Below are 72,089 nucleotides of genomic sequence, written 5' to 3'. Positions count from 1 at the left end.
GCTTAGAGCTGGTGTGAACGGGTGATTGATGGTCAGTGTGGACTCGATGGCTGAAGAGCCTGTTTCCATGCTGTATGAGTTGGATGATCAGCCATGATCATATTGAATGGCGGTGCCGGCTCAAAGGTCCGAATGGCCAACTCCTGCACCTATTTTCTATGTTTCTATGTTTCTATCTCTGAACTAAACTAAACAAATATTCAATCCATTGAGTCTATGGCAGCAAATCTGGCAATCCCATAATTTCCTCAATTCTGTCCATGCATCTACTCTCTCTCTTGTATTCCCACCAACTCCCGTCACGATTTTCCTAGCAACTATCTACACTATGAATAATTTGCAAAGGGCCGTTTACCAACCAGCAGAGTGTCTTTGGGATGTGAGAGGAAATTGGAGCACCCACACCCAGACTAATCACAGGGAAAATGTGCAAACTGCACACCTTCAGTACTGGAGCTCAGGAGCGATCGCAGGTCGCTGGGGCTGTGAGGCAGTAGCTCCACCAGCTGTTTCACTGTGCTACCCATCTTGAGAACACAGAGTGGATAATTCCATCGAACCGGGTGACCTGCCCTGTGTGTGGCTCAGATTGATTTGTATATATAATTTGATTGTAACTAACCTTCTCTCACTGTATTTTTCAGGGAAAATTACTGTTATTGGAAAATAATTACTGTCATTTCTGTACTGTCGGATTCCGCCTATTATAGACGGCTTTCTAAATAGCATTTCTATGCAAATAAGTATTTTCTGTGAGTCGTCAAATTCCTAAATTTTCCATATTTTATCATATGTTCCCCTTATTTAATTTACCAATCTTTCAGTTACTTACAGCCAAAAGATTAGATTAGATTCAACTTTATTGTCATTGCACATTTACAGTACAACAAAATGGTTTAACCTTGCAGTCATAACATAGAATAAATAACAAAACACACATTCATCACAAATTTAATATCCACCACAGTGAGTCCGCCAGGCACCTCCTCACTGTGATGGAAGGTAAAAGTCCCAATGTCCTTGTCTCTTCCCTCCTTGCTCTCCCTCTGCGCTGAGGCGATCCAGGCCTCAGATGTTGTGACCCAGCCGGGTGATGGTAAGCAAGTCCCGCCGCTGAATCCGAGCTCCGCGAACAGGCCGGTTCAAACTCCGCGGCCCGGTGCGGTTGAAGCTGCCGAAGCTGCCGCCCTCCAGTCCAGCAGATGGATGAGACCTGTATGAACACAATCATTGCCACTTGCCAAGGTAACACTGCAATACTTCCAAATAAAATACTTCAACCATTATACTTAGCACTGCTTGTTATTCATTTACAGGATGCTGGTGTTACAGTAAGGTAAGTATTTATTTCCCACCCCTATTCATCATTGAGAAGGTGGGGAAGCTGTCATCCTGATGCTTGGGTTTAAACAACTAAGTTACAGAGAAAGGTTGAATAAGTTAGGTCTTTATTCTCTGGAGCACAGAAGGTTAAGGGGGGACTTGATAGAGGTCTTTAAAATGATGAGAGGGATAGACAGAGTTGATGTGGATCAGCTTGAATCTTCCCTTTGAGAATAGGGAAGATTCAAACAAGAGGACATGACTTCAGAATTAAGGGACAGAAGTTTAGGGGTAATATGAGGGGGAACTTCTTTACTCAGAGAGTGGTAGCGGTGTGGAATGAGCTTCCAGTGGAAGTGGTGGAGGCAGGTTCGTTGGTATCATTTAAAAAATAAATTGGATAGGCATATGGATGAGATGGGAATGGAGGGTTATGGTATGAGTGCAGGCAGGTGGGATTAAGGGAAAAAAGTTGTTCGGCACGGACTTGTAGGGCCGAGATGGCCTGTTTCCGTGCCGTAATTGTTATATGGTTATATGGTTATATGCTGTCCTTCTTGTGAAGACGGGTGCTTCCACAGTGCTGATGGGGAAGAAGTTTAGACCCAGCATCATTCAGGGAACGATAACATATTCCCAGGTATGGGTGGTGTGCAGGAGGTGATCCTACACACGGTGTTCCTTGTGCCTCCTGCCCTTGGTAAATATTGTGGAGTTTGGAGGTGTTGTTGAAGAAATCTGAGGAAAGATCTTAAATCTTAGATATATCTTATCTAAGATAAGATATCTTAGATATTTAAGATATATGATGCATTTTAAAGATAGCATAGAATGGTGCATAAGACCAGGAGATCTCAGACAGTCATGAAGGGTGCGTTATAAACTATGTGTCTAATTCTTTCTACCATTATTTTAAGACGAGCAGCAAAACTCTTAGAACAGATGCAGAGATTTACCATAATGGTAGCAGGGAAGAGAAGTTGTAGTTCTGGAAGAGAAAAAAAAAAGTGTTTTTTTTCCTTAAAGGATAGGAAAGGATTTAATATAGACATTCTAGATCATTCAGAATATTGACAGAGTAAGTAAAGAAAGTGCGTGTTATTGGATAAGTAGATAAGACAAAAACAGGGCTTTGGGGAAAGGGCAGGAGATTGGGAGTAATTGGAGAGATTTTTCATGGGGATGAGCCAAATGACCTTCTCCTGTGCTATCAGAACCTGATTTGTTGTTTCTTCTACAATGGCTGGAAATTGCTTTTCTTTATTTGAGCTGGTTAATGTCCAGTGATATGTTAGGAGAAATTTTCAAATGTACTGGAAATAAAAGTAGAATTTGTCAAGTTTCCCATTTTATTATTAACAATGTTTCTGTTAAGAGAGTTATATTTAGTGAAGGGGAAAAGGTACGGAATATCATTTAAAAAAAATCAATGCTATCAGAAATATCTGCTTACTAGCAACCATGTCTAATGGGCATTTCTTACCTGTGAAGGAAGTGTTATTTAGAGAGCCACTTGATTAAAATCATCAACACTGGCGATGGATGATTGGGTAGTCTGCAACCTCAGACAGAAAGTACTCATCCTCATGCTGCCCAATGAATTTTGCATTGCGAAGAATTCTAATCACCGTAGATTCTCCCTGCCTCTGTCACTAATGCAGTCTGCCATTTGCGTTATCTCAGATCCAGACTATCTCAGACTAAGAATTAATTGCTTCAACTTTGAGTTGCTGCGGAGCCATTTACCTTTGGTTATTAGCCGTTTCCTCCATCCAAACTTGGGTCAGCTCACACTTGCTGTCCCATCAAATGTTCCAGGGTAGATGTGACCACTTTTATGAACTGAATTAAAGTGATAAATGATTTTGCTTCTGAGGGCTCAACCCAGGTATTCCATCACCATCCCATCTATGACTGCCCTTCAAAAATACATTGTTGGTGATCAACCTCTTTGAACTGAGAGTGAGAAAGTCTTTTTAGCAGTGCCCCTTTATTGCTTTCTCCTGACCCTCTCTCTGTCTTCTCTGTATCCCGCCATTGGCTCTCTCTCTCTCAGAGTCTCTCTCTGCCCGAGTCACCCTGAGATTCCCACTTCACTCTTTCATCTAATTGTCTTTCATTCTCTCCACTTTATCTTTCACACCTCACCAGTGTGCCAGTCCACACTGGCATCAGCTTCATAAGTTCATATGTTCGTAAGTCGCAGGAGCAGAATTAGACCATTCGGCCCATCAAGTCTACTCCGCCATTTAGTCATGGCTGATCTATCTTTACCTCTCAATCACATTCTTCTGCCTTCTCTCTGGTAAGCTATGACACTCAAACTAACCAAGAGTCTGCCAATCTCCGCTTTAAAAATACTCAAATTGTAAAAGCTAACTGTTTCAGGACTGGACGAGGGATGGTCAAGATTATAAACAATGATATCCTTACTTCTTTTCTTTATGTCTTATTCTCTTTTTCCTATTTTCTTTTCTTCAACTTCCTTCATTCATTCGTCTTTTTTCTTCTTCTTCACACACTATATATCTCACGTCTTTCTATCCTTTACTATCTAATTTCTTTTTCTTATTCTTATTCTTCTTTATTATAACAAAAAAAAAAGAAGCTGTATATAAAATGTATTATGAAAATATATATTAGGCACTTTGGTGCCATATGATTGTACTTACTTCTAATAAAATAAAATATATTAAAAATAAATAAATAAATAAATAAAGATACTCAAATGACTTGGCCTCCACAGCCATCTGTGGCAATAAATTCCCCAGATTCATCATTCTCTGTCTAAAGAAATTCTTCCTCATCTTATTTTTAAAGGTACATCCTTTTATTCTGAGGCTGTGCCCTCTGAATAGACTCTCCCACTAGCAGGAACATCTTCTCCACATCCACTCTATCCAGGTCTTTCACTATTTGGTGAGTTTCAATGAGGTCCCCACTCATCTTTCAAAAACTCCATCAGGTACAGGCTCAGTGCCGTCAAACGCTCATCATACGTTAGCCCAATCATCCCCAGAATCATTCCCGTAAACTGGGCCCTCTCCGTACAAGAGACATCCTGCTTGTAAAGCTGCATCTTGCTGTTGACCGTATACCCACCAACAGAATTCTGACTACTGTTTAAACCATGCCTCGAGCATAGTTTACTGTCAATATATATATATTTTTCTAAATGTGTCTGAAATGCTCATATAATAACTTCCATGAACAGTTAAAAGTTCATCTAAGTATTTAAACTGTAATTAAAGTTAAACACAAAAGGATTGAAAAGCACTACTAATAGTTAAAGCATTTAAATGAATCAATCAATCCAACACAAGTAAAGTATCTGGAATTTACATTCCATCCTCACACCCAAATCCCTCCATTGAAATGTAAGGGCTCTCTGTGATTACACCAGGTCTAGACTGGGACAGATTCACAGAGTCATCAAATCATACAGCAAAGAAACAGGCACTTCAACCCTCCACATTCATGCTAACCTTTTAACCCATCTACACAAATCCCATTTGCCCGCATTAGGCCCACGTGATTTTTATGTTTTGCCTGTAGAAGTGTGTGTATAAATGCTTCTTAAAAATAGTAATTGTATATGATTCCACAACCTCCTTTGATAGGGCATTCCAGATGACAACCACTCTCTGTGTAAAAACATCATACTCCTCAAATTCTGTTTAAAACCCCTTACTCTTCCAATAAACCTGTGCTTTCTTGTTTTTGATACCCCTAACTTGGAAAAATGATTTTGACTATCCTATCTACACCTCTCATAATCTTATGCACTTCTATCAGCCTCCTTCGCTCAATGATGGCACGGTGGCACAATGTAGGGTTGCTGCCTTACAGCGCTTGCAGCACCGGGTGCGATCCCGACTATGGGCTCTGTCTATACGGAGTTTATACGTTCTCTCCGTGACCGCTTGGGTTTCCTCAGAAATCTTCGGTGTCCTCCCACACTCGAAAGACGTACAGGTATGTACTGTAGGTTAATTGGCTTGTCCCTAGTGTGGGTAGGATAATGTTAGTGTGCGGGGATCGCTGGTCGGCGTGGACTCAGTGGACCAAAAGGCCTGTATCTCTAAATTAAAATAAACTAAACAAAACATAGAAAACCAGCCCAGTCTATCCAATCTCTCCCCATAACTAAAAACCCTAAAATGTAATTAATTGGGCAAATTTCCCACAGTGAATATTGGGGATTTCTCGAAATTGGTATTCTGACTCTTGTATTAATCCAACAATGGAGTGATATCGACCCAATGCCTACCTGAATGGTCCGCATTCATCTTATAGCACACATTTGCACTGGAGTCCTAGGCACCGACACTTGAGGTAACTGCAGCCTGATATCTCTCACTTCTCTCTTTGGAGATTCGGCCGAACTTGGTGATTCTTGATAACACGTGTTTCCATATTGTGAACTGGATATAACATGATTTAAGAATTTGGGAATGCTATTTGTATTAAGTGGGCCAAATTGGTTGCAACGTAATTTTGATCGGGCACCAGAGAACCACTTAAAAGTTATTTTAGAAATTAACAAGCAGAAAAAAAGCTGTATTAGAAGAGAAAAGTAGTCTTGTAAAATAACCCATTTAAGTGTACTCTCCCACGGTAATCAGGCACTATTGTTCTGGTAGGAACGCAGTGCCAGTTTTCCACAGAAGGTCACTGGAAATTGACCAGCAATTGCTATTTTAGTTTAGTGATACAGAGCGGAAAAGGGCACTTCGGCCCATCGAGTCTGCACCGACCAGCGATCCCTGCACATTAACACAAGCCCACACACACTACGGACAATTTACACTATACCTAGTATACAAATCCAAGCCAATTAACCTATAAACCTGTGCGTCTTTGGAGTGTGAGAGGAAACCGAAGATCTCTGAGAAAACCCACGCGGTCAAGGGGGGAACGTACAAACTCCGTACAGATAGCATCCGTAGTCAGGATCAAACCCGGGACTCCAGCGCTGCAAGGCAGCAACTCTACCACTGTGCCACCATGCCGCCCTACCTTGTACAATGTTACTTTATTGAACAAGGTAATATCTATCCTTTAGTATTTTTAGCTTGCATTAACAAACATTAAATTATAGCTAAAACACCATTATTATTCAAGATACTTGTTATTTTGAGTCTGTAATTCTCTAGTCTCAAACCATTTGTCCCCCATTGCCACAATAGGTTATATAACAGTATTTTATAATACGTGAGATATCTTAGGAGTCCAACTATCACATATAGCAGAGGTACTGTAACTGCAATTCAAGTATTTTCTCTAGGTAAAGTATATGATAATCATAAATAGTCTGTTTTCACTTCTATTAAGGAGATGCACGAGACTGCAGATGCTGTAAGATATTGGAGCAAATAGCAAACTGCTGGAGAAATTCAGCAGGTCATGTAGCATCTGTGGAGGCAAAGAGATGGTCGACATTTCAGGTTGAGCGACTGCATCAGGACCCTTTGCTGAAACAGTCCTGGTGCAAGGATTTGATCCAAATGGCCAATCATCCTTTTGGTTCCGCAAATGCTGCTTGATCCACGAGCGCCTCCTGCAGTTTGTTTTTAGCTCTGCTCCTATTAAGTTCTGTTCAGGTGTTTTCAAGTATAAATCTATGATTTTAACAAATGTCTCCTGTTTCTATATTAAAGCCACTCTGCTTTTATTCATGGCAAACATTGTCTTATTCCTGACAAGAAATATGTTTCTTCGATTCTGGATTATATTTGATGGGTTTGTTAGATTCACGGTTTGCAATAAACCAAAAATATTACACAACTGATTGCAGGCTGCTTTCTGACAACCATCTAGTTTGCCAGCTAACAAATTGCTCGCTGGACCATAGAGGGACCAAACACTGAGTTACAAATTAGAAAACAGGTTCAGAAGGCGTTTGCTTTCCAATCTACAGCCTAGTAGCAACTCTGCCCATCAGGATCACTCGAGCAGAATCGTGGGTGTTTTGATTTTAAAAAAATTTAAATTACTACTCAGATTATGCGATCAAGTTATTTTGCAACAAATAAAACATATTAAAAATTAGAAAATTAAAATTGTACTGTCAGATGAAATCGGGTAAGGACAGAAAATAATTAATCCAAATGCTTAAGCACTGAGCAAATGCTTTAAAATTGTAACCAAATGCTCTCTTTCCTTATAGCCTTGGCAGATTAATTTATTTTGCTCAATAAAGTCACACTTGCAATTTGTTTACTTCATCTCTTGTTTTTTATGGAGGATTTGATGAATGGCAGTTGGCTATTTCACCTACATTATAGAATCTCTCAAAATCGAGCGTTCCGTACCTGAGATGGCATGGATGAAAATTGCATCATTACTCTTGTTTCTCCTGCCAAACCAAGTGTTCATTCAAACCTTGTTTTGTTTTAAGCATTGATACTGTTGGCACAGCGAAGGCAAAAATTACTCAACTGGTTCGTGTTGCTTTTATTTTATTTAGTCATTGTTAGGGATTGTTGGCACAGTAAGCAGTTATTGCTCACCCCTATCTGCCCTTGAGAAGATGGTGTTAATGCTTTGCTTGAATCCCTTTGGTTCTTCTAGTGAAGGTGTTGCCATCAGAGAGGGAGTTTAATGACAATAACAAAGGTGATGCATACCCAGGTCAGAATGAAGTGCAGCTTGGATGAGAAGGTGAAGGAAGGTAGTGCTCCTTTATGCCTGCTGCCTTTATCCAACCTGGTGTGCCAGGTCATGGTCTTAGGAGGTGCTGTCACAGCAGTGTAATATCAAAGTGAGTAACTGCAGTGTAGTGTGTAGATGGTACACACCTCAGCCACTGTGCACTGTTGGTGGAAGAAATGTTTTCATAGTTCTGTTTAGTCTGGCTTGGTTTAGCTTAGTTTAGCTTAGTTTAGCTTAGTTTAGTTTAGCTTAGTTTAGCTTAGTTTAGAGATACAGCGTTGAAACAGGCCCTTCAGCCCATGCCAACCAGCAACTATCCATACATTTGTTGTATCTCACACTGTAGGAACAACTTATGGAAGCCGACAACCCACAAACCTGCACTTCTTTGGAATATGGGAGGAAACCAGAGCATCCGGAGAAACCTGGCAGACACACAGGGAGAACATGCAAACCGTACAGACATCACTCATAGTCAAGATCGAACCCGGGTCCTGGCGCTGTAATGCAGCAATGCTACCTTGGGCCACTATGCCACCCTTAAGCTTGTGTTAAGCTCATCATCATCATCATCATCATCATCATCATCATCATCATCATCATCATCATCATCATCATCATCATCATCATCATCATCATCATCATCATCATCATCGTCAAAAACATCAAATCTTACAATGCTATGTTCGACAGTGGTCGCAACGTCTGCTGAAGTGTGGATGTCCGTTGGCTCGTTCGGAGCTCATCTGCCCTTTGACAGGTCTTGTTTTTGGTCCTGCTGGGGGTTCACAGCCCCCTCCTCACCTGGCAAACCAGGTGAAGGAGACGGTTTAGTCACCAAATATCCGACCATGGAGCAGGTAGCACAGGATTACATGGTACCCGCGGCGGGGGGGCGTGTGAAGCTACTTGAGAATTATTTGAGAGTTTCAAGAGAGTTTACTGAATCAGCTTTCGAAATGCTAAAGTAACTCAGCAGGGCAGACAGCATCTCTGGAGAGAAGGAATGGGTGACGTTTTGGGTTTTGTCACCCCTGACAAGCTCAATGCGTTTTACGCACACTTTGATAGGGAGAACACTGATGCACCTTCTCGAGCCCCCATTCGCTGTGACGGTATTTCAGTCACAGTCAAAGAGGCCGACATCAAAAAATCTTTCAGAGGGGTGAACCCTCAAAAAGCGCCTGGACCAGATGGTATACCCGGTCGTGTTCTAAAAACCTGCGCGGACCAACTGGCTGGAGCTTTTACGGACATTTTCAACCTCTCACTTCTGAGGTCTGAGGTTCCCAAGTGCTTTAAAAGGGCATCAATTATACCGGTGCCCATGAAGAACAACGTGACGTGCCTCAATGACTATCGACCAGTGGCACTAATGCCTGTGATGATGAAGTGCTTTGAGAGGTTGATCATGGAGCAAATCAACTCCTACCTCGACAAAAACCTGGACCCACTGCAGCTCACCTACCGCCACAACAGATCAACGGTGGATGCGATCTCTCGCTGGCCCTCCACTTCGCTCTGGACCACTTGGACAACAAAAACTCATATGTCAGGCTGTTATTCATTGATTACAGCTCGGCATTTAATACAATCATCCCCTGCAAGCTGGTTACCAAACTCGCAGAACTGGGTCTCTGCGCATTCCTCGGCAATTGGATCCTCGATTTCCTCATTCACAGACCACAGACTGTTCGCATTGGTGGAAATGTGTCAGCCTCGATAACAATCAGCACAGGAGCACCTCAAGGCTGCATGCTCAGCCCCTGCTGTACTCACTATATACTCATGACTGCGTAGCTGGTCACAGTGCGAATTCCATCATCAAGTTCGCTGATGACACCACTGTTGTGGGGACGTATCACTGATGGGGACGAGTCAGTGTATAGAAGAGAGATCGACCGACTGACCAAATGGTGCCAGCGCAATAACCTGGCCCTCAACACCAGCAAAACCAAGGAACTGATTATGGACTTTGGAAGGGGTAGGATGGCGACGCACAGTCCCGTTTATATCAACGGATCAATGGTGGAAAGGGTCAAGAGCTTCAAATTCCTGGGCATGCACATCTCTGAATATCTCTCCTGGTCCGAGAACATGGACGCAATTATAAAGAAAGCACATCAGTGCCTCTACTTCCAGGTGCACAGTAGAGAGCATGCTGACTGGTTGCATCGTGGCTTGGTTCGGCAACTTGAGTGCCCTGGAGCGGAAAAGACTACAAAAAGTAGTAAACACTGCCCAGTTCATCATCGGCTCTGACCTCCCTACCATTGAGGGGATCTAATGCAGTTGCTGCCTCAAAAAGGCTGGCAGCATCATCAAGGACCCACACCATCCTGGCCACACACTCATCTCCCCGCTACCTTCAGGTAGAAGGTACAGGAACCTGAAGACTGCAATGTCCAGGTTCAGAAATAGCTCCTTCCCCACAGCCATCAGGCTATTGAACTCAACTCAAACAAAACTCTGAACATTAATAGACCATTATCTGTTTATTTGCACTTTATCTGTTTATTTATTCAGGTGTGTATATATTTATATAATGGTATATGGACACACTGATCTGTTCTGTATTCATGCCTACTATATTCTGTTGTGCTTAAGCAAAGCAAGAATTTCATTGTCCTATCTGGGACACATGACAATAAACTCTCTTGAATCTTGAATCTTGAACCATTCCTTCTCTCCAGAGATGCTGCCTGTCCCACTGAGTTACTCCAGGATTTTGTGTCTATCTTCAATTTAAACCAGCATCTGCAGTTCTTTCTTACATAAAACGAGAATGCTGACCTACTCAGCAATTTAGGCAGCATCTGTGGAGAGAGAAACAGAGTTCATGTTTCAGGTCAGAGAAAATGGATCTGATACTAATGAAGGGCTCCAAACTGAAATGTTGTCTCTTTCTCTTCCCGCAGATGCTGCCTCACTTATTCTATCCAGCATTTTCTGTTTTATTTTATATGATGTATCTTTTCCTACCTATGTGAAATAAATGAAGGTTTCATTATGAGAATAAATATGAAGTATTACAGTATTGTTTATTTAACCGAGCATAGCAAATATTAATGCAAAATACAATCTTTACTGATAAAAATGAACTCACCTTTTGAACCACTGCATCCTTCCAGTAAAAGTTTAATTTAGTTTATAATTTAGTTTAGTTTAGTTTTAGTTTAGAGGTAACAGGACCTTTGGCCCACCGGGTCCGCGCCGACCAGTGATCCCCGCACATTAACACCATCCTACACCCACTAGGGACAATTTTATTACATATACCAAGCCAATTAACCTACAAATCTATACGTCTTTGGAGTGTGGGAGGAAACTGAAGATCTCGGAGAAAACCCACGCAGGTCACGGGGAGAACGTACAAACTCCGCAAAGGTTTTCCCACACTTATTATTTCAAGATTTAGACCTGGCGACGATAAAAGAATAAATTTCAAAGTCAGGATAGTGTGAGCACAAAGAGAAGGCTGCAGATAGTGGCAATCCATATCCCTGCTTCACCTGTCTCTTTGTGTGGAACTTTAGAGGCATTTTGGTTTTGGTTCAGGTTTATTATTGTCATCTGTACCAAGGTTTTGTGAAAAGCTTTGTTTTGCCTGCGAGCCAAACAGAATACTATACATAAATACATTCGAGTCAAACTCAAGTATAATAGATTGACCAAAGGGGAAGATACAAAATAGACAAAGTCCAATGTCCGCAATGTGATAAAGGTCAGTACTATAGTTATGGAAGGACCATTCACATGCCTAGTAACAGAGGGGAAGAAGCTGTTCGTGAGTTTGGTGGTGCGCTTTCAAGCTTCTGTACCTTCTGCCAGATAGGAGCAAGGAAAAGAAGGAATGACGGGGTGGGACTAATCTTTTCTTAGGCAGCGTGAAGTATAAATGGAATCAATAGTGGGAAGTCTAGTCTGCATGATGGACTGAACTACATCTACAACTCTGCATTTTCGTATAGTCTTAGCCAAAGCTGTTCCCAAGTCAAATTGTGATGCAACACAACAGTATGCTCTCTATGGTGCATTTGTAGAAGATTGTAAGAGTAATTGAAAAATTGTTGAATTTCCTCAGTCCTTTTAGAAAGTAGAGGCAGTGGTGTGGCTTTTTGTCAGTCGCATCAATGTGGTTGAACCATTACAGATAATTGGTAATATTAACGCCAAAAAAATGTAAAGTTCTCAACCATTTGCACTTCAGCGATATTGATGCTGATTGGGGCGTTTACTCCACCACGCTTCCAGAAGTTGCTAATTAGCTCCTTTGTCTTGCTGACATTGGAGAGGTTATTGGCATGTTGCTGACTTCTCTATATCCTTCCTATGCTCCGTCGCATCATTGTTCATGAACCATCCCACCACAGTGCTGTCATCTACAAACTTGTAGACGGAGTTATAGCCGAATTTGATCGTTCAGTCATGAGTGCAAAGGGGGATCTTAGAATGCATTCTTGCAGGGCACTGGTGTTGAGAATCAGATGTCGTCACCCAGCATCACTGATTGTAGTCCATGGTCACAAAGTGAAGGATCCAGTGGCAGAAGGGGTTGTTGATTCCTCGGTCCAAGTGTTTGGAGTTTGGATGGGATAATTGAGTTAAAAGAGGAGCTGTAATCAATAAATAATATAATAAATAATCTTATTTATATAGCACATTTTTAGTCAACTTGCATTGACCCCAAAGTGCTTCACATAATTACATTACATTTACACACAGGCAAAGGTGGGTGAAGTGTCTTGCCCCAAGGACACAACGACAGTATGCACTCCAAGCGGGATTCGAACCGGCTACCTTCCGGTCGCCAGCCGAACACTTAGCCCATTGCGCCATCTGTCACCCCACAATAAATAGGAGTCTAACTTAGATGTTCTTGGTGTTTAGGTGTACCAGAGATTAATTTAGGGCCAGGGAAATTACGTTTGTTGTTGACCTATTGTGACGGTAAGCAAACTGCTGTGGATCAAGGCTGACTGGGAGACTGGAGTTGATGTGCACCATCATCAGTCTCTAGATCACATCCATCTTGGTGGATGCCAGTGACACTGGAAGGTAGTCCTCATTAAGGTACGCTACCTTACGTTTCTTCGGCACTGGAATGATATTGGTCTTCTTGAAGCACATGGGGACCTCGGAATGGAATAGTGAGAAGTTTAATAGGAGGGTTAACTGTGTATTAAGCCATGTCTGATGTCGATGATCATAACCAGAGGTCCACCTTGGCTGGGTTTTAATTTTCTGGACACAGAGAGGTGGATAATCTGACTCTCCACACCCAAGAGGCAGAGCCAGTTGCAACACCACATATCATTTCAGCCGTAAACCACCAACGCCCCATTTTGAATTGCCCTAGATGCTCTTTGACAGCTCGTCAGCTGTTAACGCCCTTCAAAGTGTGTTTAAGTGTCTCTGATTGTCAGCGGCATTTTATAGATAGTTCAAACTGATTTAGATATTTAAGCAATGTAATTGCCTCGAAAATAATGGCCGTTAATTAATCCATGAAGATCTCTGGTTGCAAGGTCTGTTATCATCAGTCATGAAGTCCATCCCTCTGCCTGGTGCCCATCCAATCTAAACAGTTAAAACTCTCTGTCAGAACCTTAAGAGCCCAAGTTAATCACTTTCTATGAATAATGGGATTTCCATCAACCGAACAAGCAAATTATAAATAATGACACGGCAAACATTTCCTCAATTATGTCCTCATCAAACACTTTAATTTAATCTGTCATTCAAAGTTAGATTTGTAGTAATTGGTTAAACTCGGCATTTGTATTCTTCCTGAATGCAACATTAAGAAATCAATTTAAACACCATGTTTCCATATCCCACTTAATCATAGTATGCCGACACGACTGTGTTATCAAGCTTCCAAACAATTATCTTTGATTTAGAGATGAATTTGGCCTGTGGTCCAGTGTGGTCCTGAAGGAGCTGTTTTGATTGGGATGTCCACTTTCACGTGACCCACTGTGGTTTATGATAATATCATTGTATCCAAAGATTTACACCAGGGCATCCAGAAATTTAATATTTTTATAATTAATTTAAATTGTAACTTAAATTGCAGGTGGCCATGAAAACATCAGAGTGACATAAAAGCACAAATTACTTACTTCATCCTCCCCCCCCCCAACTGGTTGTCTCCTAATCATGCCTAATCTTATTTTCCTTTGACAGAGTGGAAGCCGATTGGGGTCCATGTTCACCCGCTGGCCAATCCCGCTTCCTATCAGGATACATCATAGCTTGGATTGACAACTGCTCTGTCCAAGACCACAAGAAATCGCAGTGGGTTCAGGCTGCAGACCGATCTACCACGCCGGCCAGTCTCCATCCACCCACCACCACTGACTCCATTTACACTTCACACTTGGTTCTTGGTTTCTTGGTCCTCCAAAATATTCCAAATGGAATTTAAGCTGGAGGTGGTGAAGGGAGGGCTTAAGCCAGAAAGGGTTATTGGGAAGAAAGAGCTACTTTAAATTTAGTTGCATCTGGTTGGGTAACTATAGTTGAGCGGAGATTATTCCATGCTTTAATTGTGCGGGGGAAGAGCGAATTGCTGTATACATCTGTCTTTGTAGCTGGGATCACAAATTGGATCGAATGCCCTCGTCTGCTCCTAATTGGTTTGGGTTTGGTGTAGGTCTTGTAGTCTATGTCGAGCTGACCATTTAACATTTTGTAAAAACAGGTCAAACGGTGAGCTTCACGTCTGTCTTCACGTTTGTCTTGGAGAGGGTTCCACTGAGCGTGAAGTGCCTCTGGAAAGCAGCCAACATAATGAAGGACCACTCACACCCTGGTAATTCACTTCTTCCGTCAGGCAGAAGATACAAAAGTTTGAAAACATATACCACCAGATTCAACTACAGCTTCTCTCTGCTGTTATTAGACTCTCATAATGGACCTCTCATAAGCTAAGAATTAATTTCTGATCTTTTAACCCACCTCATTCCTACCCTTGCACTTTTTTATCTGCAATCTCTGAGCTGTAATACAATAATCGGCATGATTTGATTGAAATCATCTATGGTAGAGTTACTGGGATAGCACACAAAACAAAGTTCTTCACAGTATTACAGAAGACTGACAGTAATAAACATATATCAGCCTCCCCCTCCTTCCATCAGCCTGCAACCTATTCTCTCTTACATGATGGTCAACTCCACCCTGATACTCCCACCAACCATTTCACAGTGGACAATTCATCTATCAACCTGCACATTTTGGGATGTAGGGGGAAACCTGAAGGATGTAGGAGGAAACCTGAGCACCTGGAGTAAACACATGTGGTCTCTGGGAAAATATGCAATCTCCACATAGACAGCATCAGAGGAATGACTCACAGCCAAGTCACAGGAGCCGTGAGGCAGTAGCACCAAGTAATTAGAAAACAGGAGCTTTTTGTGTACAAAACGGCTGCTCAGGTTTTCCATTTTGTAACAGTCTTGTAACAAAGTACTTGTATGGCTTCAATAAGTGGTTGGGTGAAATCCTGGAAATTTGAGTTAAATATGGACAAGTTTGAGGTCATGCACTTCAGTAAGCAGTATCAAAATGTGGATTATTATCTAAATGGAGGAGAGATTGTAAATGAATGAAGTTCAGAGGTATCTAAATAACCCTGTGCATTAAACACAATATGTTATTAGGCAGGACCAACAAATAGTTAAAAGGGCAAACGACATGTTGGACTTTATTGAAAAAGAGTTGGTGTTTAAGAATACGAATGTTTTGTTTGCACTGCACAGGCCGTGGTGAGGCACACCTGGAACACTATGAACTGTTTGGATCCCCTTACCTGAAAACAAAATGTAGTAACATTGGAGGCAGTCCAAAGGAGATTCGTCCGGCTAATAACTGGAATGGGAGAGATGTCTTACCAAGCAGACTAAATAGTTTGGATCTGAATTCCTTAGAGTTTAGGACCTGTCACGGCCACATATCCAAACATCTCAGGCCTAATGTGGCCGTGATAGGTTAGGTAACGGATGTTTTCACCAGAGGAGAGTCTCGAACAAGGGGAAATTACTGCAACTTTAAGAGCCTGTCATTTAAAACTGAGGTGTATAGAAATTTCTTCTCTAAATAAGTCTCCTGTATTTTCTGTCCCCAAGGGTAATGAAAACGAATCATTAGATACATTTAAGATGGAGACAGAAAAATATTTGAAAGATCGAGGAATTGAGGGTGATGGGGAAATGGTACAGAAGAGGAGTTGATGCAGCACATGCCAGACATGATCATATTTTATGTTGAGGCAAGCTTGAGGGGTCTCGTGGCCTACTCCTGCTCCAACTTTCTAGTGTTCTTGTCTTATGCAAGTTGGGACGTTTTAAATAGGATATCACAGTAAAGTTCATAATTGGCATAATGTTCAGCATATCATATTCAGTATCAATTAATATGTAAGTACTTAAATAATTTATCCGTACATTTTAAATCACTGGATGGTAAGGCCATTTAGCGTGATTATTCTTGTAATATTTCACTGAACTTTTAAGGATAATCTGTCCAATGACAATGAGAGGAGCATTAACAAAGGAACCTAAGTTGTTCTTTTGCCTACCTATTTCAAACTGGCACTGCTCAAAAAAGTTAATTTAATTATATATTAATGCAGAGGTTAGACTCATAGGGATATTAATATATGTAGATTTTCACATTTAAGCCATCAAATATGATGGGTGAAAGATTGCAGGAATATTATTAGTTTCATGAGCAATAATTAAATGTCTTCAGAAACCATTTCTCTTAGGTCCCCCTCACAGTGGATAGTCTAAGCATCACAACTCTGGTTGCCAATCAGTGGGATTATTAAAGATCAAAATAAATCTCAGTTGTACCGCAGTTAATTAGTTCAGTTTAATGTGGGTGGCTAAGTCAGAGAAATATCTGTCAAAGCAGCTGAGGATTTTGGACAAGTCTACTTTAAGCATCAGATTGCATGGTCAAATTTCATGTATATGAGTTTCAAATAAGTACAAGATGTTTACTTTGTGTTAGTTTGGTTTAGTGTAGTTTATAGATATAGTGTGGAAACCCCTTCAGCCGACCGAATCTGTGCCAACCAGCGATCCCCGCACACTATCCTACACTCACTGGGAACAATTTACAATTAAACCAAGCCAATTAACCAACAAACCTGTATGTTTATAGAGTGTGGGAGGAAACTAGAGACCCTGGAGGAAACCCACACAGGTTATGGGGAGAATGTATAAACTCCATGCAGACAAGCACCCATAGTCAGGATTGAACTCAGGTCTCTGGTGCTGTAAGGCAGCAACTCTACAGCCATGCTATCTTCCCACACATGTAACATATTTATATGAGGTAAAGGCAAAAGTTCCTTCTTCCATCAGTCAAGGGCTAATTCTGTTAATTATATTTCTAATATTGGGTTTTTTTTTGGATCCAGATGTCATAACAAGGTCTACATTTATGACCTATTCTTCATTGTCCCTTGAGCCGGTAGGGGGTGAGCTGACATTGTGAAGCTTCTGGTTGTTGCTCCCCCACCTTGTAGCCCAAGGTTTAAACATTTGACAATGAAGACCAGTAAGCCTGTGTGATAGGCATCTGGTCCCTGCCCATCCCCACATGGGAGGCTGGGTAAGACGTGTGATCCTTACTATCTGAGAGTTTTGCCCCCACGTGGGTTTTCTCCGGGGCAGGTTTACTACTCAAGGATATGCTGGCTTCTGTACATTGTAAATTGTCCCTAGTGTGAAGGATAGTACCAGTGTACGGGGTGAACGATGGTCGGCTCTGTCTCAGTGGGCTGAAGAGTCTGTTTCCACGCTGTATCTCTAAAGGTTAAAGTAAAGTCTAAAGCTTGGCAGGTGTGTGGAAGCCTTGATGAGCTGCTGCAGTAAGTCATCAGAAACGTTATAGTACAGAAGGACCAAGTCACGGATGGGTGCATGGATGCACGAATTAGAACATTGCCAATATTACCTCGCTGCACAAGAACGGAGCCAAGCACTATAGGCTGGTTATTCTGACCTAGGGTTGGTAAGATTTTAGGATGAGGTTACGGAGTACTTAGACGATCACGACAAAATAGGCCAAATTCAACATGACTTTGTGAAGGGGAAGTCCTGCCTGACAAATTTGCTGGAATTCTTTGAAGATGTAAATAGGAGGACAGACAAACGAGAATCAGTAGATGTTGTTTACCTAGATTTTCAGTAAGCCTTTGATAAGGTGCCACATGGGAGGCTGGTAAGCAAGATGAGAGCCCACGGGATCGAAGGGCAGGTACTATCAAGGATATGCTGGTTGGCTGGATGGCAGAAGGCAAAGAGTGGCAATAAGGGGGGCTTTTTCTGGTTGACAGCCAGTGAGTAGTGGAGTTCCGCATGGGTCGGTGCTGGGGCCGCTACACCTCACGTCGTATGTTGATGATTTGGATGAGGGGATTGAAGGCTTTGTGGCCAGGTTTGCGGATGATACGAAAATAGATGAAGGGCAGGTTGTGTAAAGAAATCAGGGACTCTTTCTAAATGGGGAGAGAATGGCAGTGGAATAATAGCAAAGTGTGGGATGGTGCAAAGGCATAAACTCGAAGTCAAATAGAGGTAGGGTCGAAGAAATCAGTAGTAAAGAAAAAATGCAATGTTTATTTTGAGAGGGCTTGTATACAAAAACAGGGATGTAATTCTGAGGCTTTATAAGGCACTGGTCAAGCCATATTTGGAATATTGTGAGCAATTCTGGGCACCATATCTGAGGAAGGATGTGCTGGCTCTGGAGAGAGTCCAGAGGAGGTTTACACAAATTATCCCAGAAATGTGTAGGTTAACATATGATGAGCATTTGACAGCACTGAGCCTATATTCGCTGGAGTTTAGAAGAATGAGGGGGTACCTCATTGAAACATACAGAATAGTGAATGGCTTGGATAGAGTGGATGTGGAGAGGATGTTTCCACTAGTGGGAGCGTCTAAGTCTAGAGGTCATAGCCTCAGAATTAAAGGACTTTCTTTTAGGAAGGAGATGAGGAGGAATGTCTTTAGTCAGAGGGTAATGACTCTGTGGAACTCTTTGCCACAGAAGGCTGTAGAGGCCAAGTGAGTGGATATTTTTAAGGCAGAGATAGATAGATTCTTGATTAGTATGGGTGTCAGAAGTTATAGGGAGGTCAGAACAATGGGGTTAGGAGGGAGATCAGCCATGATTGAATGGCAGGTTAGAACTGGTGGGTCAAATGGCCTAATTCTTCTCCTATCACTTATGATCTTATGAAGTCCTTCTGGACAAAAGAAAACTTCAGCTTAACTCTACCTCTCAGCTCCGCTCTGTAGCCCTGCAGATCTCCACTCTTGAATTGCTTGTCCAAGGGCTGTTTAAATACAATAACGATGTCTCCCTACAGCATCCCCTTAGGCAGTGGCTCCAGGACCCTTCGACCACCTGTTGAGTGAAAGTCCATGGAAGGACTGTTTGCATCTCTGGATAATGGGAAAGGAAGTAAACTGATGGGTGTTGTATAGTCTGCAATTGCACAGGAAAGGCTGTGAGTAGAGGATCAGTTGATGAGGGTTGAAGAGAGGACCAGGGACGCACAGAGGGAGCGAAGGAGGCTGAAGGGGGAAGAACAAAGAGGTTTATACAATCATGAGGGGCATCGATGGGATGGATTGCCACCGTCTTCTTCCCAGGGTTAGGGAGTCTTAAGCTAGCAAACACAGGTTTAAGATAAGAGCGTAAATATTTAAAGGGAATCTGAAAGGCAATGTTTTCACCTAGAGGCTGGTGAGTACATGAATGAGCTGCCAGAGGAGGTGGTGGAGGTGGGTACAATTGCACTGTTTAAAAGACATTTTAGAATTACAAAGTCATGTAAAAAATCATGAGAGGGATAGATTGTGTAAACACCCAGAGTCATTTTCCCAGAGTAGGGGAATCGAGAACCAGAGGACATAAGTTAAAGATGAAGGGGGAAAGATTTAATAGGAACATGAGGGGCAACTTTTTACACAAAGGGTGGTGGGTGTATGGAATGAACTGCCACAGGAGATAATTGAGGCATGTTCTTCTTCTTCTTCTTCTTGGTGTGCACAGCCTAAAGTTGCAGGTCAACTTGTTCTACTTGATCTAATTGTTTGTCCATGTCGAGTTGATTGCATTTGTCGAAACAGGGTGGACCACATGAAGGTTGCAATCTCCCACCCCAAGGCAGGTACTATTGCAACATTAAACAAGCGTTTAAATAGGTACATATATAGGATATGTTTAGAAGGATATGAGCCAAGTGCAGATATGTGGGATTGGTGTAGGTGGGGCATGTTGGTCGGCATGGGCAAGTTGGGCGGAAAGGCCTGTTTACCTGCTGTATGACTATGACTCCATGACTCTCTGATGCTATGACATTTGGACGGACACACGGGTAGGAAAGGTTCAGGGAGATAAGGGCCAAATGCCGGCAACTAGGAGTAGCTTTGACTGGCATCTTGGACGTCCGGAACATGTTATGCTGGAGGGCACTGTTTCTGTGCAATACCAATCTATGAATCCATAGGAGGAAACAGATACTTCAGAATACTTAAAGGGGAGAAGAGGGAAAGATGTGTCCAGTGGTGTCATCCTGCCAAAAGTAACTAATTTGGTTGACAGTATGAAAGATGATGTCTATCCTTCCTCTGACTGGGACGAGGATGGGTTAGAGGTGTAGGATATACATGAGCTTATTGTGATAGTGAGTGATTTTAACACTGGGTTCACCCAGCAACGTGCTGTGCTGTGTTATGTTTGCTTAATATTATCCCCCTGCAGATTCCCCAAGTAAACATTTTGAAAGCATCACCTGCTTCTGAAGAATGAAGCAGTCTAATTGCTACAGGTCCATCCTTGGACTCTCGTGTTGATCGCTCTGGAAGGTGAACGAAACCCTTGGGTCGGCTTTGCCATTCAAGGATGTTTTTAATAAAGAATATTGCAAGACGTCAACCACCTCTCTCTGGCATTTAGATCTATAGCCTCTGAGACTTGAAATCTCCCCTTATGTTTCTGATCTTTCCTTCTTTGTATTTTGCCAGGAGTGTGGTTCAAAATAAACATTTGAAAGCATTAAAAATGTGGCAGCTTCAAAGTTCCAACATTTTGAACTCACTTTTCAGGAAGGAGGCATCAAAAGTAAGGAGAATATTTATTGCCTTTACTGATTCTCCTAGGTTTCGGAGGGTGTTGTCAAGCCAACCATATTGCAGTGAGACTGGAAGGGCAAGAAAGGCACGTGAGGAGTGGGCAGCAGATTTCTTTCCCTGAAGCATATTAACAACCCAGATGGGTTTCACAACAATCTGGCAACATCACACTGACCAGATTTTCAATTGCTAGTTTATTTCATTAATGAATGTGACCCCCAGCAGCCACGGTGGGATTTGAACTCATGATTTCAGACTATCCATTCAATCCTTTGGATTACTCATCCAGTGTTCCACAGCTTCACATTGTCCAAGATTCTAATGCCCCTGTCCCAGTTAGGAAACCTGAACAGAAACCTCTGGAGACCAAGGTTTCCGTGAGGTTCCCGGAGGATCCAGTCACTCTCCCTAATGGTGGAAAGTGGTTTCCGCGTAGTCGAGGCTTCTTCTATGTTCCTGCGATTATTAAAAAAAAAAAAAAAAACGGCCTCGACTAAAAATAGGTTGCCGTTTGGTCGAAGCCAGTGGAGTGGGGTCGCTATTTACTTACAGGCAGTCGAAGGCAATCTCCTTCACTGACCGGCCATTTTGATTGGCTCATTGGCTCATTTGGTTTTCAGGACCTAGTAGATCCGCCGGAAGATAAAATGCCTGCTAACTTTATGAAACTTCTTTTAAACTGTCTCCACTCCTTCTCCACCACCACCCCCCCCCCCCCCCCCCCTTCTCCCCCCTTCTCTCCCCCTTCCCCCCTTCTCTCTTCCCCTCTCTCTCCCCTTCTCTCTCCCTTTCTCTGTCCTTCTCTCCCCTTCTTCCCCCTTCTCTCCCTCCCTCCCGCACTCTCTAAAGGACTTACCGTGCTCTGTGGCAGCCGTTTACCTTCCTCGTCATCGCGCAGAAAGCGCTCCTCCGCTGTCCCTGATCCCCACCTTCGCGATGTGTGTGTGTGTGTGTGTGTGTGTGTGTGTGTGTGGTGTGTGTGTGTGTGTGTGTGTGTGTGTGTGTGTGTGTGTGTGTGTGTGTGCGTGTGTGTGTGCGCGTGTGTTTTGTGTGTGTGTGTGTGTGTGTGTGTGTGTGTGTGTGTGTGTGTGTGTGTGTGTGGGTGTCACGCTTGTGTGTGCGTGTGTTTTGTGTGTGTGTGTGTGTGTGTGTGTGTGTGTGTGTGTGTGTGTGTGTGTGTGTGTGTGTGTGTGTGTGTGTGTGTGTGTGTGTGTGTGTGTGTGTGTGTGTGTGTGTGTGTGTGTGTGTGTGTGTGTGTGTGTGTGTGTGTGTGTGTGTGTGTGTGTGCTGTCGGTAGCAAAGATCCTATAGGATCTTTGATCAGTTGATGTAGCTCACGCTTCGGTCGAGGCTTTCCAGGCAAGTGACCAAAATCCCTGGTGACTCATGGAGAGTGACCGGAACCTCCGGGAACCTCACGTAAACCTTGGGTGGGGCGCAAGGTCTCCAGAGGTTTCAGTTCAGGTTCCTAAGTAGGACAGGGGCATTAAGTCTCTTGGTAAGCTAGCCATTTGAACAAATATCATGACCTGCCTTTGGGAAGGATGGGGGGGGGAATGTAGGGTTCATTTGAGGAGGTGTGCTTTACTTCCCTGGGACATTCTGATGGATTTTAATGCTGAGGATTTATAAAGCACTGGCCAGGCCACTTTTGGAATATTGTGAGCCATTTTGGGCCCCATATGTGAGGCAGAGTGTGCTGGAGTTCGAGAGAGCCCAGAGGAGCTTTACGAGAATGATTCCAGGGATGATTGGGTTAGCGTATGTGGGGCATTTGATAGCTCTGAACCTGTACCCGCTGGAGTTTAGAAGGATGAGGGAGGACTTCATTAAAACCTACCAAATAATAAAAGGCCCAGGCAGAGTGGAGAGTAGATGTGGAGAGAATGTTTCCACTAGCGAGAATGTATAGGATCAGCGGACAAAGACCCAACATAAAAGGACATAGGTTTAGAGTGGAGATGAGGAGGAATTTCTTTAGCCACGGGATGGTAAATCTATGGAATTCATGGCCACAGATGTCTGTGGAGGTCAAGACATTGGGTAATTTGACAGGTTATTGATCAGTAAGGTTAAGGGTAACAGGAAGAAGGGACAGGAATGGGGATGAGAGGATAAATAGATCAGCCATGATCGAATGGCAGAGCAGAATCGATGGGCGGAATGGCCTAATTCTGCTCCTATCTTATGATCTATTGTGGCACATTGATTGAAAGTGGCCACTGATGTTCAATTAAGGGAAAGGTGGTCGGCAAACACCTGCCTTTTTATCTCCAGAGAGGATGAACCGTATCCAACTATCGCCTGCCAGGCTTTGTCCTGCCCTGCTTCTTCCAGCTTTCTGCACATCCCTACCCCCCCACCTCCCCCCCCAGCTACAATCAGTCTGATGAAAGGTCCCAATCTGAAACATGCCTATCCATGTTCTCCATAGATGCTGCACAACCCACAGAGTTACTCCAGCACTTTGTGTCTTTTTCTGTCATTATGTTTTTGTGTGTTGTCTGAGTCTTTGTGCATGTAATGCTGCTGCAAGCACGTTTTTTTATTGCAACTGTATCTCACCATACTTTTGCATGCGACAATAAACTTGACGACTTGCAAAGTTAGCAACCACAGGACAAAAAGTTAAGATTGTTGGCAAGAAGTGAGAAAAAGGGATGGAACCTCCTGTTAGTCAGTGCATTATAGTCACCATGCGTGTGTTATGAGAGTCTATGAAATCAGCTCAGTCTATGCCTAACATGAACGAAATCCACCATGCTAAGCAACTTTATCAGTTATAAAACAATGCCTGGTGTATTTAAAAGTGATCTCCTCTTCACTTCATGAGAAGATGTATAACGTATGGTCCTTCTATTGTTCCCTTTACATCTCATGTCCTGTGATGTACTGTGATACTTAGCTGTGTCAAATCAGCCAAAGACCTCACTGTGACCCATATTCCCACCCAGAATTGCTTTCGGCCAGGTGTGTTGGTTCACTAGATTAATTTGCACCTGTTTGTTTGATCAAAAAGGTGAAAGGTTAAAGAACCAGTCTAAATGTTCCCAACCTTATCGTGGCATCCAACAGACATCCCCCGAACAATGCAACGTTGTGGAGTACAAAAATAGGTCAAAAGATTAAATCAATTTTCTTTTGTGTGGTGAGAAGAGACACAATCGTCATTATATCACCATTCAAGGCACATCATTGCGGTCTGAGCTTGAACAAGATCACAAAAAGAGTTTTGCCAAGCGTATTTTCACATAGCAGCGGTGGTTTGAATGAAGCTAGAATACATCTGAACAAACATGAAAAACCAATTATGTAAAATAAAGCGGCCCACGTAAAACCCATTGTAGAGTGCGGTTAATGATTTTCTTGTCATGTGAAGCACTAATGACGTTTTATTAAGTTACCTAAACCCTGAAATTATGCCATAAACACATTGGTTTTCCTCTTCTCACACAAAATAATTTGCTCAACAATGCACACAACTGTTAATCCTACATTCTAAAAGTGGGAAGTTATTTAGCTAAATATGTGCAGAACAAGAATTATTTATTTTAATTAATGTTTCCATATTTCACTTTTCCTTACGCATAGGGGTGATTCTACAGTAAGTGTCTACTTTGAAGTTTCTGGAAACCCAATTATAAAACTTAAATTTTTGCAACTTTGAATCTTGTTTCACATAGATGAACATATGTACTATGGGAAAAATATGTTTGGCGCTTTTAGAGAATTTAATTCATTTTTTCCTCTACTTTTTCCAGGTTGCCCACTGCATTCGGTCATATCAGTCACATTTTTATAATGAACAACACTGTAAAATATAAGCTGATTTAAGAATATAAAATCAAATTTTTGCCGCAGTCTTTCAAATTATAGAGTATCATCCACAAATAAACCACCAAAAAAAAAACTTTTTTAGTCTAACGCGTTGATTTTAAACCTTCGTAACAGTTTAATTCCGAAAAAAGTGGTGATTTTCAGCAAGAATGGTAACCGTCACATAACTTTTCACCTACTTCCTCTAAAACAATATTAACTTCAGATGAATAGGCAGAAGCATAGTGTTCATTTATCAATTACAATTCATAATTATGGTCATTGTTGGATTATTCTATGGTTGTGGCTAGGGCTAGGGTTAGGGTTAGTGCCAGGGTTAGGGCTTGGTCCTCCGTGCCATCGAGGCCGGCTGCGGGAGGTTATTAATCCGTCATGTCCGTTATGGTCATCTCCGTCACTTACCCCCAATCTCCCGAACTCCAGCTCCATCTCCAGCTCCAGCCGGACTCCAACCCTCCCCCCCCCCACCACCAGGGACCAAGGGCTGAAGAGGGCCAGGCATCGAGAGGGACATTGGGTCACGGGAAGAGGCGATGGCTGCAACAGGCCGTTGTGGCCGGCTGGAGCTGGAGATGGAGCTGGAGCTGGAGCAAGATGGAGATCGGGGGTTAAGTTATGAAGGTGGCTGTGACGGGTATGGTGGCCCAAGCCTTTAGCCCAGGATGGCCTCGCCAGAAAGCCATGCCTGGCCATATCGTTTCCCGAATGGCGCATGGCACGCTTTGTTCTCCAGAACAAATCAAAAAAGAACGATTTTTTTTTCTAAGCGTTCAGCACTGTTCAGAGATGGCGCTGATTTAAAAGTACTCACCTGTTATTAAGTTTGTTGCAAAATGTACCTGAAACATCGCTGAAAATCTGTCCCAGCCCGTGTGCACGATTTTGGCGCTGTTTAGAGGGGGGCGGGTTTAAAACGCGATTTTCCCTAGGCTGTTCAAATCGAGGTTTTTCAGCCTAGTTAATTATTAACGAAAAATTGCTGGAAGATTCCCTCACTTGAGCTATTATTAGTTTTAAGGGCTTTATTTAATTGTTATAGTAGGTTAAAAATTAACCTCTAAACCCCCGACCGCCGACAACGGATCTCATACAGGGGAAAACGGAAGGTAGGCTGTTTATTTTTACGTTAAAAAGGGCTTCTTAAGATCCCTTTATACAAAGTTTAATATTGCGAGTAGCTAATTTTGGGCCCATTATATCCCGCAGTATTTTTCTGGGTATTTGAGGGGCACAAATCCACCGCAATGTGAACGTTCTAAACCAGCGCGTTCACAGGATCCCACTAGAAAGCAGATTTAAATGGACTTTAATTTACAGCAATTGAACACTAAATTCCTTCCATTTGGCCTATAAATTAATGTAAATGAGATTTTAAAATCATGTTTTATTGTGAATTATTTGTGAATATTATTTGGACACTTAGGCTATTTAAAAATGTTAATCATTTATTAAGAAATGGATAGATGTTTAGATCTATTAATTGAAGTTTAGAATTAGCTACAATTAGGTAATTAACTAATTATATGCTTTAATTTCAGGTCATCCAAGTAAGATTATTTTATATTTGTTTCAGAATGCCTCAATCTATGATAACTGAAAATTTCATTCAGTTCTCTTAATTTTTAAGAAAGTTATGTGCTTTGGACTGTCCACGATCACAGCTTTTTTGTTATGTCCATAGAAAATCAATAGGGAACAAGATGCTAATTTCCGAGTATGAAAATGGCCATAACTTTTTAAATACTTGAGATATGAAAGCGAATTAGGTGTCAAATTAAACTTATTGTTATGCTTTATCTGATGGGATAAATTGCAGACTTGATTTTTAAAATCTCAAAATTGTGTAACATTGCTACTGTTATGCAGCAAAAAGTTGAGTTTTCCCACTTGCTTCTTGCCCCGCGAATCAGGAGAAATTCACAAGGTACGTAACTTTCGAATTCCGCGGTCTTTTGAGGGCGGAAGTGCGCGTCTATTCTATTTATAGCTGTCTGGGTTGGCTCAACAAAGGTGCGTGACGGTAAATGACTCCAAAGCCGGGACAATAAATTTTTGAAAGAAACGGTAAGATTTATAATTTTATAAAAAATAGAAAATTTTTTTTAAGGGTGATAAATATTTTAATTATTAATACCTACTATTTAACAGTATTTTCAATTCAGATAGATCCCCCATTAAATAAATATGCCGACTTGAAATTTCACAAGTAACCATTGGTTTTCAGGGGAATATCGAACATCGGGAAAAAAAAAACACTTTATTCATTTAGGGTTTAATCTTTATTTATGAGGATTATGTTTATTAACAATCTAGAAAAAGAAGAAATGGGATAGAATTATGGATTTTCCTTATATACAGCATTAAAGTAGCGGGACACCAGTGTAGACAGTTACTGAAGAATCACCCATAGAAGGAGTTTATTCAGCCCACTTAGTCCATGTCAGATCACGAAGTGATTCATCACATGTATTCCTGCATCCTATAATTTCTCGTGTGTTCATCAATTTAAGGCAGCACAGTAGTGCAGATGGTGGAGCCACTGCCTCACAGCTCCAGTAACCAAAATGTAATCCTGACCTCAGCTTCGGTCTGTGCAGAGTTTGTACCTTCTCCCTGTGACCTTCTGGGTTTCTACATCTAAAGGGTGGTTTGTAGGTTAATTGTCCACTACAAATCGACCCAAGTATGTACTTAAGTGATAGTTTCTGTGGGGAGTTGATGGGAATAGACAATAGACAATAGGTGCAGGAGTAGGCCATTCAGCCTTTCGAGAATGTGGGGAGAATAAAATGGGAAAAGTGAAGGATTAATGGTTGGTGGGCTGAATGGCCTATTTTGTGCTGTATGAATCTGTAACTGCAACTATGACCCTAACTATAAACTCCCTGACATTGATTGATTAAAAGATATAGCAGCCAAATGGTGCCTTCAGACCACCAAGCTCACCATTGATCACTCATTCACACGAGTTCTGTTTCCCCACTTTTGTATCCATTTCCTACACGCTGGGCTATTTTACAGAAGTCAATAAATCTACAAAGCCTTCTGATTTTTGAAATGTAATGGGGCAACCACAGTGATGCAAGAGCTAAGATTTCCTGAGGAGAGTAAAGAAATTCAACATCTCCAGTGACTTTTATAAACTTCTACAAATACACCATAGAAAGCATACTGGGAGTTTTGCATCACAGCTTGATTTTGGAACAGCTTTGCCCAAGACCACAAGAATGTATTGAGTTGTAGATGTAGTCCAGTCCATCACACAGACTAGACTGCCCACCGTTAACATGGATACCGTCCATCTACACTACAAGCTGCCTCGGAAAAACAGCTAACGTAAACAAAGGCTTGTCCCATCCTGGCCATTTCTTCTTCTCCGTCCTTCCATTCGGCAGAAGGTACAGAAGCATGAAAGCACACCACCAGACTCATGTAGAGCTTCTCCCCCTCTGCTATCAGGTTTTTGGATGATCCTTCCATAAGCTAGGGTACTGTCTGATTCATTTCTACCCATTGAAGACATTGGTCTTTATCTATGGAACTGACACACTACAATGTGCCACAACTCTGAGAACTATATTCTGCACACTGCATCTTCCCCTTTGCTCTATCTACTGTGCTTAAGTTTAAACTGATTCCATGGGGTGGGAGATTGGAACCTTCACGTGGTCCGCCCTGTTTCGAGGAATGCAATCAGCCTGGCATGCACAATGAAATAAGATCAAATAGAACAAGTTGGCCTACAACTTTAGGCTATGCATGCCATATGCAAGAAGAAGAAGAACTGATTGTATCTATGTATGGCATATCTGATCTACTTGGATAGCCTGCAAACAAAGCTTTTCTCTGTGCCTCGATATGTGTGACAATAATAACCCTAAACCTAAAACTAGAAGAAATATGAGGAAGTGCAGATGCTGGTTTGCAAAAAAAAAGTGCTTGAGTGGGTCAGTGAGTGAGTCGGTGGGTCAGGCAGCATCCCTGGAGAAACATGGATAGGTGATGTTTGGGTCGGGTCCCTTCTTCGGAAGAAGGATCCTAACCCAAAACCTTACCTATCCATGTTCTCCAAAGACCATTGAGTTACTCCTGCACTTTGTTGTATTTTTTCTTAACCTAAATCTAGATTGTTAGAGCCCAGTGGAGCGAGGTTTAATGTCTCGCCCTTGGTTAAAGATCCCATCCAAAAACAGTACCTGACATTAGGCATTACCTCAGAACTGCGCAAAAATATCAATTCAATTTTCTAAATTCCATCGATGCTATAACTCCTGGCCTAAATTTTACATATAATTTTTAAATTCACACAAGATAGCAAAGAGGAGAATTGCACAGAGTATGTCAAATTACTCTGTTAACAGTATGCAGCAATTGATGGAAGTTTAGATTTTTGATCTCTCAACTAGATTTTATTGTGTGCATCCAGTCTGTGCAATTATGATCTTACACTCTAAACATGGGAACAAATTGTAAATTTATTTTCCCATTAACAGAACATAACTAGCAAAACATTTCAACCGTAGATAAGGCTCGATGGTTGATGGTTGGTACAGACTTGATGGGCTGAAGGGTCTGTTTCCATGCTTTATGACTTTACACCAGACTGTGGGCCCTCTCACACATCTGACTTGTGATGCATTTGAGTCCGAAGTCCTATTTTTCATTTGGTTGAACATCATTGCTTCTCCAACTCATAATGTACTATATTTCCAGATGTTATCACTTCTACAATTGTTTTGAAGACGACAATTACTTTCAGTCAACTATAAGAATTGTACTAACAGCAAGAACAATCTCCTTATCTTACAAACCATCAGCAGCTCGCCTTGAAGAAAATAAATGTTCACCTAGAGAACAGTTTTACACGCTTCAGAGGGTTGTGCAGAATGAACATTTATTATAAGTCGTGTTTCTGCTGCTTACTTGTTATAGACATCTCCTTTGAGCTTCAGGTTTTATAACAATGCACTTGCACAACACCCAGAAATTCATCTGAAAACATCATTTCTCAAACTCTTGTCCAAAAGATTGGGTTGGAGAGGGTAAAGTTGGGATGGAACTGTCCTGGTTTAGCCCACTGTCCAAATTTGCTGGATTCCAACAGCACATCACATTGTTGCCGTATCTCTTATTTATCTCTTAAACAACATGGCTACAATTAGATGTGCTGCTATTATCGCATTACTGTTTGAGGGACAAATGGCCACTGAATTTCTTACATTCCCACAGTGACTACACTTCCAAATTATTTAGTTCCTTGCAGCTCAATTTATTAAAGGAATGGGAACTGCAGACGGAAGCTTGGGCAATGATTTTGTCCCAGGATCCACTGTGCACATAAGGTGAGAGGAATTAATGTTTTGGACACCAATCAAGCGGGCCAATCTGACCTAGACGATATTGAGTTTCTGAAGAAGGGTCTTGACCCGAAACATCACCCATTCCTTCTCTCCAGAGATGCTGCCTGTCCTGCTGAGTTACTCCAGCTTTTGTGTCTAGCTTTGAGTTTCTTGAGACCTGTTTGAGCTACACTCACCCAGAAAAGTGGAGAGTACATTGGTATTATACCATTATATATATGGAGGTGTGTTACTCAGGTGTTATTCTTCTACCAAACAATAATAAACACGGGCATAGGTGAGGGTAAACATGAGGTATTACAGTATTATTTATTAGAAACATAGAAACATAGAAATTTGGTGCAGGAGTAGGCCATTCGGCCCTTCGAGCCTGCACCGCCATTCAATATGATCATGGCTGATCATCCAACTCGGTATCCCGTACCTGCCTTCTCTCCATACCCCCTAATCCCCTTAGCCACAAGGGCCACATCTAACTCCCTCTTAAATATAGCTTTTGGAAATCATGAACTCTTGAAATCTAGAAATCTTGAAATCTATAAAACTGTGAACATACCATAATACTTAATGCATAACGCAAGGTTAACTGACAAAACCTTCTCATTGACCAACCCATATCTACATACGCTACTCTCATTTTCCAAGCATCAATTTACACTCTGGGCTCTCGAGGCAAGCACCAATGATGTAAAGGGCCTGTCCCACGAGCATACAACCTGCATGCGGCAAGCGCGACCAAACCGGAAGCGGGGGCCGCGCGGAGGTCGAGTGAGTGACATGAAGTGAGCGCGACCAAAGCGGAAGTGGGGGCCGCGCGGAGGCGAGTGAGTGACATGAAGTTCGAGCGAAGTCCGCGGGAACTTCGCGCGTGACGTACGGCGAGGCTGCGCACGCCCGTCGAGGCGGTGCGTACGGCGTCGAAGCGGCTGCGGGCCAGCAGGCCATTGCCGCGCAGAATTTTTGAACATGGTCAGTTTTTCGGAGCCCCGCGCGATGTCAGGACCAGCTCCGCACAACTCCATACGGCTCCAGCGATCGAAGTGGGACTGGCCCCGCGAGGCCATACGGCTCAAGCGACCACGTTAGGTCGTGCTTGCTGCATGGAGTCACATGCTCGTGGGACAGGCCCTTAAGACACACTCTTGATACACTCGTATTTTTCAATAAAAGTCCTTTTTTGTCAGGACATGTCATGATTGTGATCATGTTCTGCTTCCACCATATACAAGCTGGTCCCTGTCCATGATTCTTTGCAGACCACCAGCTAAAGTAAATAATGAGGCACCATTGGCACTACTTCCAATGACCTCCATTCCCACCATCCAATCGCTCCATGGCTGGTAGAGATCAACACTGATCCGCATTGGAAAACACTTTTATTTTCACAGGAACACATCATCAGTGGCCAGTATTTATTGGTCACCCCCAATTGCTCCAGAGAACATGGTTGTTAGCTATCTCCTTGAAACCACTGCCGTTCTTCTGATGAAGGCCAGAACAAAAGAAAGTCAATGGCGAATAAAATTGGCAAACTGTCACAGAGTAATTATGTGCATTCCACGAACAGATTGATTGAAAAGAACCCTGCAGTATCCATTTGAGAAAAATGTATACACTACAGAAACAGCAATAAAACCCAAGATGCAACCTTACCCTCATCGATCTGCCTTTATCCCTGCAGCATATACACTATTTCAAACAAATAGTATACTTGTGTTAGATATTTATCAATGCAAGATTTCCAAAAAACCCTTCTGGAAAAATGTTTGAAAGTTTAATTGACTTTTTTAATTACATTAGTTGAGAAGTTTTTCCAAGAACTAAATTCTCATTTTTATTGCAAAATATGAACCTGGTTTCTCTAATGCCAGTGAATCCACTATGGCTTTGTTACAGAGATGGGGAATTGATGGCTGCATTCCTGACAGAAGCATTTGTTGTAGGTAGACAAAAATGCTGGAGAAGCTCAGCGGGTGAGGCAGCATCTATGGAGCGAAGGAATAGGTGACGTTTTGGGTCGAGACACTTCTTCAGACTGATGTGGAGGTGGAGGGGGCGGGAAGAAGAAAGGAAGAGGTGGAGACAGTAGGCTGTGGGAGAGCTGGGAAGGGGAGGAGAAGGAGGGAGAAAGCAAGCACTACCTGAAATTGGAGGTCAATGTTCATACCGCTGGGGTGTAAACTAGGGCAGTTTACACCCATGGAAGGAGAAAGATGAAGGGAAAGGAAAAGAGAAAGGGATGGTGGGAAGTAAAGAGGGAGCAGAACATTTAATTGCGGAACAATTAATTTTGTATTAATATAGTAATCAAAAGTAATGTACAAGGAAGAGAGCAATGAAAAGATCGAGCTTAAATCATTGCCAGTGTTTAGTTTAGTTTAGTTTAGTTTAGAGATTCAGCATGGAAATAGGCCCTTCTGTCCACCGAGTCTGCATTAACCAGTGATCCCCGCACATTAACATTATCCTACACACACTGGGAACAATTTTACATTTATGCCAAGCCAATTAACCTCCAAACCTGTACGTCTTTGGAGTGTGGGAGGAAACCGAAGATCTCAGAGAAAGACCATGCAGGTCACGAGGAGAACGTGCAAACTCTGCACAGAGAGCACCCATAGTTAGGATCGAACCCGCGTCTCTAGCGCTGTAATGCGGCAACTCTACCGCTGAATCACCTTGCCGCCCCATGCTGAAAGGAATCCCAGGTGAATGTCTGGAGGAGGGTAAAGAGGGGAAAGAGACTTTCCCTTGATGCTGAGGCTCAGCGAGATCTCAGAAAAAGTTACAGATGGATTTGGAGACAACACACCTCAGTCATCACATTGCTCAGAACTTTCAATAAACCAGCTATTTTAAGGGCCTGTCCCACTTACTTGTTTTTTTTGGCGACTTGCTGGCACCAATCACAGTTGCAGCAGGTTGCCAAAAATTTTCAACATGTTGAAAATCACAAAAAGCTACGACTCTTTGATCGACTACTCACCACCAAACACGTGTCACTCTGCGACATGTCACCCAAGACATGGTGAGTTGTCGTCCAAAGAGTCACACCTTTTTCTGGTTTCTGCTGGATTTTCAACATATTGAAGATTTTCAGGAGTATTGCGTACAGTTTTGGTCTCCTAATCTGAGGAAAGACATTCTTGCCATAGAGGGAGTACAGAGAAGGTTCACCAGACTGATTCCTGGGATGTCAGGACTTTCATATGAAGAAAGACTGGATATACACGACTTGTACGCGCTAGAACTTAGAAGATTGAGGAGGGATCTTATAGAAACTTACAAAATTCTTAAGGGGTTGGACAGGCTAGATGCAGGAAGGTTGTTCCCGATGTTGGGGAAGTCCAAAACAAGAGGTCGCAATTTAAGGATAAGGGGGAATTCTTTTAGGACCGAGATGAGAAAAACATTTTTCACACAATGAGTGGTGAATCTCTGGAATTCTCTGCCACAGAAGGTAGTTGAGGCCAGTTCATTGGCTATATTTAAGAGGGAGTTAGATGTGGCCCTTGTGGACCAGGGGGTATGGAGAGAAGGCAGGGTACAGGATACTGAGTTGGATGATCAGCCATGATGATATTGAATGGCGGTGCAGGCTCGAAGGGCTGAATGGCCTACTCCTGCACCTATTTTCTATGTTTCAATGTTTCTATGTTTCTATGACGGGTGCCGGCAAGTCGCCGAAAAAATCATGTAAGTAGGACAGTCCTTTTTGGGTGTAACAATTAAAGCCTCATATTCTGTTCATTCAGCCCAACATGAGTTTGGTCGTTTTGATAGGTTGACCCATTTTATGGCGTGCGATGGAACAAATAGCTTGGAATATGATTGGGACTATTTTGGGGAATGAATAACAGGAGAGGAGAACAACAATGCACAATATGCTTGGTAAATAGTTGAATAAAAGAAAGCCCCTCCAAAAGTCCCACTAATGAAGGTGGCAGCAACCAGTGGGGAAAGAGGAAGTGAGGGTGTGGTAAGTTCTGTACCCTGCCTTTTGAAGAGAACACGACTCCTTCCAGGAAGAGCAAGACAGAAAACGCATCTAATAACCATCTCACAGACACTCCTGAAAAACAGCTGCAGTTTTACATAAATGAAAGCAGGCACTGTTGAGAATAATAGTTTGTTTAAACTGTACAAAAATTGTCTTTGACAGTTATGAGATTTAAGCAAAATCGCTGATCCTTTCAGTTTAAGTATTTGTCATAATAAATCAAATTAAAGTAATTATCAATCAAGTGTATGTGTTATAATAATAGTGTAACCAAAATGTATGCAAATATACTTCAAAACTCAATTATATGTGTTTTATGATACAACAACACCTTTAATCATTTTTTTTGTCACTGAGTTAATTATTCTTTTATACCTCATTACTTTGCTTGTCAGTCCTTTGTTACAATTAGATTTAATCAATTTACTCCACGATGTCTGAGACGTTTAACAGAAACAACATTTATCTTCGCCCCAATATTGGACACATTTTATTACGGCAGAACACACTAGAATTAAACTTCTGTCGATAGATAGATAGATAGAGATAGATAGATAGATAGATAGATAGATAGATAGATAGATAGATAGATAGATAGATAGATAGATAGATAGATAGATAGATAGATAGATAGATAGATAGATAGATAGATAGAGAGAGATTGTGTCTCTCTCTGCTCCGGCGGCTGAGAAGTTTTGAAGCATCCTTTTTCAAGGTTTTTATTGAAGGAATAGGGACAGAGGCAGTGAGATTTCAAAGTTTGACAACGTTGGACTGCTGAAACTTTCCTTTGTAGGAAAGAGTGTGATGTTCTTGTCATTTCTAACACTGGACCTCTGCCCCCATACCGTTTTGCCTAAAGCAGGCTGCCTGGGCTTAATGAGGAGAAGGTACTTTTCGTTTCCGGCAGTTTCCGGAAACTCGGAAGGGCTTTGAAAAGCCTCCCAAGAGCTGCTCTCGGCTGTGGAGTTGAGTGTGGGGATTTTCCTTACTCAGCTGGAGAGAACTGCTTCTGTTGCTTTTTCAGACTGTGACTGACTCTGAGATCGCTTTTGAGCTGAGACTGCAGGTGTCCCTGGTGCTGGTTTATGCCACCGTCAAAATGGCAGGGGTTCAGTCTCAGGGTTGGAGTTATGCAGCTGCAGTTGTGGCTGTGGCTTCGGGGCCAATTGATGATCAGCCTTATGTTGACTTGGGTGGTAGGAAATACAGGATCTCGGTCCAAATCGGGTTCGAAGAGCATGCATGACCTTTTCCAGAAGGATGTAATTGCCTCTGCCGAGGTTGCAAGAGGGAAGTGTGGGATGATACTAAAGTCCCAGGAGGATGTGGCCTCAGCTGTGGAGAAGGGGGTTCACAGTGGGGGAGGGGTCTTTATACCGGTGGAAGCGTGGGTGTCCACTGTGAAATCGGTTCTCCTGCGGGACGTTCCCATGTTCATTCGGGATTCGAAACTTCTTCCACACTCGGCAAAGATTGGGGAGGTGCGTTCTAGGTTTATTAGGCTTATGCACTCCTGGAGTGACCCGTGGGGATCTTGAGTTTCAAGAGGAGGGTTTTCATGAAGGTGGGAGTGGGGTCGGGTGCTGAGGGGAGCTTCCTTGTGGAGCATGCGGGTGAGTTGGGGAGAGGCACAGTGTCATACGTGCAGAGTTTGGACATTTCTGCAGGGATTGTCCCAATCACCGGGCCGATGCCTGAAATCGTAACGCAGCGGCCCAGGAATGCATTGCTGGCCCATCCAGGGAGGCCTGTTATGCCTCGGTAACCCTGGGCTGCACTGCTGACCCAGCTGAGGCTGCCAGCTCCGCCTCGGCGGCCCAGGGCTGTGCTGCCCCCTGCCCCCAACGTCCCGAACCTGTGGCGGTGGTTGACAGCGAGGTGCAGGGGAAGGGCGAAGGGGGCGAAGGGAGAATGGGTGGTGCAGGGGAAGGAAAAGTTCAAGAAGAAGACTAAGCACCTCCAAGCGAGTCAATCGCAAGTGGATGGGCCCTTGCCCAGATCTGAGCCCACCCAAGGGGTGCCTGTTGGCCCCAGTGAGGTCCAGGATGCACCTGGTGTGACTCAGCAAGGAGCTGAGGTAGTTCAGAAGAGAGCAGGGGAGATTGAACCAGGGGGTGGAAAAGAGGTAGCGGGTAGTGTGGAGGTGGACCACCATTCCTTTATGGAGGCCACTGTACCGCCACATGCCAGCAGGACTAAAAGATTCAGATTAGATTCAGATTCAGATTCAATTTTAATTGGTGGAGAGACAACCATTCCTTTATGGAGCCATGTAGGCCACTGTACGATTTGAATAAAAATAAATAATAAGTGTCCGGGGGGGGGGGGGGTGATTGGCAGTCACCGAGGTACGTTGTTTAGTAGAGTGACAGCCGCCGGAAAGAAGCTGTTCCTCGACCTGCTGGTTCGGCAACGGAGAGACCTGTAGCGCCTCCCGGAGGGGAGGAGGGGAAAAAGTCCATGGTGGGGGTGAGAGCAGTCTTGCGGCTGAGCGCCCTTCGCAGACAGCGCTTGCTTTGGACAGACCTGAGGGGAGCGTGGAAGATGCGTTGGGCCATTTTCACCACCCTCTGCAGTGCCTTCCGGTCGGAGACAGAGCAGTTGCCATACCATACTGTGATGCAGTTGGTAAGGATGCTTTCGATGGTGCAGCGGTAGAAGTTCACCAGGATCTGAGGAGACAGATGGACCTTCTTCAGTCTCCTCAGGAAGAAGAGACGCTGATGAGCCTTCTTGGCGTGGGCCCAGAGAGGGAGAGCAAGGCCTTGGGCCCACCCCTTCTAGACCGTCTACCCCTGTTGAAGATGGCGGCCATGAACTGGTGTCCTCTGGGCCGGAGGTTGGGCTTCTGTTTCAGGGACCTTCTGCGGGTGTTACCAAACCAGTTACTGGGGTCGACTCCCCTGGAATTGTGTCCTCTGGGCCGCTGATTGTCCCCTTGTCTCAGGAACCTTCCGATGGTGTTATCTCACCAGTTTTTGGGGTTGGCTCCCCTCAGAGTGTGTTCTCTGAGTCAGAGGACGTCCCCTCGTTTCAGCAGCCATCCGAGGGTGTTATCGCACCAGTTGTTGGGGTTGGCTCCCCAGGGAATGTGTCCCCTGGGATGGGGAATGAGCAGAGACAATCCAAATGGGGAGTCTCTGGAAGTAGAGGCAGTTTTCCAGACTGTGCTCCTTATTAGAACCACGGGGGTTGCTGTGGGGTGTGCTGCACTACCGGCTGAGGTAGTAGGGGAAACATTACTACCGGCTGAGGTAGTAGGGGAAACATCGGCTCTTTCAGTGGGCCTTAGTGAGGTTACTCCCCTGGTGGTGGAGGGTGGAGACTCTCTGGGTGTTGCCGGTGGAGAAGATACTCTGGGTGCTGTGGGGGTCGGGGCTGTTTCATCTGATTCATCTAGCCCAGGGTACTGGTCAGCCAGCTGCTTTTCTGTCCCTTGATCAGGAGAAGGCTTTTGATAGGGTAGAGCATGACTACCTCTTAGGGACGCTGCAACCATTCAGAATTGGACCGCATTTTGTAGCCCGGGTCTGGCTTTTTTACGCTACAGTGGAGTGTCTCGTGAAGGTTAATTGTGTGTTGTGGGCTCCCATTCACTTTGTGTTGGGGGGGGGGGGGGGGGGTCATCAGGGGATTCCCATGTTTGGTCAGTTGTACTCGGTCTGTGGGGAGCCATTCCTATGTCTTGGTCGGAGGCATTTGACAGGCCTGGCTCTATCAGGACGAGGGGTGGAGGGGGTTCTTTCGGCTCACGCTGATGATGTACTCCTTACGTTCACTGACCCTGGTGACCTGCGGAGGATGCGTGATTGCCAGCAGGTTTTCTCGGCTGCATCATCTGCCAGGACTAACTGGAGTAAGTGTTCTGGACCTTTAGTGGGTGAGTGGCAGGTGGACTCCCTGCTGGGGGAGCAGACATTGTATGCGTGGAGCACCACGCACCTTCTCTTTCTGCGGGGTTTGCCTGAGCCCCATTGGGGATGCTTGGCCAGCAAACTGGCTGGAGCTGGAGATGGAAGTCGTCGCCCGGCTGGGGCGCTGGTCAGGCCTGGTTAGAGTTCTTCTTTCCAGGGTAGGGTGCTGGTCATAAACCAATTGGTGGCCTCCATGTTGTGGTACCGGCTGGCTACACTTGTCACGCCCTGTATCTTTGTAACTGCATTACAGAAGAAGCTAGTGGATTTATTTTGGGGAGATAGGAAGCACTGGGTTTCCGCAGCGGTCCTGAGTCTCCCTTTAGAGGAGGGCGGCCAGTCCTTGGTATGCGTGCTTACCCAGCTCGTAGCCTAAGGGTCTCCCGGTGGGGGGCTTCAGTCGACCCGCCTTGCTTAGTTTCCATCGTGATGTGCTAAAAGTGCGGAATTTGGTTGTTTTCATCCAGCGTGTTACTCCACAGGGGGAGGGGGTTGTTGTGGCTACGGGAGTGGCCGGTCCTCACCCTGTCATGGTGGCTGTCGAGGAGAGGCGTGTGCTTAGAGTGGTTCTGACTGAGCTTATCTCCGCTCGGTCAGATTTGCTCATCGGGCCCAGGCTCCAGGATATTTCTCGGGCGCTGGCTCCATACAACTAGAGCCACCTTTCCAAGATGCCCAGCGTGCCGTTTCGTGATTCGAAGAGACGCATACTGTACATTCTGCACCTCCTTGCCTTCGTCTTCCATCCCGACACACCTTGGCGGTCCGTGTTACCACCTGAAGGCGGGGGGCGGTCCCCAGTGGAGGTCTCTCTACAAGGGAGTCGTCCCCCTTTACATTGGGGACCTGGGGTGGAGAGTGTTGCACGAGAGCAGTGGTGTATAATAAACCTTTCAGTCGGTTCTCGCCAGCCGCCTGTATTTCTGTGACGAGGAGGAGACCGTGTTCCACGCGTATATGGAGTGTGTGAGGTTGCTGCCCCTGTATCAATATCTGAAGGGGTTGTTCCTCAAGTTTTGGTTACATTTTAGTCCCACCAGCAAGGTGTTTGGGCATAAGGCAGGGAGTGGGGAGAGCCGATCACCCTGTCACCCTGTCAGTTTGCTCCTGGGCCTGGCCTAGATGACCATTCAGGCAGTGGGTGGTCCAGGCAGTGGGCGGTCGATGGTCACGCCAGAGTCGGCTGCCTGCCCCTCTTCTGGGTCTATGTCCGTGCTCGCGTGTCCCTGGAGAGCTCACCGTGCCCACGGGGACTCTGGAGGCCTTCCGTGAATGCTGGTCACCGCATGGGGTCGAGAGCATTGCAAATAATGACTGTATCATTGTACTATAATGATTGCTTGATGTATTGTAACCTCTGAATGTGTTTTTGATGTGTTGTACTATGCATTTTTGCTGAATAAAGTCCTTGGAAAAAAAAAAAAAAAAAAAGGAAAAAAAAGAGAGAGAGAGAGAATATATATATGTGGGTCTGGGTATACAATGAATCCTCCACTTACTCCCTCAACACCTGTAATGTGCTTAACGTGTCCTTCATGCACTGATCAAGATATTGCAATCATTTTCAGTTCTTAAAAATACTGAGTGAGTTGTGATTCAACGAGTCGTGCATTTTAGCTGCATGTTCTGGGACTGTGCTTTCAGATCCCACGTCGGAGCTTTGATCACAAGCTTTATAATGTTCTATTGTAGTGTCTCGAAGCTGAAACATCCAACTATGCATGAATGGGAAGATGTCACTGTGCTACTTCGGTGGCCTGCCCAGTGTCTACCCTTTAACCAATATCACCTAGAACATGAGCTGCTGACAGTATTCGGCAGATCTGATAGCGCTGGAGAAGAGTGAAACAGAGTTAAAGGTGCAGAAAAACATGAAAGCGGAGGAGAGCACCTGAGGAAAGATTTATGATGGCGTGTGAAGAAAAGAAGAGATTGAAAGACAAAAGGAATGTTAATTGAAAAAGGATAGAGAGGGCATTTGACCAATAGCCCAAAGTCGGCATGGAATTGCTGTAAATGAGAAAAAAATCCTCTGAATCAAATTCAAAGTCAAAGTCAGAATTTATTGTAAAATGCAAGAGTACACTGAGGTACAGTACAATGGAAATTCTGCCTGTTATAATAGAACATATAGAAATTACATATAAAACTATCCAAAAGAAAGACTGTGCAAAAATAAGTATCAGTGCAAAACATGATTCGAACAAAAAATGAATCCGTGGTCATGCAAGAAGTGATCCGTAATGTTCCATTGTAAAATCAAGGAACTGCAGATGCTATTTACAAAGAAAGACACAATATGCTGGAGTAACTCAGCGGGTCAGGCAGCATCACTGGAGAACATGGATAGGTGACATTTCAGGTCAAGAACAGGTGCCACTGTCGAAGCTCTTTTGATTTTAGACTTTAGAGAAACAGCGTGGAAATAGGCACTTTGGCCCACCAAGTCCGCACCAACCAGCGATTATCCGTACACCAGCACCATCATACACACTGGGGACAATTTACAATTTACAGAAGCCAATTAACTTAGAAATCTGTACCTTTGGAGTGTGGGCGGAAACCGGAGCACCTGGAGAAAATCCACACGGTCATAGGGAGAATGTACAAACTCCGTACATACAACGCCCATAGTCAGGATCGCATCGGGGTCTCTGGTGCTGTAAGGCAGCAACTCAACCGCTGCATCACTGTACTGTACAGGGGGATCTACAATACCAGGTTAAAGTAGTTCAGACTAACTACAATTGCTGATTATCTGATCTCTTTAACTCAATGTGGAATGTGCTTAGCTGGAGGATGAGAATCCAGTAGACAAGTCTAAAATGATTTGTCAGGCAGCATCCTCGGAGGGGAAGATAGAGTTAACATTTCAGGTCAATGATCTTTCATCGGAACTGGCAACATAGCCTGAGGGGAAGGAAAACTGGCTTCTGTAATGTTACCACTTTGTGGAATCTTGCTGTTTTATTACAGAGGGCACAGTTCAAAGCAAAATTAAATCTTGCCGGCTGTAATCAGCTTTGGAGAATGTTCTAAAAAGCTGAGTCTTTCTTTTTCATCAAGTTGCGTCTGGGCAGTTTTCAGCAATTGAAGGAAGCCCAAGAGTCCATGCGGAAACTTTAAACAGTGAGGTGAAAAACGCATAGTGGTCCCACAGGTGACAATTCCGGACTTCCTCTGTACTCACCACTTCATCTTATTAGAAAACTTCTCATTAACAAGCATAATGTTGTGTGCATCTCATTTTATTTTATTTCCATCAACAGGGTATAACTCAGTATGGAGTTTGTGCCTGCTATATACTTGGATACAGACAACTCTGCAAGGTGCATTAATAATCCTCTAGATACTTTACGTTGAGGTGCTATTAGCTCTATACTGGTAGTTGCAACAAAGTTATATACTTTATAAGAAAACTTTGAAGAATATGAAGTTTATTTTGGTGTCAGGAAGGAATTGCAGTGTTCAATATTATGATCTTTTTGCCCATTGTATAATTCCTGTGTAGCTTTACTGCAACCATCAGTGTGCAACTAATAACATTACAATTATCTAAAGGATTATTAATGCATCTAGCAGAGATCTTGGGTTTTCCCTATCCAAGTAAACTGCCAACACAAACTCCACACTCATTCTGACACCTCATCACAAAAATATCATTGTGACCTGAACTCCTAGCCATCCCTAACCACTTACATTATATGGGCACAAATCTTTTGTTTTAACATTTCTAATTCTCATTTGCCTCTGCACTACATATAATTGCATCCTCATTGTCATGCCGTGCATTAAACATTGCACCATCTCTTCAGATGGAGCAGTCACTGATGATTACAATAACTGCATCAGATTTGGAGATGCAGTACATGTCAGCACAGATGGTTGAATGTAATTTAATTGTTAAGCTTCCACATTTGACTGAATTTGGGCTGGTTCAGTCTGAAGGCTGGGAGATTTATTTGTGTCTAAGGTGTGACAATTGGAATGGGAATTAACAGAGCTGAAATTGGACAGGCAGGGAAAAAGACCAAGGGGTTTGTTTAAAAATAGTCAGGAAATTGAAAGATTAATCATTTCTTTCAATTTGGAGACAAGATTTACAAGGCTGTCTCTAATAGTATCGTAGAGTCAGCTCTCCTATTTATTATAAGCAGTGAAAATATGAGCAGCAGGTGACGATTGGCTGGAGGGATGATTGCTAAAACGTTTATACTTCCACAGACACTGCACCAGTGCCTGAGTAATAGGAACATGCTTTAAAAGGGTAAACACGACCTTTGGTGGGGACACAGCCAGGCAGAATGACACATGTCTCACACGATAAACCATGTCTGTCATTAACTCCAACTAGACTCAGCGCATAAGAGACAGCAGATGCTGGAATCTGGAGCAAAATACAAACTGCTGGAGGAACACAATGGGTCAAACAGCATCTGTGGAAGGAAATGAACAGAAACATTCCAGGTGGGGCCCATCTTCAGCCTGAAGAAAATTCCCGATTGGAAACATTGTCTGTCCATTTCATTTCCACAGGATTGGTAGGTGAATTGGCTGCTGTAAATTATGGGTGGGTGAGTGAGGGAATCTGGAGAGCTTTGAATCAGTCAGCCAAAGGTCCGGTTTCTGTCTTGTATCTCTCTTTTATTGTTTGATTTGTTGCCCAGTTCTCATTGAACCTGAGACGGTAGTAGTGAGCCACCTTCATAAACCACTGTGGACCTTCTGGTTAAGGTGCTCCTGCAATGTCTTTGGGCCGGGAGCACCTCGGTTTTGTTGAAGAGGATATCCTTGGTCATCATTGCCATGCAATGGCAATGCTAACTTACTGTATCTTGCACCAGAGGACATGCAGAATACAGTTCTGTTTATTACTTCACCATTTCCAGCTTCACCACTATTAACGCCAGAATGTATCTTAACAGGAAATGTCCCTTTCTTTCTCCACTGCCACTACTTTGTGTGAATGCGAGAAGTGCAACAAATGTGAAAGTATAAAATGGTCTGCAACTCACCAATGAATTCATACATCCAATGTTGTGGATTCCATCTCATCTCAGCATCAGAAGGTTTGGGTTCACAACCTGCCCCAGAGGTGTAAGCATGATCATCCAGGGTGGCTCTGCGGGATAGACCCATGGGATTACTGCACTGTCGGGGGTGCCACATTTCAGATGAAGAGTTGAGCTGAGGCCAGGTCTGCTGTAAAAAAAGTCCTCTTGTTTGAGGAAGTGATACCATCAAACAGCCTCATTAAAAAAACAGATTGATCTGGTCACCAAACACTGTGCTCATTGATGGATATGCTGTGTTTACAAATTACATCAAAGCAAAGCTATGGCCACAGCTCGAAAACCTGGGACTCAGGCTGTGAAAAGCGTCAACATGCAAAATATTTTTTTTTATAATTTATGTTTTTAAGATCTGAGCATTTCTGGAAGCAATAATTTGCAGCAATTGTTTGTCACACAGAGAGTGGTGAATCTCTGGAATTCTCTTCCACAGAAGGTAGTTGAGGCCAGTTCATTGGCTATATTTAAGAGGGAGTTAGATGTGGCCCTTGTGGCTAAAGGGATCAGGGGGTATGGAGAGAAGGCAGGTACAGGATACTGAGTTGGATGATCAGCCATGATCGTATTGAATGGCGGTGCAGGCTCGAAGGGCCGAATGGCCTACTCCAGCACTTATTTTCTATGTTTCCATGTTTCTATGTCTGTCTAGACCACTGAAGGGTCTGGAGTCACACAGAGATCGGACTGAGTAAGAATGGCCTATGTCCCTTCTTGAAGGACACGTGATCAGATGGGGTAAAATCATCTAGTAGGTTCAAAGTTCTAGACTGCCTCAAGTTGATGGAGAGGAGAATGTGGAAGACCATGAATGTGAATGCTGGAATCATTGAGCATGGTGATAACAAAGGCAGCAATAAGAATTTGAGCAGAACTAGCCGTATTGCCTCAATCTGAAGAAGGGTCCCAAGCTGAAACGCCACCTATCCATGTTCTCCAGGGATGCTGCATGACCCACTGAGTTACTCCAGAACTTTGTGTCCTTCATTGGCTGTTTCACATTGACTGTCTTGAGACTGTGGGGGATATTAGAATTTCAAGTTCAATTGTTCAATTCCAGATGAAATGTTCTGTCATGTAAATAGACCAAAAGCCATTTTAAATCATCGGCAGGAAGTCACATTGAGATTAGTCATAGAAACATTGAAACATAGAAAATAGGTGCAGGAGTAGGCCATTCGGCCCTTCGAGCCTGCACCGCCAATCAATATGATCATGGCTGATCATCCAACTCAGTATCCTGTACCTGCCTTTTCTCCATACCCCTGATCCCTTTAGCCACAAGGGCCACATCTAACTCTCTCTTAAATATAGCCAATGAACTGGCCTCATCTACCTTCTGTGGCCGAGAGTTCTAGAGATTCACCACTCTCTGTGTGAAAAATGTTTTTCTCATCTCGGTCCTAAAGGATCACCCCTTTATCCTTAAACTGTGACCCCTTGTTCTGGACTTCCCCAACATCGGGAACAATCTTCCTACATCTAGCCTGTCCAACCCCTTAAGAATTTTGTAAGTTTCTATAAGATCCCCCCTCAATCTCCTAAATTCTAGCGAGTACACGCTGAGTCTATCCAGTCTTTCTTCATATGAAAGTCCTGACATCCCAGGAATCAGTCTGGTGAACCTTCTCTGTACTCCACCTATGGCAAGAATGTCTTTCCTCAGATTTGGAGACCAGAACTGTACGCAATATTCCAGGTGTGGTCTCACCAAGACCCTGTACAACTGCAGTAGAACCTCCCTGCTGCTATACTCAAATCCTTTTGTTATGAATGCTAACATACCATTAGCTTTCTTCACTGCCTGCTGCACCTGCATGCCTACTTTCAATGACTGGTGTACCATGACACCCAGGTCTTGTTGCATCTCCCCTTTCCCTAATCGGCCATCATTTAGATAATAGTCTGCTTTCCTGTTTTTGCCACCAAAGTGCACATTTATCCACATCAATAGTCAATAGTCTATTTATTTGTCATTTGGACCCCTGGAGGTCCAAATGAAATGCCGTTTCTGCAGCCATACATTACAAACAAATAGACCCCAGACACAACACAATTACATTTTACATAAACATCCATCACATAGCTGTGATGGAAGGCCAAAAAAAACTTATCTCTCCACTGCACTCTCTCCCCCCCCCCCGATGTCAGAGTCAAAGTCAAAGCCCCCGGCTGGCGATGGCAATTGTCCCGCGGCCATTAAAGCCACGCCGGGTGGTGCGAGGTCGCACACCGGGTCTTGGTGTTGGAGCCCCCGGTGTGCGCTCGCAAAGTCCCGCGGCCATTCCAGCCGCGCGGGGCAGTGATGTCAGGCCCCGCTCCAGGAGCTCTTCGACCCCGCAACTCGGGCGGGAGAAGTCGCCGTTGCAGGAGCCCTGAAAAGCGGTCTCCCTCCAGGGACCCGCGGGCTCCCGGTGCCGCCGTCCGCAGACCCGCAGCAGCAGCCTCCCAATCTCCGGAGGTCGGGCAGCAGCAGCAGCAGCAGCAGCGGCAGCGCTCCTCCACCGCTCCACCCGCTCCGGTCTCGGCCAGCTCCGCGACGGTGAGGTGAGTCGGCACCTGAGTCCCCGGCTTCTTCCTGTTGGAGGCCGCTCCTCGTTGCGGCCTCAACGACAACCGAGACCCGACGAGAAAAGGTCGGGTCTCCAGTGCAGGGAGAGATTTAAAAGTTTTCCCCCCACACACACACGCACCCCAACATAAAATAACAAAAACTACATTAAAACACAGACAAAAAATAATAAAAACGCGGACAGGCTGCAGAGGCCGCTGCTGACCAGAGTCGCGCCGCCTACCAGAGCACATAGTCTGAGGATTACTGAATCAAATCCATGGAATGTGCTACAACAGTGATAACTAGTAACGCGCCATATTTTTGTGCTTCATTGGTGGCCATGGCTTTCTGGAACATCAAGGGCTGTCATTATGGTGAAAATTAATAGTGAAAGTTACAGCACTCATGATAAGAGAGGATAATATTCCCGCTGCAGCAATATCGTGTAGAGAGATCAAAGGCAGCCATTACCCTGGGGAATGCTCAGTATATTTACGAATGGACATTTAAACAGTTTTAACATTTAGACGATCAAACCTGTCCGTAACAATCACCTTTGAAATACCTTTGAGTAGACTTCATAGAGATGTGGGGAGATTTTAATGCCTTCATGTCATGTTGATGTAATGGTATTTGAACACCGTCTTTCAGTACTGCTTACAGTAAGGGTCTCAGACTTTTGCCATATTTTTACAAATATTTTATGACATGAGAATATTCCCAGTGAGTTTTGGGAATGGTTCCAAGCTGCAGATCTCTTAACCCAGTGGCTCCAATGGAACAAGAATAGGAGGTAAATACTGCAGGCAAAGCAGCATTTATGGACCATTCCCCACCTACCTTAGATAAAGTGGTTTGTTCGGCATTTCGGGAGACAGATCAGAATCACCCTATATCACTGTTAGTTCAGAGTTACGCGAAGGCCTAACTGGTACAAGCAACAGATTTCCTACCCTAAAGGAGCTAAGTGAGTTTATAAGGTCACTGTTGCCAATATTAAATATACATTGCAGGTTTATTTAATGAACAATTTGAAATTCCCCAGATGTTTGATGAGTTTTGAGCTCAATCCACCAGATAATTTGTCTTCCATGTTCGTTGGGTATCTTCCTATCTCTTGAATGACTTGATTTTTGTTCTATGCGGGAAGGGGCATCAAAGGTAAAAAATATAGTCAACTCAAGAGTGTTTCATTGTTACTTGCACCAAACAGAACAGAACAATGACATCTTTACTGGCTACAGTTTTAAAGGCCCCATTCACACTGGAACACATCAAATAAATACATATTAATCAATAATACAATACATTAATAATCGGTAATACTAGGTAACCGAACCATCATTGTGCAGAACCAAAGTATGTGGTGCAAACAAAACAAAAATCACAGCAGTAAAAGATAGACACAAAATGCTGGAGTAACTCAACAGGTCAAGCAGTATCTCTGGAAAAAATGGATAGGTGACATTTCGGGTCGGGACCCAAGTTCATTGTGGATCGTTCCTGAGGTAGAGTTGTGGTTAAAGTTGTGCAGCGTGGTTCAGGGTCGCAGGGAAGAAGCTGTTCTTCAACCTGGAAGTTTTGAAATTGATTTGCCTGAATTACAAGAAAAATAAAGTGTTTTACTGTATCTTGGTACATTTGATATTAATAAACCAATGCCCAAATCCAAAAAGGTGGATTAATATCAGAAAGAAAAGTGCTGGGGGGGAGGGAAGGGTAGGGGTGAGAGAAGGACAGAACTACTCTTTTTCTTCTGCTCTTCCCTAAACTCCACCTGGGTACTCATCCATTTCGCCTTTTCCCCTCCTCCTTGTCCTCTTCCACTTAGATTCCTTCCTTTGGCTTCACAGTTTCCACCTTGTCTATCCTTTCATTCTTATCTCAAACTAAATGTCTTTTCAGCTCTGCCATTTGTCTAATTATCTGCCCAGCAAACCCCCCCCCCCCCCCCCCTCCCCTCCCCTCATCTGTATCCACCTATGTTAAGATTTGTCCCTCCCCCAGCTTTCTTCACCAGCCCCCCCCCTCCCCCCACCCCCACTACAATCATTCTGAAGAAAGGTCTCCACCCAAAATATCACTCAGCCAAGGCCTCCAGAGACGCTGCCTGACTTGCTGAGTTCCTCCAGCACATTGTGTCTTTTTTGCTCTTGCACTGAGCCAGCATGGACTTCTGAGGCCAAATGGCCCTCCTTATGATCTGGGAGCTTCCTGATTCAATGATTGTGTGTGCGTTTCTCGTTCCAGTTCAAATTGAAACTAGTAAATCTTAATGGTTGAGACCATGGGGAAGGGGGACACGTGATTAAACAAAAGATTTTGTGACAATTGCAGAAGCACCCCTTTGATCCTCAACTCTGTCGTACTGGTTTTCAAAGATCAAATAGAAATGCAGTGGGATTATGTCAAGAATTAGTTGGTTCTCTGTTTTGACTGTGCACGGCCATATCAAGCACACCAAAGAGTGTTCCCTAAACTCTTGGCGACAAACTAATTCACCAGAGATTAACTGCCAAAGTTATTTGGAGAGAACTACTGAAGGTAAAGGATTATTTTTGTAGAGGGCAAATGAAAGATTCCACTTTTGGTCCCTGTCAGATTTTTAAATGGAATTGGATTGTGACTTGAAGGGAAAATCAAATCCCAGGACTGCAGAGACATAAAGTCCATTCTGGTATTTCCCTATCTGTTATTATTCTATCATTCCTTGCTAGGTTTCAGCTTCTATATAGATATATCATGCCTAAGTAAATGCAGGAAGCACTTTTATCCTCGATGTCTTGATGTAGGTCTGAAAATAATTGATTTTTTTTAAACTGCTGAGCTGGACTTCTGACATAAAAAGCAGAAAAGGCTGTAAACACTCCTTTTATTTGATGAACATTCTTGAACCTGAAAGATTCACTCTGATTCTCTCTCCACTGTGTTTTCATCTCTCCAGTGTGTTTCCAGCAATTTCAGCTTTTATTTGTGATAGATAATATTCAGAATAGACAACATTGGTGGGCTGTCCATGTAATCACAGGTATACAAATTTGTGGCAAAAGTTTAATTCTTACGCCTCTGACACAATAAATGGCCTGTCCCACTTAGGCGATTTCTTCGGCAACTACCGTCGACTGTCAAAGTCGTAGCAGGTCACTGAAAAAGCGGCAACTGGTCTCCCCCCTACGACAATGTCTACGACAAGCTACGACAACATACCAGCTAGCCGACGTCAAGCTACGACAAACTATCGACAACCGGCGTCCCATTAGGACGTCCACCTACGACCACACCTGCGACAACCTATGACCACAATGGCACCAACCTACACAACCAAAGTCAACCTACATCCACCCGCGACAAGCTACGACAAGCAACAACCCTGTCGGCAACAACTGAAGACAACTGAAGACAATTCAGTCGCCGGTACCTGTCACCGGTCGACGTAGGTTGATGTGGGTAGTCGCCAATGGAATTCACTGAAGTCAGCACCCGGCAGCAACCAACGTCACCTGGCGGCAACCTGCGTCATCCTGGCCACAACAGCGTCAGCACCTACGACAGGGGAAGACAAGCTATGTCAAGCCCGCAGTTGCCGAAACGTTTTGAACATTTCAAAATCCAGCGGCCATAGACAATAGACAATAGGTGCAGGAGTCGGCCATTCGGCCTTTCAAGCCAGAACCGTCATTCAATGTGACCATGGCTGATCGTCCACAATCAGTACCCATTCCTGCCTTCTCCCCATATCCCGTGACTCTGCTATCTTTAAGAGCCCTATCAAGCTATCTCTTGAAAGTAACCAGAGAACCGGCCTCCACCACCCTCTGAGGCAGAGAATTCCACAGACTTACAACTCTCTGTGTGAAAAAGTGTTCTCTCATCTCCGTTCTAAATTCCTTACCCGTTATTCTTAAACTGTGGCCCCTAGTTCTGGATTTCCCCAACATCGGGAACATGTTTCCTGCCTCTAGTGTGTCCAACCCCTTAATATTCTTATATGTATTTACAATATATATTAATGATCTGGATGAGGGAATTGAAGGCAATATCTCCAAGTTTGCGGATGACACTAAGCTGGGGGGCAGTGTTAGCTGTGAGGAGGATGCTAGGAGACTGCAAGGTGACTTGGATAGGCTGGGTGAGTGGGCAAATGTTTGGCAGATGCAGTTTAATGTGGATAAATGTGAGGTTATCCATTTTGGTGGCAAAAACGGGAAAGCAGATTATTATCTAAACGGTGGCCGATTGGGAAAGGGGGAGATGCAGCGAGACCTGGGTGCCATGGTACACCAGTCATTGAAGGTAGGCATGCAGGTGCAGCAGGCAGTAAAGAAAGCGAATGGCATGTTGGCTTTCATAGCAAGAGGATTTGAGTATAGGAGCAGGGAGGTTCTACTGCAGTTGTATAGGGTCTTGGCGAGACCACACCTGGAGTATTGCGTGCAGTTTTGGTCTCCAAATCTGAGGAAGGACATTATTGCCATAGAGGGAGTGCAGAGAAGGTTCACCAGACTGATTCCTGGGATGTCAGGACTGTCTTATGAAGAAAGACTGGATAGACTTGGTTTATACTCTCTAGAGTTTAGGAGATTGAGAGGGGATCTTATAGAAACTTACAAAATTCTTAAGGGGTTGGACAGGCTAGATGCAGGAAGATTGTTTCCGATGTTGGGGAAGTCCAGGACAAGGGGTCACAGCTTAAGGATAAGGGGGAAATCCTTTAAAACCGAGATGAGGAGAACTTTTTTCACACAGAGAGTGGTGAATCTCTGGAACTCTATGCCACAGAGGGTAGTTGAGGCCAGTTCATTGGCTATATTTAAGAGGGAGTTAGATGTGGCCCTTGTGGCCAAGGGGATCAGAGGGTATGGAGAGAAGGCAGGTACGGGATACTGAGTTGGATGATCAGCCATGATCATATTAAATGGCGGTGCAGGCTCGAAGGGCCGAATGGCCTACTCCTGCACCTAATTTCTATGTTTCTATGTTGTTTCTATGTTTCAATAATATCCCCTCTCATCCTAAATGTCAGAATAAACAAGCCCAACCGCCCCATTCTCCCAGCAAATGACAGTCCCACCATGCCAGGAATTAACCTTGTGAACCTGCGCTACACTCCCTCAATAGCAAGAATGTCCTTCCTCAAATTAGGGGACCAAAACTGCACACAATACTCCAGGTGTGGTCTCACTAGGGCCCTGTACAACTGCAGAAGGACCTATTTGCTCCTATACTCAACTCTTCTTGTTATGAAGGAGAACATGCCATACGCTTTCTTCACTGCCTGTTGCTTACTTTCATTGACTGATGAACAAGGACCCCCAGATCCCGTTGTACTTCCCCTTTTCACAACTTGCCATTCGCTTTCTTCACTGCCTGTTGTACCAGCATGCTTGCTTTCATTGACTGATGAACAAGGACCCCGAGATCCCGTTGTACTTCCCCTTTTCCCAACTTGACACCATTTAGATAATAATCTGCCTTCTTGTTTTTGCTATCAAAGTGGATAACCTTAATTTATCCACATTAAACTGCATCTGCCAGGCATCTGCCCACACCCCCAACCTGTCCAAGTCACCCTGCATTCTCATAGCATCCTCCTCACAGTTCACACTGCCACCCAGCTTTGTGTCATCTGCAAATTTGCTAATGTTACTTTGAATCCCTTCATCTAAATCATTGATGTATATTGTAAATAGCTGCGGTCCCAGCACCGAGCCTTGTGGTATCCCACTAGTCACTGACTGCCATTCTGAAAGGGAGTCGTTAATCCCTGCTCTTTGTTTCCTGTCTGCCAACCAATTTTCTATCCATGTCAGCACTCTACCCCCAATTCCATGTGCCCTAATTTTGCCCACTAATCTCCTATGTGGGACCTTATCAAATGCTTTCTGAAAGTCCACGTACACTACATCCACTGGCTCTCCCTTGTCCATTTTCCTAGTTACATCCTCAAAAATTCCAGAAGATTACTCAAGCATGATTTTCCCATCGTAAATCCATGCTGACTTGGACCGATCCTGTTACTGCTATCCAAATGTGCCACTATTTCATCTTTTATGCTTGATTCCAGCATCTTCCCCACCACCGATGTCAGGCTAACTGGTCTATAATTCTCTGTTTTCTCTCTCCCGCCTTCCTAATAAGTGGGATAACATTAGCTACCCTCCAATCCACAGGAACTGATCCTGAATCTATAGAACATTGGAAAATGAACACCAATGCGTCCACTTCCTTAAGTACCCTGGGATGCAGACCATCAGGCCCTGGGGATTTATCAGCCTTCAGTCCCATCAGTCTACCCAACACCATTTCCTGTCAAATGTGGATTTCCTTCAGTTCCTCCATCAACCCAGATCCTCTGGCCACTAGTACATTAGGAAGATTGTTTGTGTCCTCCTTAGTGAAGACAGATCCAAAGTACCTGTTCAACTCATTTTCTTGTTCCCCATAATAAATTCACCTTTTTCAGTCTTCAAGGGTCCAACTTTGGTCTTAACTATCTTTTTCTTCTTCACATACCTAAAGAAGCTTTAACTATCCTCCTTTATATGCTTGGCTAGCTTACCTTCGTACCTCATCTTTTCTCCCCGTATTGCCTTTATAGTTATCTTCTGTTGCGCTAAGCATTATTCAATCCTCTTGCTTCCTGCTCATCTTTGCTATGTTGTACTTCTTCTCTTTTATTTATATACTGTCCCGGACTACCCTTGTCAGCCACGGTCGCCCCTTATTCCCCTTGGAATCTTTCTTCCTCTTTGGAATGAACTGATCCTGCACCTTCTGTATCATTCCCAGAAATATCTGCCTTTGTTGTTCAACTGTCAACCCTGCTAGGGTATCTTTCCATTCAACTTTGGCCAGCTCCTCCAACCAGCCCCGACCAGCAAAAGTTACAACTCTTTAGGTGAGTTGAGGAGACTACTCACGACCAGACAGGCGTCACCCTATAGTCACCGAAAGAATCGCCTAACTGGGACAGGGGCTTATCTCATTCAGTCCCCCACACACTGAACATTTCACTTTAAAATGTGTGAATAATTTTAAAAAAGCTTTCTCTCTGAATGCACTCTGATGGGATTGAGTAAACTATACAGTTCAGTGCAATTAGAGTGAAGAAAAATGAGTATATCATAGATACATAGATCAGAGAACTATACAGCATAGAAACAGACCCTTTGTCCAAGCTCATTCATGCCGATATAGTTGTCCCACTTGCTTGTGCATGGGGCCAGGATCATTCCAAACCTTTCCTATCCATGGACCCTATCCGTAAGTGTCTTTTAGATGTCATAATTGTACCTGCCTTCACCACTTCCACTGACCACTTATTCCATATATACACACCACCCTGCCTGAAAAAGTCACCAACATGGGTCCCATTTAAATATTACCCCTCTCGTCTTAAACGCATGTCCTCTAGTTTTATACTCCCCTAACCTTGGGAAAATACAGTGCCTATTCACCTTATTTATGTCCCTCGTGATTTTAGATCCCTGTATAAGGCAATCTTTCTGTCTCCTACACTCCAGAGAAAAATAAATCCCAGCCTATCCCCTCTCTCCTTAAAATGCAAACATTCCAGGCCTGGTAACATAATCGTGTGTCTTTTTAGCAACCTTTTCAGTTTAATTACATCCTTACTATAGCAGTGCGACCAGAAATGTATACAATAAAAAAGGCTGAAATATAAATAAAAACAAGAGGAAAATAAAATAATTTGGTGTATAAAGTTATCTTTGAGTTCAGGTGCTCACTCTTTCTTACAACATTTGTCAGCACCCTTTACCTGGGGACTATTAGGTATGCAAGCAACGAATTTCACTGTGACTTGTCACATGTGGTAATAAAGTATCAATTCATTCGTACAGAAGTTGTAAACTTCTTCTGATATTGGGATTTGTGACGTTGATGACCTATAATAGTGGGGATTCTCTCAAGGCTCACTAAGCATGCCACGTGGAACTGCTGCGGTTCCTGATGTAGCTGCCAACAAGTTTCACAAAATAATTCAAAATAACAACTTCCTGAACTTCCTGACAGTTGATATTTGCGTCTACGCCTTTACATTCCACCAACGAGCTTGTCATGGGATCCACTGGTGAAGTGTCCGCGCTCTCATCAATTCCATGTCATGTACACCAGGGAATTGCTGAATCTGTTCCAGATTCAATCTAGTTGTAAAACAACAGAAGATAGATACAAAAAGCTGGAGTAACTCAGTGGGACAGGCAGCATCTCTGGAGAGAATGAATGGCTGACGTTTCAGGTTGAGACACTTCTTCAGACTGAAAGTCATGGGAAAGGGGAACGAGAGACATAGATGGTGATGTAGAGAGATAAAGAACAATTAATTAAATATATGCAAAAAAGTAACGATGATAAAGGGAACAGGCCATTCTTAGCTGTTTGTTGGATCAAAACGAGAAGCTGGTGCGACTTGGGTGGAGGAGGGATAGAGACAGAGGGAATGCCGAGGTTACTTGGTTAGATAATAGTAAGATTAAACGAGAACTTACGAGTTTGAAGTTTGATCTTTATTTTATGAGGAGTAACGTTGAGGGATTACGTGAAGAGCCCGCCAGGACGCATGCATGTCAATCTTCAAAGCAGCGGTGTGAAATCACAAATAACAGTAAATGAACTGAACATAGTAAGATTAGAGAAATAGGATACCAGTTGAACTTTATGATCGAGGGTGGGCGTGGAAGGCACGTAATCCCTCAACGTTACTCCTCATAAAATAAAGATCAAACTTCAAACTGGTAAGTTCTCGTTTAATCTTACTATTTTACTTCGGAGTCACGTGAGTGACTATGTGAAGATTTTAAAGCTCTGTGATTTCATGCCGTGGAAACGAGTCTAGGCGTCATACACAGCATCAGTGGGCCAATGATGAGTGAACATTAATATTGCATTCAGACATGACATAGATATAAACATGTTGATGCTATTAATGAACAATAGTGGCAATAGTAACCTCCCTCAACCTGGAGGAAGTATGAACCATACCTAACATAGAGTTGGCAAATACCCCTGATCTGGCAATGGGTTTATTATGAATATTTGTACAGATCAATAGCTTGACCATCCTGCAGCCGCTAGGATGTGGTCCATAACCCTGCTGCTGAGGTATAGCAGTCCTGGTAGAGTGAGATTCAATGCCAATGTACACTCCTGTATATGCCAGATCCATTTAACCCTCTGGAGAAGGTTCATAGTGATTCCTTCTAACGAGGTTTTATGTAACTAACAATATTGCTAGTTAGAGTTTATAAGGCTCTTAGGACCTTGACATACTGGTGTAGATGCGTGATCACACGCAACCCAAGGTCCATGGGATATGCAACATCTAGGTTGGTCTTGTGTCCCTGTCTACTCTGCTTGACTAATCATAAACAAAACATGTTATTATAGCCTGCAGATATGATCATCCTATCCAGTGTGGCAATGACTGGATCCGTAGCGCTGTACTCAATGCTATGGCATAACCACTAGTACCTGGAGTATTGCATACAGTTTTGGTCTCCAAATCTGAGGAAGGACATTATTGCCATAGAGGGAGTGCAGAGACGGTTCACCAGACTGATTCCTGGGATGTCAGGACTGTCTTATGAAGAAAGACTGGATAGACTTGGTTTATACTCTCTAGGATTTAGAAGATTGAGAGGGGATCTTATAGAAACTTACAAAATTCTTAAGGGGTTGGACAGGCTAGATGCAGGAAGATTGTTCCCGATGTTAGGGAAGTCCAGGACAAGGGGTCACAGCTTAAGGATAAGGGGGAAATCCTTTAAAACCGAGATGAGAAGAACTTTTTTCACACAGAGAGTGGTGAATCTCTGGAACTCTCTGCCACAGAGGGTAGTTGAGGCCAGTTCATTGGCTATATTTAAGAGGGAGTTAGATGTGGCCCTTGTGGCTAAGGGGATCAGGGGGTATGGAGAGAAGGCAGGTACGGGATACTGAGTTGGATGATCAGCCATGATCATATTGAATGGCGGTGCAGGCTTGAAGGGCCGAATGGCCTACTCCTGCACCTAATTTCTATGTTTCTATGTTTCTATGTGAGTTTGACCAAGGACAGGGATGTTGCTGGTGCCTATCGGCGAAGTGACGTAGCACAATGTTAACAACCCATATCTCTGCATCCCTAGGCCTAGGAGGTTTTAAGTTGACGATACCCTTCATAATCTAGACGTCAGAGGGTGAGACCGGGCAGAGTGGTTTATGTTCCCCGCAGCCAAATGATGAGGAGGTACTTCAGGCACAGTAAATGGAATTTTAACTTAATGTTATAATCCCATAAAACTGAATTTCAATGCCTCAGTCATCCGTGCCGAGTTAAACGTAAAGAAACATAAACAATACTTCCCATCTCCTATGCGGATTGCTGCTATTTGGTGCTATCCCTGCAATCTGCAGTGAGCACTCCCAATGCTTTAGGTTTGACAACCCAAGCCGCAGGAAACAGTCTCTCAGAGTCTGTAAGTCTATGAATTGGTTATATCATGCAGAGGATGGTTTCAACATCACAACTGAACCAGCATCTTTTTGTCCGGAAATAACCATGTAAGGTTTTATGCTCATTCCCCACATCAGCGGGAACCATGGGTATATAACCCAGGCAGGCACTATGAAAACCCGGAAGCGGGAACCTTGCTGAATTTTGCAAGACCCGTCTATTGAGGCCAAATTGAGGAAGACATAAAAGAACATTCCTCCCTAGTGTAGCGAGAATGCACCCTTCGTCACTAATATGCCTCGTATTGTTTGCAACTGGTGATTGAGCCTGGGTGCAAGCATCTCAATCGATAGTGTTCCATCGATCCACAATGTCATTAAATACTTTGTGATCACACATTCATTCTGTGTTGTCATAGATTTTGTATGATAATACACCAGTGCTAAATGCGGTTAGGTAAAACTATCACCGGATATTTAGATTTGATTGTACCTTTGTGATTAACATATACCACCACCAAAGTGTATCACCTTGGATTTGTGCATGCAGGTTATGCATATTCACACACCCTTTAATGCACAGAATGCACCTGGTGTCCATTGGCAGTTGATACCATGACTGAACACTTGATAACTCATGCTAATCCCATCTGCCTCCGTAACGCAAGATGGTATTAGGAGATTTCCCATCTTTGGGCAATAGCATCAGTTTGGAAATAACTGAAGATTTACAGATGAGAGGTTTTAGTGGAACAACGCTAAATACTGTTCATCCATCATTGTGACTTTGATAGTTTCAGCTGAGAATAGCAGAGGTCTAATCTTTTGTCTCAGACCTGATCCCAGACAAATAAATGGTTTGATTGTATCCCAATAATCAGTTGTATCAACTTAATTTAAACTTAACTGGATGGGTGAGAACCCCAATTTCTCAAATATAGCTATGTGGCTGATAAGGCTAATTTAGTAAATACAGTATGTTCAATATCATCCAGATTGGCCATGCCACATATTTGTTTGCTCTGTGCAGTCGAAGCACTGATTGTAGTGATTTGTTAAATAATCTGGAAACTGAAGTTAGCCCTTTTTGCAACCCATGCCACTTATTTTGCCTCATCCAGTTAAATTTCAAATATCTACAACCCTGTGAGTGGAAATGATCACATGGAAGTTATTCAAAAAATGTCTATACTGCACATGCGGGTTGAGGCTGTTGACAATGATCCCATTATTATGAGCCTGCCTTGAAAGGCAACTCCAACCATACCTGTTGTGCAGTATAAACTAATCATATGTTATCCCAAACCAGTGTAAATATTCAAACCAGTTTAAATATTACCAACTTGTATCCGTGACAGGATACATCATCGATGTGGCTCCATACCTTTATCCGAATGGGAGGACTTATGCAACCCGACCCAGGAGCTGCCTCAACCATGTGTGCATGATTTTGCACTTCTGCTCCTGGGAGGTAGAGGAGCTCGAGTACGGGGTTGGCGCATCTTCCAGGAAGGCCGTTCTGGGCTGTGGCCTAAAAAAGACCTTTGTCCTGGTTCTACGGCCTTCAAGCTTTCACCATCTTCAGTGCATCGTGGTTTGCTGGTGGGTGCATAGGGGTGCTGCCATCGAAGATGTGAGGCCTTGCGTGATGATGTGGCCTTCTTGAGCTCTTGCTGCTGGTTGTGTTGTTCCTGCACCCCCTGCACACTTGTGGTATTTTCAGCCAAACCCCTGTCTTCAGAGTCAGCCCAGAAGTGACTCCTAATGCTCCCCTATTGAGGGAGATGCATTATGCAGCCCTCAATAGGGTGCTGCCATGGGCATCCTAGGACACCCTGGTGACTAGACTCCATATACCGGAGCATGTCACATTGGAGCATCTGCTCCATCAACCGCTCCATGCGGGATATGCGATCACAGTTGCTCCCGCCGGCGGTGAGTCTTCACAGCCCGACTCGTCCGAGTCTTCGGGCCTGTCCGACTTTTGCTTGGCCTTCCCGCCATCTGTGGTGTCGATTCCGACTGTGCAGGTTCCAGGTCGGAGACTGATGATCGATTAGAGGTCCAGGTGTAGCCAACCGCTGCTGACTGCCCGCACTCCCGCGGTCCTCCGCAGTCAGTCTCCATTTGGACTTAGAGCTTGGTCTCGAGGTCCTTATACACAGCCGAGGTTCCCTTTATAGTCGGGGCTTTCCCCCTGGGGAAAGCCGCGATATACATTGTCGGGTGGTATCCACCAGTATGAAGCCGCTGACTCCAACGCCAATGGCCCAAGAGGCGACTTCTCCGCCGCCCACTACCTGCATTCCGTGGTCTTTCAAGCGGCTATGTGTCGAGGTATCCCCGCTGTGTTTTCCCAGGTGCCACCGGCACCAGTATGAGGCTGCTGGTTCTAACGCCAGCGGCCCGAGAGGCGAATTCACCGCCGCCCGCTCCCGCATTCCGCGGTCTTTAATGCGGCTATATGTCGGGTATGCCCGAGGTCGTGACCAGTATTCCCTTGACTGGGTCCTCCGGATCTCGCCCCGGGTTTTAACAGGACCTCTAAGTAGAGGTTCCTGCAGGAAGATAAAACCTGGAAAAAGTTTTAAAAACTTACCTTCAGGTCTGACTGCTGGCAGGAGAATTGCGTCCACCCTGCCAGTCGTACGCAATGCGTTAGACGATATGACACGCAAACGTCCTGGCGGGCTCTTCACGTAGTCACTCACGTGACTCCAAAGTAAAATCAATATTCATACCACTACCCAAGCTGCCCAAGCGAAATATGAGACGCTGTTCCTCCAATTTGCATTAAGCCTCACTCTGACAATGGAGGAGACCTAGGACAGAAAGGTCAGTGTGGGAATGGGAAGGAGAATTAAAATGTTTAGCAATTGGGAGGTCAGGTAGGTTCAGGTGGACTGAGCAAAGGTGTTCAGCAAAACAATCACCCAGTCAACGTTTGGTAAAACCACAGACTTCTTTATTTGAAGGAGAGGAACTCTGCAGGTTAATTTACAATTTCTTAATTTATTTAAATATTCTGATTCAGGAACATTCAGAATTTTTGGCATATTTGACAGTCCTCTGAGCTGAACGGCTTGGCTTAACCAGCTGTCAAATCTTATGAGGATTTTCTGCTGTTTAAGAGTGGTTTTGCTCTATTCTGCCTCTAGTGTGCTTTATGCCTAGAAAACCCACCACAGCAGCAGAGAAATCATTAAGGAAGTCACAATGGGAAGTCTGCACGAAGTTTGAATAATATCAGTGAACAAATGAACAGTGAGTATGGAAAGGTAATTTTAGACCATAGGAATCACATGGCAGAGCAAGGTCCAGCATTCATCCACCACCAAAACACACGAGTTGCACTTGTGACCTGATTTCTAATTTACATCGTTAAACACATCAAATATATTGTTTGTTTGTAGTTTGTTTGGTTGCTTGTTTATTTGTCTTTTTGCACAAAGTCCGCGAGCATTGCCACTTTTCATTTCACTGCACATCTCGTATGTTTATGTGACGAATAAACTTGACTTGACTTGGTATATTAACCTTTAATCTTTTCCACCAGAGGGAAATAGAACAACACTTCTAATGAGAATAAGCTGCAGCTTAATAACATTTTCACAGTGAATTTCTAAAATCAATTTCCATTGTAAATTTATGATCAATTCATGGCATCTTACCAATGATGATTTTGTTTCATGGAAAACATTGGAGAAGACAGATCAGCAATCTCTGCCATGTGATAAAGAGAGTTAACCAGGAGAGAGCTTCACTATTCACTGCAATGTACTGTGATCCAAATGCCCTTGAAGTGTAACATTACTTCGTACCATTAATTTATAGATTGAGCTGTGGGTGGTATAATTTGTCATTAACACACCTCGGGTCCAGTTAAGGTGAAACCGTCTTCCAGATATTTCTGCAAATATCTCCATGGAGACTTTAGTGAGAATTAAAATACAATTAATGAACAAAGCCCATTAATCTATAGGGCACAGTGGCCTTGACCCATTAGACTGACGCCTCGTCAGTTAGAATTGTCACCCAGCTGGTGTACAGTTTTGGAAGATTAAAATGTACCTCAGAGTACCTTCGTAGCAGTGGCTTGATTAAGCAAACCAAAACCTTTAAAAGCTGGGCTGATTTTACTAGAATGTTGCCTGGGTTTCAACAACTAAGTTACAGAGAAAGGTTGAATAAGTTAGGTCTTTATTCTCTGGAGCGCAGAAGGTTAAGGGGGGACCTGATAGAGGTCTTTAAAATGATGAGAGGGATAGACAGAGTTGATGTGGACAAGCTTTTCCCTTTGAGAATAGGGAAGATTCAAACAAGAGGACATGACTTCAGAATTAAGGGACAGAAGTTTAGGGGTAATATGAGGGGGAACTTCTTTACGCAGAGAGTGGTGGCGGTGTGGAATGAGCTCCCAGTGGAAGTGGTGGAGGCAGGTTCATTGATATCATTTAAAAATAAATTGGATAGGCATATGGATGAGAAGGGAATGGAGGGTTATGGTACGAGTGCACAATTAATGGACTAAGCCCATTAATCTAAAAAAGTTGCCTTTCGGCATGGACTTGTAGGGCCGAGATGGCCTGTTTCCGTGCTGTAATTGTTAATATGTACCTCAGAGTACCTTTATAGCAGTGGCTTGATTAAGACCTTAAAAAGCTGGGTTTTCAACTGATGTTTTCAACTGCGTGCTGGTTGAAAACTGTACATTTATGAACTGCTCATCAACTCTTTGTTGGCCAAATCCATTAGTTATTATCTGATCCTACCTATTCCTCACCTTCTTTCTCTTCACTGTTTCAAAGGCATTGGTTACCTCGCTTAAAACAATATCCATTTCATTGTGTCTTTCATACCACGACATTGGTAACTCTCAATCACTCCAAGATTACATACCCATCCATCTCTGTAACCCCTGCAGACCCCTGAGATGTTTGTGGCCCTCCAGCTCTGGCTCCTGATCGATCAATACCAATGGCATTGACAACAATGCCAAGACTCTTTTGATAGTCAATGCACTATAATCACCAACTCTCCCATAATCTACGCCCTGGGGGGTCACTATTGATTAAGAACTCAACAGTCGTCTCATACTACAGCTACAACAGCAAGTCATAAGCTGGGTATCTTGCAGTAGGAAGCAACATCAACAAAGCACCACAAGAATGTGATGGAGTGTTCTTTGCTTGCCTGGTTAAGTACAAAACTCGAGGACTCAATGATATTTCTGAGAGAGCCGAAAGATTGAATCTCCATCCATTACCCAAACATACATTCTCTCTACCATGGGGGCACAGTGACTGCAATGTGCACTACTTACCAAATGTACACATCCTAGGCTACTTTGCCAAAACTTCCAACTTCTAAAGCCCAAGACAGGGGCAATAAGCACAAGGCAATACAACCCATTCAGATTCCCTTCTAAGTCATACATCATACTGAACTTAAAATATATTCCAATCTTTCATCTTTGCTGAACGTAAACCTATCCCAGTAGCACCATGGGAGCACCTTCACCAGAACAACTACAAGGCTAACCGTCACCACCTTCCCAAGAGTAAATAGCCCTGTCAATGAAAAATAAATTCAAACAACATTTGAATCTGTAGGCTTAAGAAGCAGAGCAAGCCTGGTCGCAGCCTAACCAGCTCTGGATGGCTCTCTCATCAAACATATTCATTTATTAATCCTTATATACGTTGATCTCCTGATCCCCTATTAGCACTGAACCAACAAATTGAAAGAGATGGAGAGATGAAAGTTATCATAGGAAACCGAGCTCATCATTATTAGAGTGATGCCTGTTTGTTCTAGTGAGGTCATCAACCGAGTTGAACCCTCTGCAAATAGAAAAAAAATGATAGCAATTAAATTGTGGATAAACCTGACTCTCAGAGAGACTTTCAGACACTCCAAAACATGTTTTATTTATTTATTGCACATAAAACGTACAACAACACCTTTCACAATCCCAGGGAATCTGATCTCAGTTCTCAGATTAGTTTATTGTCAAATACACTGGGGGTTCAGTAAAAATTCCTTATTTGCCCAAAACTATCGGCAATAAAGGGGAGGTCATTTAAGACTGAGGTGGGAAAAAACTTTTTCACCCAGAGAGTTGTGAATTTATGGAATTCCCTGCCACAGAGGGCAGTGGAGGCCAAATCACTGGATGGATTTAAGAGAGAGTTAAGGGCCTGTCCCACAAGCATGCGCCTGCATGCGGCAAGTGTGACCAAACCAAAAGCGGGGGTCATGCGGAGGTCGAGTGAGTGACATAAAGTTTGAGCGAAGACCGCGGGAAGTTCGCGCGTGATGTATGGCGTCGAGGTGGCTGTGGGCCGGCAGGCCGTTGCCGTGCAAAATCTTTGAACACGGTCAGTTTTCGGAGCCCCGCGTGATGTCGGAACCAGCTCCACACAACTCCATACGGCACCGGCGATCGAAGTGGGACCGGCCCCGCAAGGCCGTAAGGCTCAAGCGACCACGTTAGGTCGCGCTTGCCGCATGCAGGCGCATGCTGGTGGGTCCGGCCTTTTAGGTCGCGTTTGTCGCATGGAGTCGCATGCTCGTGGGACATGCCCTTTAGATAGAGCTCTAGGGGCTAATGGAGACAAGGGATATGGGGAGAAGGGAGGCACGGGTTATTGATACGATCAACCATGGCGGTGCTGGCTCGAAGGGTCGAATGGCCTCCTCCTACACCTCTTTTCTATGTTTCTATGTAACTCACAGGGTAAACAATGTATACAATAAGTGCAACAGTGAATACAATGGTGAATGTAGAGCAGCTGAATAATGCAAACATTGTAGTGCAATCTGAATCAGTACAAATAATTTCATTGTTCGATTTTGGGACATATGACTAATAAACACTCTTGACACTTGACATGTAATAGCGGAATAGTTGAACGAGGTAGAGTTCAGGGTAAGAGGACATGGCAGCACCTCTGGGAAAGGAGTGTTGGTTCAGGAGTCTGATAGCAGTGGGGAAGTAGCTGTTCTCCTGGGTTTTCAAACTCCTGTATCTTCTCCCAGAAGGTAGAAGAGAGGAAGGGAATGAAAGGGAAGGATAGCAGGTATCCTTCACCTTTAATGGACTGGCCAATATTCAGCATTATCTATATGTTCAAGAAGCCAAGAGCAAAGCAGTTGCTATACCGGCCTGAGATGCCGGCCAATCAGAATACTTTCTATAGCGCACCTATCAAAGTTGGAGAGGATTTTTGTGGACATGCTGAATCTTCTCTTTTAGAAAGGTGGCGCAGTGGAGGAGTTGCTGCCTCACAGCACCAGAGCCCCGGGTTCGATCCTGACTACAGGTTTGTGCGTTCTCCTTGTGATCGCGGGAGTTTACTCCGGCTGCTCATGTTTCCTCCCACATTCCAAAGATGTGCAGGTTCGTAGGTTAATTGACTTCAGTAAAAATTGCAAATTGTCCCTAGTGTGTAGTCGAGTGTTAGAGTACGAGGATCGCTGGTTGACATGGACTCCGTGGGCTGAAGGTTCCTGTTTCCGTACTGTGTCTGTAAACTGTACTGAACATGAGCGGGAAGGGACCAGGTTAGGTTGCCGTGAATATGGATGCTTTGTAACTCAAAGCTGCCGACCATCTCTTTAGCAGCTCTGTTGATGAGGACAAGGTTGTGTTCAACCCTGCAGCCCCACCCACACAGCCCCACTCCAACCCCACCCCCATCCCCACCGTCTCAGTAGGCTAACAACTGATTCAAGGTACACAAAATTGCTGGAGAAACTCAGCGCGTGCAGCATCTATGGAGCGAAGGAAATAGGCAACGTTTCGGGCCGAAACCCTTCTTCAGACTGATAGGGGGTGGGGGGGAGGGGGGGGGGGGGGGGAGTGGGGGGAAGAAGAAAGGAAAAGTCAACTGATGAACAACTGATTCATCTTGCTGACGTGAAAGGCTGAGTTGTTCTGCCTCCATGACACAAGGTTTATAGATCGCTTTCCTGTACTCCATCTCATCATTGTCATTGATCCGGACAACAGCAGTGGCATCACTGGCGAAATTAAAGATCTAGTTACAAAAAGCATGCATCTGTGGCAAACATAGAAACATAGAAAATAGGTGCCATCTTTACAGAAGTGTATCATCTTTACAGAAGGAGGCATCAAGTCAAGATTCTTCCTGATGCAGGGACTTGACCCAAAATATTGATGATCCCTTTGCCTGACCTGTTGAGTTCCTCGAACAGAGTTTAACGATAAGGGGTAACCATTTAGAACGGAGACGAGGAAACACTTTTTCACACAGAGAGTAGTGAGTCTGTGGAATTCTCTGCCTCAGAGGGCGGTGGAGGCCGGTTCTCTGGATACTTTCAAGAGAGAGCTAGATAGGGCTCTTAGAGATAGGGGATATGGGGAAAAGGCAGGAACGGGGTACTGATCGGGGATGATCAGCCATGATCACATTGAATGGCAGTGCTGGCTCGAAGGGTCGAAGGGCCGAATGGCCTACTCCTGCATCTATTGTCTTTTGTCTATTATCTATTGTCTATTGTCTAAAGGGCCTGTCCCACCAGCATGCGATTGCATGCGGCGAGCACGACCAAACGTGGTGGCTTGAGGCGTACGGCCTCGCGGGGCCGGTCCCACTTCCAACTGCGGAGAGGTCTGGAGCTGGTCCCGACATCATACTCACCAAACAGCTGTGCAGGAGGCGGGCCGACTGAATTTGGACGTTGCATGGCGTCGGGCGATTATGTCATCAAGCAACGGCACGCCGGGTGGTGACATCATCGCGCAATGCCACGGGCTAGGCGTGCGCCATCAAGACACTGTGAACGGCGTCCAGACTCTGCATACGGCGTCAAGATGCTGCGTATGGTGTCGAGACGCTGCGTACGCCCGTCGAGGCGCTGCGTACGGCCTCAATGCGGCTGCGGGCCGCAAGGCCGTTGCCACGCGGGATTTTTGGACAGTCAGGTTTTCGGAGCTCCGCACAACTCCATATTGCGCCGCCGATCGAAGTGGGACTGGCCCTGCGAGGCCATATGGCTCAAACGACCACGTTAGGTCGCATTCACCGCATGCAGTCGCATGCTTGTGGGACAGACCCTTAACACCTTGTTTTTTTTCTTCCCTTCCATGATTTGTTGTGTGATGTGGTTTGATATGGAAGAAAAAAACAAGAAAGTTGTTCCTGGTATCAACTCCAATATATCATAACACTGCTGTGAGTAGGATCCAACCAGTTCATCTCCCATAACATGTGCTTCATTAGCTATAAAATTCTATGGTCATGAAAGAGGCTTGCCATAATTTAAACCTTTTACATTTCATATGTATTGCTTCTGCTATCATTCAAAATCATTGATAACTGCTGATATTTATTTTTCTCTCATCAATAGTTTTGGTTCCTGATAAAGTAAACTTCTGCCTCTTTCCAACAGCGTTCTGCTGAGCTTTTCATGATCACCTTGAATTCTCCACATAGTAAGTTTATTGGTGCCAGAGGATTAATTTCAAGTAGGCAAAAGGCAAAAGAATTAATGAACTGGGCGTGCTGTATTGTGTTTAGAAATGCAGGCATGATACCTGAGAGGGCCTGTACACATGATATATAAAGATAATATAAGAATTCAGATGGCCATGCACAAAGTAAGTGCTCCAAGAGAGACTAAATCATTGCTTTTCTTATTTCCCAACAATATTAATGACACCAATCCAAAGTCATTATGGAGGGAGGAGGTGGATAAAACAAATTGCTTGTCAGCGGATTGTGAACTAATTAAAGGTCTCTTTTTCTCTCATTTTTCTCCTGTTGAAAAGTGACACCAGAAACAAACTATTCAGTTTCAACTAATGGCATTTATTTATGACAATCTGTTATTTACTTTATTAATTTGTTTAATTAGTGATAATTCTGTGATGATGAAGGCAGTCTGCCTTTCAGTGCACACGATTCAGTTGTATTTTGCTCGCCTTGTTTGGGAGAGAGTGAGAGTGAGAGAGAGAGAGAGAGAGAGAGAGAGAGGGACTAACTGTGGCCATTCGCAGGTCCAGGCAGCGGGCGGTCGATGGTCAGGCAAGAGTCGGCTGCTTGCCCCTCTTTCGGGCCTATGTCCGTGCACGTAGGTGTCCCTGGAGAGGGAACATGCGGTGTCCACGGGGACTTTGGAGGTATTCCGTGGGCGCTGGTCACCGCGTGGGGTTGAGAGTATTGTGAATAATGATTGTAATGTTGTACTATAATGACACTTGATATAATGTAAGTTTGTTTTGTGTATGACTTGATCTGTTGTATTATTTGATGTGTTGAATAAAGTCTTTGAAAAAAAAAAAAAAAAGATATGGGGGGGAGGGAGACAGAGAATATGGGGGGGGGCTATAGGGAGAGAGAGAGGTAGAGGGAGCAAGCAGGTATTTCTAGGTAAATTCTTTCTGTCAGCAAATCTAATGAGGCAAATGAATCCATTGAGTGTTGTTTGACTAGTTGTACAAGTCACGTCAATGTCCGCTTTGGGGAAAGTGCAACGGAGTGGGACTAATTGGAAGGTTCCCCAGAGGTGAAACAATCTGATAACCAACACTGGTTAAAAAAAACGGGACCAATGCTATATTTGCGACACGACTGCGACTTAAGAAACTTAAGTTACTTTCAGCCCTCGAGCTCTTTCAAGTTCCCATCAAGACACAGCAACATCTGTAGTCATGCTCTCTGGAGATTCCTTCACGGGTTGTGATTGAAGGGGTATTAAAACTGGCAATTAACACCCAGTAAAACGATTTCATTAATAAACATTGGAAATACTCAGCAGATCAGCGAGCATCTCAAGAGAAAAAGAAGCAATCAACATCTCAGGTCAATGATCTCACGTCAAAGTTGTTTTTGGGCAACTTTACATCTTGATAGTCGTATTTTTGTGATTATATGGAAATTCGTTGCAATTATAATAATGAGAAAACAAACCACTGACACCATGAAAGTTGCATTTTTTATCTGGAAATCATTTTTTATTACTCAACAAGAATCATTGGCAAGCCCATCATTTATTACCTGGCCCTTATTGTTCCTAAACTGAGTGGCTTTCTAGGTAATTTGAAAGGGCAGGTAAGTGTTAATCCCTGAGGGACAACAATAATTTTGTTTTCAATAATCGGATATTGGTCACTATTGCTGCTACACGATTATTGCTTTTTAATTCCAGATTTATTTAGTTGCTTGAACTTTGGCAGAGATGTGTTGAGGAGAGACCACATTATAGAAGAGGAGGTGCTGAAGGTCTTAAAGTGCATAAATATAGATAAATGCCCTGGACATGATCAAATGTATCCTGGAATATTGCGGGAGGCTAGGGTAAAAATTGTGAGGCCCCTAGTTGATACATCTGTGTCATTGATACCTACTGATGAAATGTTGGCAGACTAAAAGGCAGCCTTTATGTAACAGAGGCCGCAAGTAAAAGTCTGGGAACTACAGGCTGATGGGCAAGTTATTGTAGGGGGTTCTGAGAGACGGGATCTACCTGCATTTGGAAAGGCAGGGATGGATTAGGGATATAGCTTGGCTTTACGTTTGGGATACATATATCATGAATTTGATTTGGGATTTCTGAAGTGGTGAATCTCTGGAATTCTCTGCCACAGAAGGTAGTTGAGGCCAGTTCATTGGCTATATTTAAGAGGGAGTTAGATGTGGCCCTTGTGGCCAAGGGGGTCAGAGGGTATGGAGAGAAGGCAGGTACGGGATACTGAGTTGGATGATCAGCCATGATCATATTAAATGGCGGTGCAGGCTCGAAGGGCCGAATGGCCTACTCCTGCACCTAATTTCTATGTTTCTATGAAGAGGTGACCTAGAGGTTTAATGAAGGTAGTGCAATAGACATTGTCCACTTGGACTTTAGCAAGGTTCTTGAAAAGTATCTCATTGCTCAGCTGATCTGGTAGGTTAGATCACATGGAATCAGGGGCAAGCTAGAAGGCCTGAAGGTAGGAGACAGGGTGTTGGTATAAGGGTGATTTTCATACTGGAGGCTTGTAACAAATGGTGCTACAGGAATCAGTGTTGGGTCCACTGTTGTTCATTATTTATATTAACGATTTGGATATGCATTTAGGTGGCATGATTAGTAAGTTTGCTGATGACACTAAAATTAGTGGTATAGTGAACAGTGAACAGTGAACAAACTTACCTATGATTAGTTATCTATGCTAATAGGATCTTAAAGAACTGGCTCAATGGATGAAGAATGGCTGATGGACTTTAATTCAGGTAAATGCAAGGTGTTGTAATTTGGTTAGACGCACGACAACAGTAAATGGTAGGGTCACCTGGAGTGTTGTAGAACAGAAACCAAGGTGCCCTGGGCATTTGGAGAACTGTGTACACTTCTGGTTGTACTGCTCTCGGAAGGATTTCCATTCAATTGGAGAGGCGCAACAGATTTGTGAGGACCATACCAGTTTTGGAGAGTTTTAATTGTAAAAAGACCCTAGATAGGCTGCGTCTTTTTTCCATTCAGTGTCAGAGGCTGAGAGGTGACCTTATAAAGGTATTTAAGATCATGGTGTGGAAACAATAAACATCAACACGAAACGTCACCTATCAATTTTCTCCAGAGATGCTGCCTGAACCGTTAAGTTATTCCAGCAATTTGTGTCCTTTTATTTAAAATCATGATGGGCATAGACAAGGTGAATAGCCACAGTATTTCTCCTCGGGTAGGGGAGAATAATAATGGAGGTGATAAGTTTAGCGTGAGAGGAGAAATAGTTAAAAGGCATCTGAAGGATGATGACTTTTTCACACAGAGGGTGGTGCTTGCAAGGAATGAGCTGCCAGAGGAAGTGATGGAGCAGGCACAATTACGGCATTTAAAAGACTCCTGGGCATGTACATGGATAGGAAAAGTTCGAAGGGAACATGGCCAGGAATAGGCTGGTGGAACCAGCTTGGTTAGGCATGGATGAATTGGGCTGAAGACGCAGAGCTCTATGAAGTCCCAGCAACCCAACTATTAAATTGGGATGTCCCTACTTAATGGTCCATACCTCATAACAGCTGTCTGGTGAGCTAACTAATATGTTACCATTTTCCAAATCTTTAAGCATAAATAAGCTACAAAACCAAAACCAAGTTGTCGGAGGAACTCAGTGGGCATCAATGGAGGTAAATAGATCAATATCAAGTTCCTTCTGCAGCTCATTTTTTGCTCCAGATTCTAGCATCTGCATTCTCCTGTGTGTCCAAGAACTTACAAATGATCTGGGATCTGGGATTGGGTGTAATAATCACCAGTCCTGATGAAGGGACCTTCAAACATTAACTCTGTGTCTCTCTCCACAGTTTCTGAGTGTTGCCAGTACCTGTATTTGCTGTTTTATTTCAGATTTCAAGCATCTGCAGTTGATTGGGATTTTCTAGGAATTTCATGTAATGACATTTCCTGAACTATTGAACATACAAGTGAGATTAATTGAAAAGTATTTTTAATGAGCCAAATGGCCTGTATCTGTTCAAGTTCAAGTTCAAGAGAGTTTATTGTCATGTTTCCCTGTAGGACAATGAAATTCTTGCTTTGCTTCAGCATACAGAACATAGTAGGCATTTACTACAAAACAGATCAATGTGTCCATATACCATAATATAAATATATACACCCATGAATAAATAGAATGATCAAGTGCAAATAACAGATAATTGGTTATTAATAATCAAAATTTTGTCCGAGCCAGGTTTAATAGCCTGATGGCTGTGGGGAAGTAGCTATTCCTGAACCTGGTTGTTGCAGCCCTCAGGCTCCTGTACCTTCTACCTGAGGGTAGCAGGGAGATGAGTGCGTGGCCAGGATGGTGTGGGTCTTTGATGATACTGCCAGCCTTTTTGAGGCAGCGACTGCAATAAATCCCCTCAATGGAAGGAAAGTCAGATCCGATGATGGACTGGGCAGTGTTTAATATGTTGCAAGGCTTCGCTTTCTGTGTGAGTGTGCATCACAATTGCTGTGACATTGATCATCATGTTTGATAAGCCTAATGCACAGTAAATTCCACAAGCCTGCTAACACCTGAGGTAAAGTTCCTGACTTCCACCTAACCACATTTTGGGTATAAATGAGAAACTTCAGTAGATCATTCAGCCCAGATTAAAATATTCAGTTTAACAGCTTGTGTTAGGAATGACAAATACATGATTTTTAATTGAGTGAATTTAAAGTAACCCTTGGAACAAAATTAAAAGCACAAACTAGGCTGTTAAAGTATTTAGAGGAATCAGATCTCATTAAAGTTCAGAATTCAGTTCAAAATCTGTGAACTGATAAAATACGTGTGAATTTATGCATGTTATATTATTCTATGTTATATTATATGTAAACTATAACTTGCCTATCAGCAAGACATTTGGAAGTGTACACTGACATAAATACTGATGACAAGACTTCAAATAGCCCTTGCTTTCCCTCTCTCTCCATCCCCTCCCCCTTCCCAGATCTCCCACCAGTCTCACTCTCTCCGACAACATTATAACTCTGTCCTACCCACTCCCCTGACAACAGTCTGAAGAAGGTCTCGACCCGAAACATCACCCACTCCTTCTCTCCAGAGAAGCTGCCTGACCCGCTGAGTTACTCCAGCATTTTGTGTCTTCATTTTGTGTCTTCTGGCAATTTTAACATGTTGGGCCAGATCTTGCTGGAAGATTAATGATGCATTAATGTCACAGGATGTAAAGTACAAATCAGCCTAAAAATGAAAAGCTACAGCAAGAGTCTCGCAGGCCTGTCCGCTCCACTATCAGCATCTCCAATGCAGGCTTTGCGCTGTTGAGAACCCGTTGGATTTTCACCACCAAAATCTACATTTGGATCTTCTTCAGCATCAAGATAATTGTTCCTGCAATGCCAATCTCCTTAATCCATAACAACGGCAAATTTAAACTGTTGGGACCGCTGAGGGACTGCAAGTGGTGGGATCACGTTGGAGGTGGCGAGAAAATGTCAGAGGATTATTTGTTGTATGTAACGGCTGGTAAATGAGCACTGTTTGCCTTCAGTGGTAAAGCCCAAGGTATCCCCAGTGTATGTCGTAAACAAAACATTGACACTAACCCACATACGTTAATATTCAGACAACTGGCCAAATGCTTTCTCAGGTTTAGTCTCGGGGGAGATGGGACGAGAGGGAGAGGGGGAGAGGGGGGAGAGGGGGAGAGGGGGAGAGGGGAGGAGAGAGGGGGGGAGGAGGGGAAGAGGGAGGGAGGGAGAGGGAGGGAGAGGGGGGGGGGAGGGGGGAGAGGGAGGGAGAGGGAGGGAGAGAGGGAGAGAGAGGGGGAGAGGGAGAGAGATAAATTAAGTAGTTGAAGGCAGAGCCAGCAATAGCATTGAGCTTACGTTCAATAAATAGCTAAAGGTTGGAATGGTATGAGTCCTAACACAATTGAGGGACTCTAGAAGATTTTGGCAATCAGCAAGGACAGGGGCTATAAATAAATTTGAAACCAAGGATGAGAATTGTGGAATCAAGAAATTAGCCATAACCACTGGCTAGTCTAGATTCATCAACAGAGGACAGAAGAGTCATTAAGAAACACAGCTTAGAAACAGACCTTTCTGCCCACCAGAACATCACCAGCAACTTCTCTTCTAATCCAATGATTTACTCTCCCCACCTTCTCATCAATTCCCCCCTCACCTTTGCTTCAGGTGATTTACATTGGCCATTTAACCAATTGGCTATTTAGTCTCTTGTCTTTAAGGGTGTCAAAGGTTATGGGTTGAAGGCAGAAGA

Source organism: Leucoraja erinacea, chromosome 6 (assembly GCF_028641065.1).
Source record: "Leucoraja erinacea ecotype New England chromosome 6, Leri_hhj_1, whole genome shotgun sequence".
In the NCBI taxonomy this organism is placed as follows: domain Eukaryota; kingdom Metazoa; phylum Chordata; class Chondrichthyes; order Rajiformes; family Rajidae; genus Leucoraja; species Leucoraja erinaceus.
The sequence above is the reverse complement of the archived record's forward strand: the minus strand, read 5'-3'. Positions refer to the sequence as shown.